Here is a 72,089-nt window from a genome sequence, read left to right as displayed (position 1 = left end):
CACGGATCTCACAGATCCGGCCGGGATTCATTGTGTTTTGTCAGGCAGTGTTTTACTAATCACTACCTGACATTACGAATGACATCAACATCGGTAAAAACGAAAATGCAAAATACGACAGCATAGTAAATGAGACGTAAAAAAAAAAAAAGTTGCAAATTCACACTACCGATGTCATTCGTGTTTAATCTCCCACCAAATCCCGACAATTACGAATCTTAGTAAATATACCCCCTAGTGCACTTGTATTATGCATTATACTGTACATATGTTACATTATACTTCACAAGATTATGGTTTATTATATACAGTGTAACTATATGTTATTGGCCTGATTTGGGAATAATGGGGGTAATTCTAAGTTGATCGCAGCAGGAACTTTGGCCCTCATTCCGTTGTTCGCTCGCTAGCTGCTTTTAGCAGCATTGCACACGCTAAGCCGCCGCCTACTGGGAGTGAATCTTAGCTTTGCAGAATTGCAAACGAAAGATTAGCAGAATTGCGAATAGAAATTTCTTTGCAGTTTCTGAGTAGCTCGACACTTACTCCTACACTGCGATCAGTTCAGTCAGTTTCGTTCCTGGTTTGACGTCACAAACACACCCAGCGTTCGCCCAGACACTCCCCCGTTTCTTCAGACACTCCCGCGTTTTTCCCAGAAATGGCAGAGTTTTTTCGCACACACCCATAAAACGGCCAGTTTCCGCCCAGAAACACCCACTTCCTGTCAATCACACTCCGATCACCAGAACAATGAAATTTCTTCGTTAAGCCGTGAGTAAAATACCAAACTTTTTAGCAAATTTACTTGGCGCAGGCGCACTGCGAACGCTGTGCATGCGCAGTTTGCGACTAATCGCTCCGTTGCGAAAAAAAACTTACGAGCGAACAACTCGGAATGAGGGCCTGTGTTAGCAGTTGGGCAAAACCATGTGCACTGCAGGGGAGGCAGATATAACATGTGCAGAGAGAGTTAGATTTGGGTGTGGTGAGTTAAATCTGCAATCTAAATTGCAGTGTAAAAATAAAGCAGCCAGTATTTACCCTGCACAGAAACAAATAACCCACCCAAATCTAACTCTCTCTGCACATGTTATATCTGCCTCCCCTGCAGTGCACATGGTTTTGCCCAAATGCAAAAAAATTTCCTGCTGTGATCAACTTGGAATTACCCCCAATATGTAATTTTGTTTTGTAGTTTTATTGTGTAATGTGTAGGCGTGATTGTTTCAGACATTTAGGTGATAAAACAGTAAAAATAAATCCACACATTCTCATTCTATCATCAAATTGGTCATACTTGCCAGAATAGATCCATCCTTACTGTTGCCTCAGTGACTCCAAGTAGCTCCTCCCAGTGCGCCAGGTGTCGCCAAGCTTTTTTTTCACTTAAAATTGGCTTCTTATTCACATAAATAAACAACTGGCAGAGACATAACTGCATTGCTAGTGTCCACTGATCACCGGGGCGTGTGACATTTGTACATCTGGGTATGAGGGGGTTCTATGCAGCCGCCACGGCTTTTCCTTACATCAGGCTCTTTTGTGCTTTATCAGCAACTTTGGACATGTATAAAACTGGGTATAGTATGATTTCCCGATGGACGGGATGCCAGCGGCCAGAATACCGACAGCAGCATCCCGTCAACCCCCTGTAAAGTACCATAACCTTCCATTGTGCCCTACCCTAACCCTCCTTTGTGGGTGCCTAAACCTAACCCTCCTGGGTAATGCCTTACCCTAACCCTCCCTTCCCCGCTGCCATAACCTAACCCTACCCGCTTGGTGTCTAACCCTAACCTCCCCTTCTATGTGCCTAAATCTAGCCCTCCCTCCCCGGTACCCAACCCTAACCTTCCCGTCTTTGCACTCTAACCCCCATCTCATGCCTAAAAGGCATGAGAAGGAGGTTAGAGTGCAGAGACAGGGCGGCGTTGGCATTTAGATACCGGGCTTCTGGCGTCCTTCGGGATTCCGACACTGGTATATTGACCAACGAGGCCCCGTCCGTCGGTAACTTAACTGCATCCCGTAAAACCAATTCCTGTGCAGTTAAAGTCGGGTGGTCTTCAGTTTGCCGACTGTCGGGATCCCGGCACACAGTATACCGAAACTGGAATCCCGACAGCCAGCACACCAACACTTTTTCTCCCTCTTGGGGGTCCACGACCCCTCTGGAGGGAGAATAGATAGCATGGCGCGCGTAGCGAGCCCGCAAGGGGCTCATTTACACTCGCCCCTCTGTCGGTATGCCGGCGGTCGGGATTCCGGTGCCGGCATGCTGGCCGCCGGGAGCCCAGCCGCCGGCATACCCTAGTACACCCATTAAAGTCACAGCCCAGCATCCACTGTGCACTGTAAGCAGATTTTCGCTTTGTCTGCAATGCCACTAAGATGCAAACTTTAAAGAAAAATACGGTATGTAACTCCTCTTGGGATGTTTGTCATGGTATGGCGTATGGACAACCAATAAGTGAGGACACATCTATACTTGTGTTACTAGTGAAAGAATCATGAAAAAGTGAATATTGTAACATATTTCCCTTAATGTCAGAAATGTGCACCCATTGGCCAGTTCAGTTTAATATACAGTGTATAAGGGGCAGGCAATTTTAAGAGTTAAATATAAACAAACCAGCGAGTTTTGTCTGACGTCAGATAAAAATGTACCTGTTTGTTTACATTTATGCCAGCTTCAGAATTTAGTGGTTCCTGATTGGTACTGTAGGTGCCTTGGAGTTACAGTTACACGCACCAACTTTGTTTATACTAGAGATGTGCAGGTTCGGTTTTACTCGGATTTACTCGGGTATTTCGGGTTTTGCTTATTGGCTACCCAAAACGCGTGACATCCGTGATCCAATACAATGCCATTTTGAGCCCCGAGTAAATCCGAGTAAAACCGAACCCGCACATCTCTAATTTATACTGAGTTTTAAGAGTTAATCAGGCTGAATATATGGCACAACCTGTCTTCGGCAATTGGCTAAGATTCACAGGAGAGATGAGACAAAAAGATTAAGCAAACTTCCAACTGTTTCAGAGAGAGAGAGAAAGAGAGACAGACAGAAGGTCCTCTCAGGCTCATGGACAACGTACAGGAGAGGGCGGAGTTAATCCAGCGCAATAAAGAACATATTCTCCAAGCTGTCATATGCTGGATCCAGGCATTCCTTACAGACAATAGCGCTCCAGCTGTTCCTTAATATAAATATGTCAGGGACAACTATCTACAGATCAACAAAGGCTGAAACCGCACCGGAGGAAAATTCCCTGTAATTAGATTAGATCATTTATTTATATGATTTTTCTGTGAAGATCCCCCGCTTTATTCATGCCTGATTCAGGCTGTAACTAGAGAATGGCTCTTGGCACTGTCTTTCCAGGTGGGCCTGTTTTGTCTGCAGGAAAATGTGGAAACACATATATAGCTATTTATTAGTTTGGCTCAAAATCCAGTGTATTGCAATAACAGCTGGTGCAACTATGACCTGTGGGCCTGATTCAGCGTTGTATGCTATGCCTATGTTTTCGCAACTGAGCGTTCATTGGCAGACTGCGCATGCACCGCGAGCGCACTGTGCATGTGTAAAGATGCCTTTATGTGTCTACTTGCAATGAGGATTTCATGGCGGAGGATTGACAGGAAGTGACCGCTTTAGGGTTGTTAACGGTGAGTGGAGGCAAAAATGTAGGCGTGTCATTTCCGTTGTGTATATGGTGGTGTCAGCTGCGATTATGTAGGAAGAGAAACATGGCACCTGCGCCACTACCGCCATCCAGTCTGTGTAGCCATAGACTTACTCAAACAGTCGATGTTTCCTTGTTTTTGCGTTTAGGCTGTGAATGAGTTGCGATATTTCTGGTGGGTGTCTCTTTTAATTTCTGGGCGGCAGCTTCACGTGCTAACGTTAACAGTTCCGTAGACTAGAAAATCACAATTGCACTTGCATTAGCGTACAAATCTGATACAGACCAGTGTTTTAGCCTTGGAAAACAGAGGACCTTATTCATGTTGCGTCGCTGTTGAGACAGAAATTGCGATTTTCTCAACTCTGATTCTGCCGCATGTGATGAGCCAGCCAGAAAGGCAAAAGACGGCCACTGATGCAGTCGCAAAAATTGAGTACCATCGACAGTTGCGGTTGACCCAGGGCTACTCAGAATAATGAGAATACATTCACACCGGCGCCATGTTTTTAGTCGCAATCCATTGCAACTGATGTCAGATACACGCCCTGAAAATGGCCACGATCACCTGTATTTTTCCAACCGCTCCCCACAAACACCATGTTAACACCCATGTACGGTCACTTCCGATGGCATTCAATCACTACATACTGCATTCGTATTGTAGCCTTTGCGCATGCGCAATACATTCGTAGCGCATGCACCGTCTGCCGATAATTGCCGATTTGTGATTTTGCAATTTTGCAGCTGGAGCTTAACAAGACCCAGAGTGCGATGTTCGGATCATCGATATTGAGGTGCGTACCCCAGTTACTACCAACTTGCCAAGAGCAGTGCAGGGGACCCCTCCACATGGAGCCCCGCCCACAGTCCTCTGACGACCGATTGTGATGATGCTTAGCCTAAAACCTGCCGGGGAAAAACCCCTAGACAATGGTAAAAAACGCATCGCAATCGGTTCAGTAATTTTGGAGTTTATCGCAATCAGACAAACAAACAAACAAACAAACAAACAAATCAAACAAAGAAGATTCTAATCTATAAGATAGATAGATGGATAGACAGAGAGAGAGAGAGAGAGAGATAGATAGGATAGATAGATAGATAGATAAACAGACAGACAGACAGACAGACAGACAGACAGACAGGTCTTTACCAACCATTCCTTATTCCATGTAAAAGTAAGTGAGGAGGGGATACTGGCATATTTATACATATGAATTGCACAATCAGTAATTAAGGGCGTATTCCCCCCACATGCCTGTGTAGACAGTGATATGTATGAAGCAGGCGTGGGAGAAAAAACCCCCAAAACATTTTCTGTGCGTTTTGTTTGCATTCCTTACACACCCTCTATTCAGGTTATTTGACAGTTATATGTTTTCTGGGGATAACACTGCACCTGAGAAGCACGGCTTGTACTGTGTATAGTATGAATTTGGAATTAAGTAGGCCTATGTGAAGTCATTCTGTCATGCTTGCCTGTGGGAGTACGGATAATATATATCAGTTCCCTTTATTAACAGAAATCTGTCCCACCTAATTAACAATATAAAATATAATGCGAGGACAATACTGTTTCTGAGTGAATTGTGGTAATCTACTATTTAAAAATGAAAATCTGTCCTTCTGTCTTTCTTTCTATACAAATCCACAGTTTATAAGCGAAGATCGTGAAATTTCACATACAAGTGTATTAAAGAATCCCTAGCACCCGTAGGGGTGCAGACAGCAGCACAGAGTATATCAGGAGACAGCATAACTCCGGAATTGCTGGACCCATCTTTCAAAAATTGGTACACATATGCCCAGTGGCGGATCTTGCCACGGGCAAGCAGGACTTTTGCCCGGGGCGCCGGCGCCATCCGGAGGGCGCTAGGGGTCATAATTGACCTCTAGTGCCTATGCTGTGCTATGGAAGAGATGTCATGACTGACGTCTCTCCCATAGATCCGAGGAGAAGAGCGGCGCCGGTCTGCAGGGTCTGGAATCAGGAGCGGGGTATAGTAAGTATACTTTTTTTTTTTTATTATTCCCTTTCAGCGGCGCTACAAATGGGGGCGTGAGTGACCACGCCCCCATATTAAGCCGCACCCCAACTTTTGTCCGGGGCACCACAAGGGCAAGAATCGGCCCTGCATATGCCTTCCAATCTGCCAACAAACACTGTGGGAGGAAGACACCCCTAGCACCCCTAGGGCTGGGACAGCAGCACAGAGTATGTCAGCAGACAGCATAACTGTGGAAGGTCTGGAGCAATTTACACCAAACTTGGTACACATTTGACTTACAATCTTGAAAACACCCCTACCACCCCTAGGGGTGGGACAGCGGCACAGAGTATTTAAGGAGACAGCATAACTCCCGAATGGCTAGACCAATTTACAATAAACTTACTACTGACTTACACTCGGGAAACAAACAATGTGGGGGTCAGACACCCCTAGCACCCCTAGGGGCGGGACAGCAGCACAGAGTACGTCAGCAGACAGCATTACTATAGAAAGGCCTGCAGCAATTTACACCAAACTTGGTACTCATCCGACTTACAATCTGGGAACAAACTCCGTGGGGGTTATACACTCCTATCACCCCTAGGGGTGGGACAGCAGCACAGAGAATTTCAGGAGACAGCATAACTCCAGAATGCATAGACCAATTTACAACAAACTTGCTACACATATTACTTACACTCTGGGAACAAACACTGTGGGGGTAACACACCACTAGCACCTCTAGGGGTGGGCCAGCAGCACAGAGTATATCAGGACATCCATGATATGTCAGTGATGACAGGGCTGCATGTGACGGGCAGTGACATGATGTGATGAGGGGAATGCAGGTAGCACGAACCCACACACTGAGAGTTATATAGTGGAAGTAGAATGGTCCCCCAGCAGCACATTGGGTTTTTATTTTATTGATGTGTATAACATTTTACATGCTTTTTTATACTATGTTATTTATACTGTGTGTTTCATATTTAAATTCATTTTTGTAAACAAACATTCTTAAAATCCCGGGCAACGCCGGGTACTCCAGCTAGTAATAACTAAAGAAATAGACTCACCGTAATCTGGAGATAAGGGCAATCTATTCTTCCAGTTCTGACAACTGTCATGTGACGTCTGCAAACTAATATCCCCTTCATTCTTCCTGGATTCTACTAGAGATGTGCGCCTGGGTTTTTTTTTTTTTTTTTTGACCCGTATTTCGTCTTTTCGTTTTGCCTCTAATTTTCTAGACCACCCGTGTGTGTTTTGGATATATATATATATAGTGATGTGCACCGGAACTTTTTTGGGATTTGTGTTTTGGTTTTGGTTTTGGTTCCGCGGCCGTGTTTTGGATTCGAACGCGTTTTGGCAAAACCTCCCTGAAATTTTTTTGTCGGATTCAGGTGTGTTTTGGATTCGGGTGTTTTTTTACAAAAAACCCTCAAAAACAGCTTAAATCATAGAATTTGGGGGTCATTTTGATCCCATAGTATTATTAACCTCAATAACCCTCATTTCCAGTCTATTCTGAACACCTCACAATATTATTTTTAGTCCTAAAATTTGCACCAAGGTCGCTGTATGACTAAGCTAAGTGACCCAAGTGGCCTACACAAACACCTGGCCCATCTAGGAGTGGCACTGCAGTGTCAGACAGGATGGCACTTCAAAAAATAGTCCCCAAACAGCACATGATGCAAAGAAAAAAAAGAGGTGCACCAAGGTCGCAGGATGGCTAAGCTAAGCGACCCAAGTGGCCGACACAAACACCTGGCCCATCTAGGAGTGGCACTGCAGTGTCAGACAGGATGGCAGATTTAAAAAATAGTCCCCAAATGCAGCACACATATGGATAGTATACTTGACGACACAGAGGTAGAGCAATGGACTACTGTACCGTATTGCTATATATATATACTGGTGGTCAGCAAAATTCGGCACTGTCCTCCTACTATATACTGCGCACAACTAAAATGCAGCACAGGTATGGATGGATAGTATACTTGATGACACAGAGGTAGAGCAATGGACTACTGCAGAGGTTCCCAAACCTTTTTTAATCACGGCACCCTAGAGTATCAAATTAATTTCACGGCACCCCTAGGCCAAAAGCTTCATTTTGAGAAATTTTTAAAGAAATATTACATTAAGTAAATTATGTTTATATGTCATCCTTAGGTTCAGTTATGTGGTGGGAGACATAATTTTCTTCTATTTGTCCACATATTTTATGACCAGCTCTGGTTTTGCCTATTACATTGACCATAAATAATTGAATTGATCCTGGGCCACCAACCCAAGGCACCCCTGCAAGTGTCCCAAGGTGCCACGGCACACAGTTTGGGAACCACTGGACTACTGTACCGTACTGCTATATATATACTGGTGGTCAGCAAAATTCTGCACTGTCCTCCTACTATATACTGCGCACAACTAAAATGCAGCACAGGTATGGATGGATAGTATACTTGACGACACAGAGGTAGAGCAATGGACTACTGTACCGTACTGCTATATATATACTGGTGGTCAGAAAAATTCTGCATTGTCCTCCTACTATATACTGCGCACAACTAAAATGCAGAACAGGTATGGATGGATAGTATACTTGACGACACAGAGGTAGAGCAATGGACTACTGTACCGTACTGCTATATATATACTGGTGGTCAGCAAAATTCTGCACTGTCCTCCTACTATATACTGCGCACAACTAAAATGCAGCACAGGTATGGATGGATAGTATACTTGACGACACAGAGGTAGAGCAATGGACTACTGTACCGTACTGCTATATATATACTAGTGGTCAGCAAAATTCTGCATTGTCCTCCTACTATATACTGTGCACAACTAAAATGCAGCACAGGTATGGATGGATAGTATACTTGACGACACAGAGGTAGAGCAATGGACTACTGTACCGTACTGCTATATATATACTGGTGGTCAGCAACCTTCTGCACTGTCCTCCTACTATATACTGCGCACAACTAAAATGCAGCACAGGTATGGATGGATAGTATACTTGACGACACAGAGGTAGAGCAATGGACTACTGTACCGTACTGCTATATATATACTGGTGGTCAGCAACCTTCTGCACTGTCCTCCTACTATATACTGCGCACAACTAAAATGCAGCACAGGTATGGATGGATAGTATACTTGACGACACAGAGGTAGAGCAATGGACTACTGTACCGTACTGCTATATATATACTGGTGGTCAGAAAAATTCTGCATTGTCCTCCTACTATATACTGCGCACAACTAAAATGCAGAACAGGTATGGATGGATAGTATACTTGACGACACAGAGGTAGAGCAATGGACTACTGTACCGTACTGCTATATATATACTGGTGGTCAGCAAAATTCTGCACTGTCCTCCTACTATATACTGCGCACAACTAAAATGCAGCACAGGTATGGATGGATAGTATACTTGACGACACAGAGGTAGAGCAATGGACTACTGTACCGTACTGCTATATATATACTAGTGGTCAGCAAAATTCTGCATTGTCCTCCTACTATATACTGTGCACAACTAAAATGCAGCACAGGTATGGATGGATAGTATACTTGATGACACAGAGGTAGAGCAATAGACTACTGTACCGTACTGCTATATATATACTGGTGGTCAGCAAAATTCTGCACTGTCCTCCTACTATATACTGCGCACAACTAAAATGCAGCACAGGTATGGATGGATAGTATACTTGACGACACAGAGGTAGAGCAATGGACTACTGTACCGTACTGCTATATATATACTGGTGGTCAGCAACCTTCTGCACTGTCCTCCTACTATATACTGCGCACAACTAAAATGCAGCACAGGTATGGATGGATAGTATACTTGACGACACAGAGGTAGAGCAATGGACTACTGTACCGTACTGCTATATATATACTGGTGGTCAGAAAAATTCTGCACTGTCCTCCTACTATATACTGCGCACAACTAAAATGCACCACAGGTATGGATGGATAGTATACTTGACGATACAGAGGTAGAGCAATGGACTACTTTACCGTACTGCTATATATATACTGGTGGTCAGCAAAATTCTGCACTGTCCTCCTACTATATATTACAATGCAGCACAGATATGGAGCGTTTTTCAGGCAGAGAACGTAGATATTTTCAGCACACTGAGCACAGATATTTGCAGCACACTGAGCACAGATATTTGCAGCACACTGAACACAGAAACTGAGAGAACGCAGTCACGTCCTCTCGCTATCATCTCCAATGCACGAGTGAAAATGGCGGCGACGCACGGCTCCTTATATAGAATACGAATCTCGCGAGAATCCGACAGCGGGATGATGACGTTTGGGCACGCTCGGGTTAACCGAGCAAGGCGGGAAGATTTGAGTCTGCCTCGGAACCGTGTAAAATGGGTGAAATTTGGGGGGGGGTTCGGATCCCGAGGAACTGAACCCGATCATCTCTCTCTCTCTCTCTCTATATATATATATATTTTTTTTAAGTGCTAAAACAGTTTAAATCATGTAATTTGGGCCTGTTTTGAGTACTACAGTATTAATAACCTCCATAACATAAATTTCAAGTCATACCCAGTCAATTACGACCACCTCACAGCTCACAATATTGTTTTAACCAATATTGGCCAAAGGCTGCAGCGAGCTGGCTGGTTAAACTAAGCAAGAGAGAAGTGACACACTGCACATTCCACATTACACCGCACAGTAGTATCCGTTATGCACGTTACACCCACAGTATTGCCCATTATTCACATACCAAAGCCCCTTATACATGTTACACCACACAGTAGTGCCCCTTATACACATTTTGCCACACAGTAGTACCCCTTATTCACATTACACCACAAAGTAGTGTACCCCTAATACATGTTATGCCACACAGTAGTATCCCTTATTCACATTACACCACACAGTAGTACCCCTTATACATGTTACGCCACACAGTAGTATCCTTTATTAACATCACACTGCACAGTGGTACCCCTTATACGTTACGCCACACAGTAGAGCTGTGTATACATATTATGCCATGATAGAGCACCTCTTCCTCATTCCTCATCATCATCATTCCTCCTAACTGCCATGTTACCGTGCAAAATGACAGAAGCTGATTGGTTGGTAGTTTATCTTTTTCCACTTTAAATTTCTCCAAGGCTTAGTACATCTGCCCCTATGCCTCTCCACATTAATTATCTCCAAGCTTTGATATACAGATGGAGTCACGATCATCTTGGCTTCTCTGCTGCGCCTAGGCACCCCATGAGTTTATTAGCATAAACCCTTCATCTATTGTTCTCAGCTGCAATACAATACAGGGAGAACAATGGTTTAAGTCATTACAGCAGGGGATTAAGTCCAACTGCCCTGGCTCAATTAATCCTATTAAAGGCCAAAATAAAGATGGCTCCATCTGTATCTCCCCCTAAGTTATATTCGGAATGTTCAAGCCCCATTTTGTGACCAGAAATATAGACTATCCTCAGAGATTTGAGTGGATCTGATTATCTTCCCAGGCATTACTAAATATTGATTTGTTGTTACGGGACCCTACATTTGCACAGATACAGTATATACTGTATTATATACTGTTTCCTGCTCTGCATGGATTCCTCCAAGAGGTGACCATTGCAACAGTGACTCTGTTGCGTTCACATTGTCACCCCCACAATGGACTATTATAATACCATCCATTGCTCATTGTTACTGACTTATTAGATCATTCATAGTGACACGTTCTGCAGGTTCCTTTATTCATTTTCTGCAGGGATATTCCTTTATTATTCATGTAGTGCACTTGGCGATGAGATATTAGTGGCTAGGGGTTGGTAGCTAATAAAGTATGTTTATTGTTTGTGTATTTTATTCATTATTAAAGTTAAGATTTATATTTGTATATTTGGCATTTATACTAAATTGATGACTATGAGATCATTTTCGTGGCAACTTCTACTTGATTTAGCATTCCTTTTGGGAAGTTATTTTGTTACGATACTCATTGATACTATTTGAGAGTTATGAATTAATTAAGATAAGCGCTCCCAATAGTAATTTCTTGGGGTATCTGCATTGACCCCAGTTTTAGGAGATGCAATCCTGTAGCATACGTTAAATTCATTAGTGGTTACCAACCTGATATCTCTATCACCGTTGAGATCTCGACAATTAATCCTACACTACAAGCTCCCTGCCTAGGTGTCATCCTTGACTCTGATCTGTCCTTTGTTCCCCACATTCAATCTGTCTCAACATCATGTTACATGCATATAAAAAAAATATCCAAAATACGATCATACCTTACACAAGACACTGCTAAAACTCTAATCCAAGCTCTCATTTTCTCCCGCATTGATTATTACAATAGCCTTCTTACTATTTTTACCAAAAAGAGACTCTCACCACTACAATCCTTTCTGAATGCAGCTGCGAGGCTAATCTTCCTCGCTAGGCGTTCATTGTCTGCGGATCCGCTCTGTCAGTCCCTCCATTGGTTACCGGTATTCTACCATATTCAATATAAAATACTTTTACTCACACACAAAGCTATTAGTGAGTCTACACCAACATACATCTCTCCGCTTATCTTAAAATATCTCCCTACCCGACCTCTTTGCTTTTTACAAGATCTATTTCTCTCATCCACACTCATTATTTGCTCACATTTACGATTGCAGGACTTTCTTTGGGCTGCACCCAGTCTGTGGAATGCCCTCCCATGCACAATAAGACTCTCCTCTAGTCTCCAAACCTTCAAGCGTTGCCTGAAAACTCACCTCTTCAGGCAAGCTTCTGGAACAGCTCACAATACCTCTATAAACATTCCTATCCAATTATAGTACATTCCCTCTGTATAGTACACACATATCCTCACATATTTCCTTTCTCTTCACTTTCCCTTCCTCTTGATACCAGGCCAAACTTACTGGATGATCATATCATACAGCCCACCAAGAACCCTTGCAATCTGGTGGACCATTATGCAATGAATAACACTTACCCTTGTGTATCAATGCCTATTTCCCTATAGATTGTAAGCTTGCCAGCAGGGCCTTCCTACCTCTATGTCTGTTATAACCCAGTTTTGTTTTATCATTGTTGTTTTCAATGTAGAGCACAATGGAATTGGCTGAGCTATAAAAGAAACTGCTAATAAATACATTGGGGGAGATTCAAATGTTTGAAAAGTCGGTTGGGTGTCTGTGTTTCCCTGTCTATTAGATAGGAAAAAACAGACTCCCAACTGACTTTTCAAACATTTGAATCTCCCCCATAATATATATTTAGAATTCAACCCTGATTTTAGCAACTCATTTATGAATCACTAGCTCGAGTACCCGACGTTGGCCGGGATTTTAAGAATGTTTGTTTACAAAAATGAATTTAAATATTAAACACACAATATAAATAACATAGTATAAAAAAGCATGTAAAATGTTATACACATCAATAAACTGAAAGCCCAATGTGCTGCTGGGGGACCATGCTACTTCCACTATATAACTCTCAGTGTGTGGGTTCATGCTACCTCCATTCCCCTCCTCATATCATATCACTGCTCCTGTCCCATGCAACCCTGATATACTCTGTGCTGGTGGCCCACCCCTAGGGGTGCTAGTGGTGCTAGTGGTGTGTTACCCCCACAGTGTTTGTTCCCAGAGTGTAAGTAATATGTGTAGCAAGTTTGATGTAAATTGCTCCAGGCATTCCAGAGTTATGCTGTCTGCTGAAAAACTCTGTGCTGCTGCCTCAACCCTAGGGGTGTCTTACCCCCACAGTGTTTGTTCCCAGAGTGTAAGTCATATGTGTAGCAAGTTTGTTGTAAATTGGTCTAGGCATTCTGGAGTTATGCTGTCTGCTGAAATACTCAGCGCTGCTGCCTCACCCCTAAGGGTGCTAGGGGTGTCTTCCTCCCCCAGTGTTTGTTGGCAGATTGGAAGGCATATGTGTACCAATTTTTGAGTACATGGGTCCAGCAATTCCGGAGTTATGCTGTCTCCTGATATAATCTGTGCTGCTTTCTGCCCCCCTAGGGGTGCTAGGGATTTCAAATTGTTTTAGTTGCGTCCGGCATGTTTTAATACGCTTGTATGTGAAATTTCACGATCTTCGCTTGTAAACTGTGGATTTGTATAGAAAAACAGACAGAAGGACAGAAGGACAGACTTTCATTTTTATATAGTAGATTGACCTACAGCTGTATCATTAATTGCTATGCTGCAATCAGTCTACAATGTAAAGCCATATTTGGTGTCAGGTTCTATATTCACAGCCGTGTCTGTCTCCCAATATGCATTACTTATAGATGACATATAACAGGAAATGTAATACAATATAGGGGGTCATTCCAGTTCTCATGAATCATTTTTGTTGTCAGAATGTTTCCTCTCTTTCTTGACAAAACTTTAGAAGGTTTTATCTAGTATCTCTATAAACGACGACCGTCTGTGTCTGTCACAGCAAATATTTACAGATTACATTCCCGGCATGCAAAGTACGGTAACAGCCGAACGGCTTACCCCTGCGGCATAACGGTCTGTACTCAATTATATTAGGGAATAATCTGCATGATCACATGGATACAAGTCAAACAACCAAAAGCACAGAGAGTAATAGTGACATCAGAAGAACGTATCACTTTGTATTTGGGAGTAAAGCAATACATAATTAAAAATAAGGATGTTTCTGGAATGCCTCACGTTTTTTAGTAAGGCATACACACAATGTCATGTTAGATGTATGGGAACCTGTTCAGGACCCTGGTAGTCAGAATATCGATGCCAGAATCCCAACACTGCTTGGAATGCCACCGCCAGAGAGGTAAGCCGTGGTGTGGGGGGGAGGGGAGTTAGGTTTATGCTGGTGTAGAGGAGGTTAGTTTTAGGCACCCACAGGGAGGGATAGGTTTAGGCTGCAGGGGAGGTCTTTCTGGGTGCCGGTTGTTAAAATCTGCAGCTATGACACAGAAACTTTGTTTTCCAGACATCAGAATTACCTAAATTCTCTCCTCTTTTGTCAAAGCCAGCTTCAGTTACTTGCAACAAAAAAAGTGAACCATAACTGCTATTTCAAATCTGTTTGCAGCAATAAACTTTTTAGCAAATTCTGATGTTGTTTGATATGTTACACGACCCCCTTTCCATTTGAAAAAACTGACTTAGATTCAAGATGGCCGATTTCAAGATAGCGCCCATGTTCGGTACATACCCTAAAAGAGAGCCCACCTCACCCATACCTTACTGGAGTATTCAGTTTTCCCATTTCCTGCACAGTTTTTGAAACAAAAGGGTGTACTGTGACTTTTGAATCACCCTGTATATAAGCCTTATATAGTGCCTTTAATGTTGCTTTCAAATATGTGATGTGTGACTGTACCCGGCTATCAGCAGCGCTGTAGATAACAGACACTGCACCCGGGTGCAGTCATGGCTGTAAGGAGGCGTGTGCAGCTGCACAGGGCGGGACAGCCTGGGGGTGGTACAAGCCGCACCTGCCCTTGGATGCAGTCCACCCCCTCATCCTTTTGTCAGAGTTCGTTTTCTCCCTGTAGTGCCATGGGAGCTGGTCTGCTGCTTGGAGTGTCTGTAAGAGGCTCTGAGCAGCAGCTAGTGAGCCGATGTAATGGATCCAGCCACACGCCCCCCCGGGGGCAATTAGTTATGATGACGAGAGCGCCGCCCAGGGTTTTAGATGAAGCACAGGGCACACAGGGTGGATGCTGCATTCAGCTTCAGTTCTTCCTGTATAAGACGTCCTTCAATGGAAGTTTATTACCCCCCCCCCCCCATGCTATATGTGGTATGCATCCACCATTAGTTGTCACCAATTAGAGGAGTGCGCGACAACCGATAGTGCTGATCTCTCTCCATGGAGGCATACAATGTACATGCCGAAGTGACTTGGGGGGTCATTCTGAGTTGATCGCAGCCAGCAACTTTTTGCTGCTGGTGCGATCAACTAGTCCACGCCTATGGGGGAGTGTATTTTAGCATAGCAGGGCTGTGATCGCTTGTGGAGCTCTGCTATGCTAAAAAAGTTTTGTATAAATGAAGACTTGCCCTAGACCTACTTACCCTGGGCGACGATCTCAGTGTTGATGGGGCCGGCTTTGACGTCACACCTCCGCCCTCCGTTCGCCTGGACACGCCTGCGTTTTACTTACCACTCCCCGAAAACGGCAGGAAACGGTAAGGTGACGCCCAGGAACGCCCTCTTGCTGTCCATCTTCTTGCGGTTGCCGCTGCAACCACTTTCTTCTTCCTCTGTTGCACATTCCAGACCCGTTCGCACCGCAGCGAAGAACCGCTGCGAGCGAATGGGTTGGAATGACCCCCTTTATGCATTGTTGTGTATGTACGTCCTGTTCTGAATTGAACGCAACTTGGCCAGATCTGTCTTTCCATGAAATAGGGTGTAAACTAGGCGGCAACAATGCGATTGCACAGAACCACCCTGACTTGTGGGCAATTATCTCAAGCTTTGTGCAATTCTGAGCCGTGCGTATGGAGAAGGGGAACTTGCTTCAGACGGAACCCTTGCACCCAGCGTGAGGCTGTTAACACTAATGATGATAGCCACAGAGGCCCACATAAAATCATTGGGCAGCCCTGGTTTCTGCTTCCACCCCCACCAACCCCCTGCATTACCACTACGGATTTGCGCATTCGCATAGGTAGTAAAGCAGACTTCCGGGACAGCAGGCAACTACAGCCACTATGCCAGACTCCGAATCAGCATCAATGGATCATGTCGTATTAACGGCGCCCGACGACACAGGCGCACAAGAGGACAGCGGCTCCTTTGTCACAGCGCTTCAATTGTCTGAAAAATAAAACAATACCTATTTTTACCCAAACGAAAAACACCTCAGTGTTGGATTTTCAATTAGCATTTGTCTGAGACAAGGACTGGAATTATGCTGTAATTGGATATTGGTTATATGCTATCAGCAGGACAAATTGCAATTGCAACTTTAAAAATGTCTACAAGAAAGTCATTATTTCTATAACAAACTTCAGTGGTTTTTATCTTAATAAATGTGAACCTTTAAAAGGGTAGCACAGACAGTGTAATGGTTGGCATTACTGCTTCACATCACTGAGGTCACGGGTTCAATCCCCACCAGAGGGCAAACTGGGTGGAGTTTATATGTTCTCCCATGCTTGCGTGGGTTTTCCCCTGGGTACTCCCACACAGGCCCGGCAACAGGGGGGATCAAAGGGTACACTTGTGACGGGCCCTGAGGTTCAGAGAGGCCCGTGGTTCAGGGACACAAAACGCGGATACCCAACCAAATAGTAATTTTTTAATTGATCTCGCCAACCGGCCACCCACAGCATAACTAGCACATCCCTCCCCATTACTTCCTGTTACCCCCGTCCAGCGTGCATTGGTCTGGTCCCGACTACCAGCGGTACGTGCGGCGACGTAATTAAAGTATTCTGTGCTGCGCAAGCCCTTACTTGGGTGTCCGAGCCGCCGCGGCCCCGGCAGCATAAGGGGCCTACTGTAATTCAGAGTTGATCGCAGCAGCAAATTTGTTAGCAGTTTGGCAAAACCATGTGCACTGCGGGGGGGGGGGGGGGGGGGGGAGTTATAACGTGCAGAGAGAGTTAGATTTTGGTTGGGTTATATTGTTTCTGTGCAGGGTAAATACTGGCTGCTTTATTTTAACTCTGCAATTTAGATTTCAGTTTTAACACACCACACCCAAATCTACTCTCTCTGCACATGTTACATCTGCCCCACCTGCAGTGCACATGGTTTTGCCCATCTGCTAAAAAATTTCCTGCTATGATCAGGTCTGAATTAGGCCCAAGAAGAGGAGCAGATAGACTAGACAAGCAGAAGAACACCGGGCACAACTTCAAGCAGTAGCACCATCGCACTGCTGTCTGATTTCTCACACTACACAGACACCCTACCTAGCTGGATGTGGCAGTCCCTGCGTCACACCCATGATGAGAGTGAGTGATCGTGGCAACAACTGACTGGCAGCACTGCAGCAGCCTGCATTAAGACAGTTGTTTGGTAAGTTAACAGTGCATTTTAACTTTTTTCATTTTGCATTGGGAGCCTGGCTGTGATCCCGTGGGTTACAATTGTATTACTGAGAAGGTGGGGTCAGGAGTGAGGTGCTTGGAGGCACCCTGGAATTTCCTGCTGGATGATCATACTCCTGGCACCTTTGCCAAACCCAAGTACTGGTTCTGTTACAGCCCCAATAGTCACCATTCACTCCGGCAATGCAGGTCCCGGAGCCTGGGCTCAGAACATGATCTCCAACAGCGCAGCTTTGGTGCTGTTGGGTCTCTGCAGGGAGTAGAGGACGCTGGCGAAGGGGCCTCTTAAGGAGCTCAGGATGGAGGTGATGGCGCTCAGTTCATTAAGTTATTCCAACATATTAATATCACTGCTGTGTTGCTGCTATATATAGTTCCTCACAGTGCCAGGGACCCCTTCGCATATGATACATAAATCATATGGGAAACTGTGGATGAGATATAGATAGATAGATAGATAGATAGATAGATAGATAGATAGATAGATAGATAGATAGATAGATAGATAGATAGATAGATATATGAAAAACAATTCTGAGGGCGCTAGTTGTTTTTGTTAACAACCAAATGATAATAATGTGTAAGACAGCTGTATAGTACCAGTAATCTAAAAGTCTTTGTAAAACACAAACTCCTTTAGATAAATAACATTTATTTTACAGAACCACACATAAGAGCAGTTAAGCTCAGATTAACAGCAGATTTTACATTGATGTACTGATTGATCCAACATGAACAGGACAAATAGCTTTTGGCAGATATTCATTCAGATGATGGTAAATGAAAAACAAAATGACACAGAATCCAACGTCGTCCCAAAGGACTTATTCAGGGGCAAGAATCTAGATAACAAATGCAGTAACTTAGTATAACAGGTATTGCCATACATAAATAATAGTCAGTTTTAACAGTAATCTAAAAACATGGATACATACCAATATTTATAGGCAAATATGATATACAGGAGTATGTCGCTAGAAGTGCCGGTTTGAAATACTGTGGTCTGAAAACTAACATATAACATTTTATTAGTCTAATTAGTTTAACAATATATCAGGATGAGGAGAGCAGGTTTGACTTAAAATACATACCAGATCGGTTTTCCATGTGGGAAATTACTACAGAATTAATAAAATCGGATAAAAATCTTCAATCAATGAAGGTCACTAACAGGAACTTTATATATGGTTACCAACGATTATATTGGACCTACAGAAAGAAGGGGAGGGTGAGTGTCCATTAGGATGGTCACATTTTTTTTTGAGCTTAGAAATACTGAACTTAAAGATGCATATTTTGAGAAATTTACAATAAAGTAATGATACATACCAATGAAGCATATGAACAAAGGGAATACTATGGAACAATTACTGTTTCCAATGGGTGATAAATTGGATTCGCTGAACCAGCACCATAAATAATCTGTGGAAATGTATATATATTTATTTACTTTCTTTATATATTCATATAAAATACCCACATAAAATAATCGGGTACTACAGTGTTATTTAGTGTAAGGAATATATTATTTCTCATATTATTAGGGGGAACCAGGACTTAACTCCAGATCAATTAAAAATTCCATAATATATAAATGGATGTGTAGCAATACATACTTATATGGTATAACTGAGGGTTATCCTAATACATACACCATTTGTCTAACATAAATAGATAACCAGGAAGTACTTGACAGACAATGATTACCCAAAAGAGGGGGAATTAACCAGAAGTATAATAATTACAAAGGAAGGGAATTACAACTGGCCCTTAATGGTTCCATTACTTATAAAATCACTTCATATTTTAACAATGATCAAATTTTCAGTAATACATTTTCAGCAACAATGATCACATTTTCGGTAAAACATGGTAATAAACAGGAGGTACAGATAAAATATCTTATATGAGAGCAATAAACAGATGATACTCACAGCAGCCTGGTGTGTGTCTGTCAGAGTTCCAATAGTGAATGAATGTGAGTGTGAAAATGAGGGGTATATATACCACAAAGCTATGACCTCACTTCCTGTCTATCTTTCAATTAGCCAGAGTGTGTTCCACAGCTATGACCTCACTTCCTTTCTATCTTTCAATTAGCCAGAGTGTGTTCCATTATTCATTTAGATGAACAGTGATGTGATATTAAATGAACAGTGATGTGATATTAAAACTATAATTTTATTATATAACCAATGTTACAACATCATCTGTATATGGAGTATGAAACTACAAAGTCATGAAGACCACGGTAGAATGCCGCCAATATGCGTTCCACCTGTGGTACACACAATTTCTTATTTGCGTTCCAGCTTCATATGACAGACTTCCGGTCACGGATTCAAAGAAGAGGGACATATAACAAAACGAGGAACCTTCTAAGGGCATTTACGTGAAGGAAAAACATTTAAGGATGCTTAACCGTGAACTATCAGGGGAGTGACCATGATAACCCCTGTGGAGTGCATTACATACATGCATGCGCTCCACTGGCGGCGACCAGCGCGCTTCCGGTGATGTACTTCCGGAGAGTGTATATGGGGGAAGTGCAATACATATTGTTGTGGGACGCATATTGTCTTTACATGAGTTCCACCAGCCGGCTTTTCTGATGATGAATTTCCGGGGAGTGTCTGTAAGGCTCGTGCACTGAATAATTCTGTGAAACGCATATAGGGGGTCATTCCGAGTTGTTCGCTTGTTGCGCATGCGGTTAGTATTTTAACACAAAACTTAGTAGATTTACTCACGCCCGAACGAAGATTTTTCATAGTTGAAGTGATCGGAGTGTGATTGACAGGAAGTGGGTGTTTCTGGGCGGAAACTGGCCGTTTTCTGGGAGTGTGCGGAAAAACGCAGGCGTGTCATGGAAAAACGCAGGAGTGTCTGAAGAAACGGGGGAGTGGCTGGCCGAACGCTGGGCGTGTGTGTGACGTCAAACCAGGAACGAAACGGCCTGATCTGATCACAATCTGTAAGTAGGTCTGGAGCTACTCAGAAACTGCTAAGAAATTTCTATTCGCAATTCTGCTAATCTTTCGTTTGAATTCTGATAAACTAAGATTCACTCCCAGAGGGCGGCGTCTTAGCGTGTGCAACGCTGCTAAAAGCAGCTAGCTAGCGGACAACTCGGAATCACCCCCATAATGACCAATATAGCATTAATTGGTATTTATATAACTACCCTTCATACAGAGATGAATACTAGGGGAACGCCCAGGGTTGGAATACCAATTAATGCTATATTGGTCATTATATTGTATGTTATTATATTGGTAAACACTAAAAACTATTTCCATATAGGGTCTCTCTGTTTGTCCCTAAAGTATAAGAAAAATGAGGGAGAAGTATCTCTATGTTACATTGTTGTTTTGTAAGGTGAAACTGATCATTATTACATTGTTAGAATGCTTTATGCAAATATGGGAGCACTGAACATGGATGTTAAAATAAGATTTTACTTACCGATAAATCTATTTCTCGTAGTCCGTAGTGGATGCTGGGGACTCCGTCAGGACCATGGGGATTAGCGGCTCCGCAGGAGACAGGGCACAAAAAGTAAGCTTTTAGGATCACATGGTGTGTACTGGCTCCTCCCCCTATGACCCTCCTCCAAGCCTCAGTTAGGTACTGTGCCCGGACGAGCGTACACAATAAGGAAGGATCTTGAATCCCGGGTAAGACTCATACCAGCCACACCAATCACACCGTACAACCTGTGATTTGAACCCAGTTAACAGTATGATAACAACGAAGGAGCCTCTGAAAAGATGGCCCACAACAATAACAACCCGATTTTTGTAACAATAATTATGTACAAGTAATGCAGACAATCCGCACTTGGGATGGGCGCCCAGCATCCACTACGGACTACGAGAAATAGATTTATCGGTAAGTAAAATCTTATTTTCTCTAACGTCCTAGTGGATGCTGGGGACTCCGTCAGGACCATGGGGATTATACCAAAGCTCCCAAACGGGCGGGAGAGTGCGGATGACTCTGCAGCACCAAATGAGAGAAACTCCAGGTCCTCCTCAGCCAGGGTATCAAATTTGTAGAATTTTACAAACGTGTTCCCCCCTGACCACGTAGCTGCTCGGCAAAGTTGTAAAGCCGAGACCCCTCGGGCAGCCGCCCAAGATGAGCCCACCTTCCTTGTGGAATGGGCATTTACAGATTTTGGCTGTGGCAGGCCTGCCACAGAATGTGCAAGCTGAATTGTACTACAAATCCAACGAGCAATAGTCTGCTTAGAAGCAGGAGCACCCAGCTTTTTGGGTGCATACAATATAAACAGCAAGTCAGACTTTCTGACTCCAGCCGTCCTGGAATTATATATATATATATATATATTTTCAGGGCCCTGACAACGTCTAGCAACTTGGAGTCCTCCAAGTCCCTAGTAGCCGCAGGCACCACAATAGGTTGTTTCAGGTGAAACGCTGACACCACCTTAGGAAGAAACTGGGGACAAGTCCGCAGTTCTGCCCTGTCCGAATGGAAAATTAAATATGGGCTTTTGTAAGACAAAGCCGCCAATTCTGACAATCGCCTGGCCGAGGCCAGGGCCAACAGCATGGTCACTTTCCATGTGAGATATTTCAAATCCACAGATTTGAGCGGTTCAAACCAATATGATTTGAGGAATCCCAACACTACGTTGAGATCCCACGGTGCCACTGGAGGCACAAAAGGGCTGTATATGCAATACTCCCTTGACAAACGTCTGGACTTCAGGAACCGAAGCCAATTCTTTCTGGAAGAAAATCTACAGGGCCGAAACTTGAACCTTAATGGACCCCAATTTGAGGCTCATAGACACTCCTGTTTGCAGGAAGTGCAGAAATCGACCTAGTTGAAATTTCTTCGTGGGGCCTTCCTGGCCTCACCCACGCAACATATTTTCACCACATGTGGTGATAACGTTGTGCGGTCACCTCCTTCCTGGCTTTGACCAGGGTAGGTATGACCTCTTCCAAAATGCCTTTTCCCTTAGGATCCGGCGTTCAACCGCCCTGCCGTCAAACGCAGCCGCGGTAAGTCTTGGAACAGACATGGTACTTGCTGAAGCAAGTCCCTTCTTAGCTCCCGAGGCCATTAGTCCTCTGTGAGCATCTCTTGAAGTTCCGGGTACCAAGTCCCTCTTGGCCAATCCGGAGCCACGAGTATAGTTCTTACTCCTCTACGTCTTATAATTCTCAATACCTTGGTTATGAGAAGCAGAGGAGGGAACACATACACCGACTGTTACACCCACGGTGTTACCAGGACGTCCACAGCTATCGCCTGAAGGTCTCGTGACCTGGCGCAATACCTGTCCCGTTTTTTGTTCGGGCGGGACGCCATCATGTCCACCTTTGGTCTTTCCCAACGGTTCACAATCATGCGGAAAACTTCCCGATGAAGTTCCCACTCTCCCGGGTGGAGGTCGTGCCTGCTGAGGAAGTCTGCTTCCCAGTCGTCCACTCCCGGAATGAACACTGCTGACAGTGCTATCACATGATTTTCCGCCTAGCGAAAAATCCTTGCAGTTTTGCCACTGCCCTCCTGCTTCTTGTGCCGCCCTTTCTGTTTACGTGGGCGACTGCCGTGATGTTATCCCACTGGATCAATACCGGCTGACCTTGAAGCAGAGGTCTTGCTAAGCTTAGAGCATTATAAATTTGCTCTTAGCTCCAGTATATTTATGTGGAGAGAATTCTCCAGACTTGATCACACTCCCTGGAAATTTTTTCCCTGTGTGACTGCTCCCCAGCCTCTCAGGCTGGCCTCCGTGGTCACCAGCATCCAATCCTGAATGCCGAATCTGCGGCCCTCTAGAAGATGAGCACTCTGTAATCACCACAGGAGAGACACCCTTGTCCTTGGATATAGGGTTATCCGCTGATGCATCTGAAGATGCGATCCGGACCATTTGTCCAGCAGATCCCACTGAAGAGTTCTTGCGTGAAATCTGCCGAATGGAATCGCTTCGTAATAAGCCACCATTTTTACCAGGACTCTTGTGCAATGATGCACTGACACTTTTCCTGGTTTTAGGAGGATCCCGATTAGCTCGGATAACTCCCTGGCTTTCTCCTCTGGGAGAAACACCTTTTTCTGGACTGTGTCCAGAATCATCCCTAGGACCAGCAGACGTGTCGTCGGAACAACTGCGGTTTTGGAATATTTAGAATCCACCCGTGCTGTCGTAGAACTACTTGAGATAGTGCTACTCCGACCTCCAACTGTTCTCTGGACCTTGTTCTTATCAGGAGGTCGTCCATTTTCTTTGAAGACGAATCCTCATTTCGGTCATTACCTTGGTAAGGACCCGGGGTGCCTTGGACAATCCAACGGCATCGTCTGAAACTGATAGTGACAGTTCTGTACCATGAACCTTAGGTACCCTTGGTGAGAAAGGCAAATTTTGGGACATGGAGGTAAGCATCCCTGATGTCCCGGGACACCATATAGTCCCCTTCTTCCCGGTTCGCTATCACTGCTCTGAGTGACTGCATCTGGATTTGAACCTTTGTAAGTGTTCAAATATTTCAGATTTAGAATAGGTCTCACCTAGCCTTCTGGCTTCAGTACCACCATATAGTGTGGAATAATACCCCTTTCCTTGTTGTAGGAGGGGTAATTTTATTATCACCTGCTGGGAATACAGCTTGTGAATTGTTTTCAATACTGCCTCCCTGTCGGAGGGAGACATTGGTACAGCAGACTACAGGAACCTGCGAGGGGGAAACGTCTCGACATTCCAATCTGTACCCCTTGGATACTACTTGTAGGATCCAGGGGTCCTGTACGGTCCCAGCGTCATGCTGAGAACTTGGTAGAAGCGGTGGAGGGCTTCTGTTCCTGGGAATGGGCTGCCTGCTGCAGTCTTCTTCCCTTTCCTCTATCCCTGGGCAGATATGACTCTTATAGGGACGAAAGGACTGAGGCTGAAAAGACGGTGTCTTTTTCTGCAGAGATGTGACTTAGGGTAAAAAACGGTGGATTTTCCAGCAGTTGCCGTGGCCACCAGGTCTCATGGACCGACCCCAAATAATTCCTCCCCTTTATACGGCAATACATCTTTGTGCCGTTTGGAATCTGCATCACCTGACCACTGTCGTGTCCATAAACATCTTCTTGCAGATATGGACATCGCATTTACTCTTGATGCCAGAGTGCAAATATCCCTCTGCGCATCTCGCATATATAGAAATGCATCCTTTAAATGCTCTATAGTCAATAAAATACTGTCCCTGTCAAGGGTATCAATATTTTTAGTCAGGGAATCCGACCAAGCCACCTCAGCTCTGCACATCCAGGCTGAGGCAATCGCTGGTCGCAGTATAACACCAGCATGTGTGTGTATACTTTTTAGGATATTTTCCAGCCTCCTATCAGCTGGCTCCTTAAGTACGGCCCTATCTGTAGATGGTACCGCCACTTGTTCTGATAAGCATGTGAGCGCCTTATCCACCCTAAGAGGTGTTTCCCAACGCGCCCTAACTTCTGGCGGGAAAGGGTATACCGCCAATAATTTTCTATCGGGGGAAACCCACGCATCATCACACACTTCATTTAATTTATCTGATTCAGGAAAAACTACAGGTAGTTTTTTCACATCCCACATAATACCCTTTTTTGTGGTACTTGTAGTATCAGAAATATGTAACACCTCCTTCATTGCCCTTAACGTGTGGCCCTAAAGGAAAATACGTTTGTTTCTTCACCGTCGACACTGAAATCAGTGTCCGTGTCTGGGTCTGTGTCGACCGACTGAGGTAAATGGGCGTTTTACAGCCCCTGACGGTGTTTGAGACGCCTGGACAGGTACTAATTTGTTCGCCGGCCGTCTCATGTCGTCAACCGGCTTGCAGCGTGTTGACATTATCACGTATTCCATAAATAAGCCATCCATTCCGGTGTCGACTCCCTAGAGAGTGACATCACCATTACAGGCAATTTGCTCCGCCTCCTCACCAACATTTTCCTCATACATGTCGACACACACGTACCGACATACAGCACACACATAGGGAATGCTCTGATGACAGGACCCACTAGCCCTTTGGGGAGACAGAGGGAGAGTTTGCCAGCACACACCAAAACGCTATAATTATGCAGGGACAACCTTTATATAAGTGTTCCTCCCTTATAGCATTTTAATATATATTCATATCGCCAAATCAGTGCCCCCCCTCTCTGTTTTAACCCTGTTTCTGTAGTGCAGTGCAGGGGAGAGCATGGGAGCCTTCCCACCAGCATTTCTGTGAGGGAAAATGGCGCTGTGTGCTGAGGAGAATAGGCCCCGCCCCCTTTTCGGCGGGCTTCTTCTCCGGAGTCTGTGATATCTGGCAGGGGTTAAATACATCCATATAGCCTCAAGGGCTATATGTGATGTATTTTTCGCCATACAGGTATTATACATTGCTGCCCAGGGCGCCCCCCCCCGCGCCCTGCACCCTCCGTGACCGCTGTGTGAAGTGTGCTGACAACAATGGCGCACAGCTGCAGTGCTGTGCGCTACCTGATGAAGACTGAAAGTCTTCTGCCGCCTGGTTCCGGACCTCTTCAATCTTCAGCATCTGCAAGGGGGGTCGGCGGCGCGGCTCCGGGACGAACCCCAGGGCGAGACCTGTGTTCCGACTCCCTCTGGAGCTAATGGTGTCCAGTAGCCTAAGAAGCCAATCCATCCTGCACGCAGGTGAGTTCACTTCTCTCCCCTAAGTCCCTCGATGCAGTGAGCCTGTTGCCAGCAGGACTCACTGAAAATAAAGAACCTAAAAACTTTTTCTAAGCAACTCTTTAAGAGAGCCACCTAGATTGCACCCTGCTCGGACGGGCACAAAAACCTTACTGGGGCTTGGAGGAGGGTCATAGGGGGAGGAGCCAGTACACACCATGTGATCCTAAAAGCTTACTTTTTGTGCCCTGTCTCCTGCGGAGCCGCTAATCCCCATGGTCCTGACGGAGTCCCCAGCATCCACTAGGACGTTAGAGAAACCTAAATGTGGTATCTATTTTAGCCATCTACATGAACTCATACATTTTCACTCGTTACACACACATAAGGTAGACACTTTTATTTACTTTTTTTTATTTACTAAATAAATATGTAAATATATATTTGTTTTGAGTTTACTAAAGAGATTTTTAACGTATATGTAATGTTTTTATTAATTGTATGTCGTGTATGATATGCACTTTGTAAGGGCCACTATGAAGGATGGAGCCAGCCAACATACACCAATCGCGCAGCCGTAATAACATCCTGACAATATATTAATAAGCTGTTAAAACGAGTGGAATACACTGTGACACGCATGTAATAGAAAGTAAAATGGCGCCGAGTGGCGCACGGTGTTCTGGGTAGTGTAGTTTAGTTAAGTGAGGAAGTGAACTACAGAGTGATGTGCATGGTCACGTGGTCCCGAGGGGAGTTAAGAGACTCCGGGAGCGTGTAGGGAGACAGCACAGACATGCACAATGGTGTGGAACGCACGCCAATGGTCAGGTTGAACAGGTATGTGGTGGCAGCGCGGGCAGTGTAGGAGGGCTGCATCCTAACATGGTGGCTTTAAGTTGCTCATTGAAATGTATATTTTGTGTCTTTTCGGGAATAGGTGTTTTGCCTTGAATGGCGCGGATGACAGCCGAAGTCGACAGACACACACACCGCTAGGTGTACAAAATTAAAGGCACCATAACTATGGACTCTGATGGACACTTTTTGTAAAACAGCAACATATATCACATGTTACTTGGGTGGATACTGAGGACTTTTTGTTCCGGATGAGCATAAGCTTTGCTTTGCGAGGCAGATCAATCATGTTGTTGCTATATGACGTGTAAAAGCCATGCAATATCCAGTGTAACCTATATGTGAAAAAATCTGTATTGCTGAGATAATATTGAGATGTATGTAAATCAATGAATAATCTCTCTGCTATGTTGGAGAGGTGATGTGATTAAAGAGTTCTAAGAATATTTTAGTGGAGAGTGCGGCTTGTGTTTAGTCTTATCTATCCCTGTATTTAGCAGAGGATTAAGGACGCACCCCATAAGTTGTGTTAGAAATAGGAGTGTGCAAACATGTGTTTTATATAAGTTGTAACACTGTAGGGGTGCAAGGCGCCTCTTCCTGGGGAATATGGCAGCACGCAGCAGCTGAGGAACAACACAAGTCCAGTTTCTGGTACAACTGGCCCCGGCCAGTTTTATTGAAACAGAAAATAAAACAAACACCAAAAGAAAATACCTTGCCTGTCCGGCACTAACTAAACACAAGATGTTCCTAACTATCACTAAACAAAAAAACACAGAGTTCTCCAGTAAACACTGTATAGCTCACTTGTATCAGGAAGCGTGTTTCTCTCACACAGATCCCTCCAGTCTTCCCAGGCAGTCTGCCCATACTAATCAGGCTAGCAGCCCTATAACACTCTTACACAGCTGAAACCCTGATTAGCCCTCTGTGAGGCCAAAGACCCGAACTGGGCCCAATGTCTAGAACTCGCCTTATCTCTCTCTCAGAGCCTTTACCCAGCTTTTACAGCAAACTGAAAAGGTTCTGACAAAACAAAAGCATTTTTCCTAGAAGTTTTCATTTTCTAAAACATGTAAGACAAGAACCTGGGACAAACATACCTGCCCTCAAACACTATCCCAGTGTTCTTGTCACATATCCCCCTCCCCTGTTTCGACCTAGGGGCCGGAACACTTGTAGCCCCCAAACAGAAGATGCGAGACAATGCATCTGCGTTGGCCAATTGTGTTCCCGGTCTATGTTCGACAGTAAACTTAAAGTCCTGCAACGCTAGAAACCATCTAGTTACACGAGCATTCTTGCCTCTATTTACATACATCCATTTTAAAGGGGCATGGTCTGTCACTAGTCTGAATTGTCTACCCAAGAGGTAATATCTCAAGGTATCTAGTGCCCACTTAATGGCCAAAGCCTCCTTTTCCACAATGGCATACCTTTTTTCATGCTCATTGAGTTTCCTACTCAAATAAATGATAGGGTGTTCGTCCCCATCTCTGGTTTGGGACAGCACAGCCCCTGTCCCTACCTCTGAGGCATCTGTTTGTACCACAAATTCTTTTGAAAAATCTGGTGTTATCAATACCGGTTGTGGACACAAAGCCATTTTTAACGCTTGGAACGCTTTTTCTGCATCAGGGTTCCATTTCACCATATTTGACTGCTTCCCTTTGGTAAGGTCTGACAACGGCACCGCCGTGGTCGCAAAATTGGGAATAAACCATCTATAGTACCCAGTTATTCCCAAAAAAGCCCTTACCTGTTTTTTATTTACTGGATGAGGCCAGTTTTGAATAGCATCAATTTTATTCAATTGGGGCCTAATCAGACCTCTGCCTATGGTGAAGCCCAAGTATTTGACCTCCTCCATTGCGAGGCAGCACTTCTTTGGGTTAGCAGTTAACCCTGCCTCTCTGATTGAGTCCAGTACTGCTTGTACTTTAACCAAATGGGACCCCCAGTCTGTACTGTGAATTACTACATCATCCAAATAGGCAGCTGCATATTTTCTATGGGGCCTAAAATTTTATCCATCGCCCGTTGAAAGGTTGCTGGAGCCCCATGCAACCCAAAGGGTAACATCTTATACTGGTACAGCCCCTCCGGAACCGAAAAGGCTGTTTTTTCTTTTGCGCCCTCAGATAAAGGTATTTGCCAGTAACCTTTGGTCAGGTCCAACGTGGTGAGAAACCTGGCTGGTCCTAGCCTTTCTATAAGCTCATCCACACGGGGCATGGGGTATGCGTCAAACTTGGACACCTCATTTAACTTACGAAAGTCATTACAGAAGCGTATGCTACCGTCGGGCTTCGGGATGAGAACTATGGGACTGGACCACTCACTGTTAGATTCCTCTATGACTCCAAGTTCTAACATGTTTTTAACTTCTTTAGAAACAGCTTCTCGCTGAGCTTCCGGAATCCTATATGGCTTTAAATGGACCCTGACCCCTGGTTCTGTGACAATGTCATGTTTTATTATGGTCGTTCGGCCAGGCAGCTCTGAAAATATTTCCCTATTTTGGATGAGAAATTCTTTAACCTGATTTTTCTGATCAGCTGATAATGTCTCTGACACCTTCACTGAGGGAAGCAACCGAGGTGAAGACACCGAAGGGCAAGGCTCCGCTGGCAGAGACAACCTATCTTTCCAGGGTTTGATTAAGTTAACATGATAAATTTGTTCGGGTTTTCTCTTTCCCGGCTGGTATACTTTGTAATTAACCTCATTCACTTTTTCCCTAATCTCAAATGGACCCTGCCATTTAGCTAGGAACTTGCTTTCCACAGTGGGTACCAAAACAAGAACTCTGTCTCCAGGAGCAAATTCCTGTATCTTGGCACTCCGGTTATATACCCTCTTTTGAGCACTTTGGGCCTGTTCCATGTGCTCTCTGACAATAGGTACCACGGCTGCAATCCTATCCTGCATTTGTGTTACATGTTCAATAACGCTTTTATAAGGAGTGGGCTGTCCTTCCCACATCTGTTTGGCAACGTCCAACAGCCCTCTGGGGTGTCTACCATACAACAAATCAAATGGAGAAAACCCCGTAGAGGACTGAGGAACTTCTCTGACGGCCATTAACAAGTAGGGCAACAAACAATCCCAGTTTTTCCCGTCTTTATCAACCACCTTTTTTAACATACTTTTTAATGTTTTATTAAACCTTTCCACCAACCCATCAGTTTGGGGATGGTAAATGGACGTCCTGAGGTGAGTGACCTTAAATAATTTGCACAATTCTTTCATGACCCTTGACATAAATGGAGTACCTTGGTCAGTCAAAATTTCTTTTGTTATTCCCACTCTACTAAAAACCTGCACCAGCTCCCTAGCTATCGCCTTGGTTGTGATAGTGCGTAAAGGGACAGCCTCAGGATATCGAGTGGCATAGTCCATTATTACCAGGATATACTGATGGCCCCGAGCGGACTTTAACAAGGGCCTCACGAGATCCATGGCTATTCTGTCAAACGGGACCTCTATAATAGGCATGGGAACTAGTGGGCTCCTGAAATGGGGTCTAGGGGCATGATATTGGCATACAGGACAGGAAGAACAATATTCAGACACTTCTTTATAAACCCCTGGCCAAAAGAACCTTTGTAAAACTCTTTCAGTGATTTTTTCTGCCCCTAAATGCCCTGCTGTAACGTGACTATGAGCTAAATCTAGTACCGTTCTCCGATAAGGCTGGGGTACTACCAGCTGTTCCACCACATCCTCACCCTTTTTGACAATGTGGTACAAGAGCTCATTACAGATGGCCATGTGGGGATACGTAACCCTGTCACCTGGTACCACAGGCTCCCCATTAACAATCTTAACATTCTCTCTAGCCTTTATCAAGGTAGGATCCTTTAACTGTTCAGATGCAAACAGATCCTTTTTTACCTCCAGGTCAGACACGCTTTCGTTTCTAACCATGTCTCTGTTCCCAGCAAGAGGGTCCTCACTGGACTCCCCATCTGTCACTTCCCCAGCCAAACTGGCAAAAGGCAAAGGGTCAGAAAGTTCCGAAGACAGACGTACATCCATACAATCACCGGTATTACCAACTGGCTCTTCACTTCTCACATCTGTTGATAAACGTGATTCCCACAGTTTCCAAAAATGAGGAAAATCCCTTCCTATTATGGCCTTATGCACCAAGGTGGGGACCAGTCCTACTTTAACCATTGCTGACCCACAACAAGTTTCTATATTCACTTCAGCAGTGACATAATACTGGGTATCCCCATGTATGCAAGTTACCCCAATAGGTATTTGCTGGACCTTTGAGGGGTTCACTAACCCAGCTTCCACGAGAGTAACTAAACTTCCTGAATCTAGCAAGGCCTCTACCCGGTTACCCTCTAAGAACACATCACACATTTGTTTTTCCAGCTCAGGTGAAGGTACCACAGTACAGGCTAACCTAGCAAAGAAAGACATTCTGCGACATTCAAAGGCAGCATCACATTGCATGGGTTCTTGCATGACTGGGCAATTGGCAATAACATGACCTGGCATACCACATCTAAAACATTTAACCACATGATTATCAACCCGTTTGGGCAACATAGACCGTTCTAGCCCCATTGGCCTGTCTCCAGGGCCAGTGTTTACAGTCTCTCCAGCCTTGCGTTCTCTTAACCACCCAGCAACGTTTCCCCACGGAACAGTCTTACCAGTCTTTACTGAAGGGCGCTGTCGAGGATCTATGGGTTGCTGGGTGGTCATCAGTAGTTCCTCTGCTGCCAAATACCGCTCTACCATGTCCACTAATTGGTCAACAGTACCCGGGTTTCCATGGCTCACCCACTTGCGCAGGACCATGGGCAAAGATCTCAAGTAGCGGTCCATGACAACTCTTTCAACCATCTGGGGACCAGTTAATGTCTCTGGCTGTAGCCATTTTTTTGTTAGCTGAATAAGGTCGTGCATCTGGGAGCGCGGAGGCTTCTCCTTGGCGTACACCCAACGGTGCACCCGTTGTGCTCGTACTGACAGCGTGACTCCCAGGCGGGTCAGGATCTCAGTCTTTAGTTTATCATAGTCCCGAGCCTCAGCAGGGCTTAAATCAAAGTACGCTTTTTGGGGCTCACCTGACAAAAAAGGTGCCAGCAGACTGGCCCACTGCGCTTTCGGACAGTTCTCACGCTCGGCAGTCCTTTCAAACGTGGTCAGGTAGGCCTCCACATCATCAGCCTCTGTCATTTTCTGCAGGAAGTGACTGGCCCGTATAGAACTAGAGCTGGTCGGAGCACTGACGGCCACATCTCCAATCCGGGCTGCAAGGCTCTGCACCACTTCTGTTAAGGCCTCTCTATCCTGACGCTGTTGCCTGTAAAGTTCGTCAACAGCTGCCTGCTGTTGTCTCCTATTTTCCTCCATTGCCTCCTGCTGCTGTCTGTTGGCCTCCTGCTGTAGTCTCCAATTTTCCTCCATTGCCACCTGCTGTTGTCTCCTATTTTCCTCCATTGCCACCTGCTGCTGTCTGTTGGCCTCCTGCTGAGCCGCTGTAGCTTGCAGCAAGGCTTTAAGCAGATCCTCCATGTCGACAGATTTTTTAGGCGGCTTTGTAGCTGCTTTCACCCAGGACATATATCAAACCCTCAGGGTTGAGTCTCAGTAACTTCACACTGGGCTGTATCTGCATAAACCACCGTTTTCTGCAGGCCTCACAAAGCTGCTGCTTTCACTTATGCGCAGAACGGCATGCTCGCATTCTCCACCAAGTTGTAACACTGTAGGGGTGCAAGGCGCCTCTTCCTGGGGAATATGGCAGCACGCAGCAGCTAAGGAACAACACAAGTCCAGTTTCTGGTACAACTGGCCCCGGCCAGTTTTATTGAAACAGAAAATAAAACAAACACCAAAAGAAAATACCTTGCCTGTCCGGCACTAACTAAACACAAGATGTTCCTAACTATCACTAAACAAAAAAACACAGAGTTCTCCAGTAAACACTGTATAGCTCACTTGTATCAGGAAGCGTGTTTCTCTCACACAGATCCCTCCAGTCTTCCCAGGCAGTCTGCCCATACTAATCAGGCTAGGAGCCCTATAACACTCTTACACAGCTGAAAACCTGATTAGCCCTCTGTGAGGCCAAAGACCCGAACTGGGCCCAATGTCTAGAACTCGCCTTGTCTCTCTCTCAGAGCCTTTACCCAGCTTTTACAGCAAACTGAAAAGGTTCTGACAAAACAAAAGCATTTTTCCTAGAAGTTTTCATTTTCTAAAACATGTAAGACAAGAACCTGGGACAAACATACCTGCCCTCAAACACTATCCCAGTGTTCTTGTTACAATATATATATATATATATATATATATGTCTTACACTGCTACACCGAGTGTGCAGCAGCGGCCAGCCCCGGGAGCACAGAGCAGATGCTGGCAGTGGACAGTGGGGTGCCGCTACACCGAGTGTGCAGCAGCGACCAGCCCCAGGAGCACAGAGCAGGTGCTGGCAGTGGAGAGTGGGGCGCCGCTACACCGAGTGTGCAGCAGCGACCAGCCCCGGGAGCACAGAGCAGGTGCTGGCAGTGGAGAGTGGGGCGCCGCTACACCGAGTGTGCAGCAGCGACCAGCCACGGGAGCACAGAGCAGGTGCTGGCAGTGGAGAGTGGGGCGCCGCTACACCGAGTGTGCAGCAGCGGCAAGCCCCATGAGCACAGTGAGTGATGGCAGCAAGGAGGGGGGGGGGGGGCTCTACTGCACGGCAGCTCCGGCAGTGGGGGGAGGGCGAGTGGGGGGGCACAGCTGCCTGAGGGTAAAATTATCACTTCCCGAAAAAAGTCCTGTTTTTCGGGAGTGATACTGTAATTTTAAAAGGGGTCCATCATGAATAATGAAAAAATTGTAGGTGAATGCGATGAGAATTTAAAACTAAAATTTCTCATTGCACAATTTTTTTATCATGAACATGCTCCTAGGTCTCTATGTAAATCCATGTAGCAGTTTTCAGTATTTTAAAAATAAATAAATCCAGCCTTAGTGGGGGAAGGACAGCCTACAGTGACATCCCAGGAGGAACACTCAAAGATTGTGGCAGAAAACTGCATACAGATGAGTCGCATACACAGATGTAGCCATGCTCATCTTGATGCAATGCAACATGCTGCATGGTACGCCGGTCTGTGACTATTCGCAGATGGCGATCACTCAGTTAAATCCATTAGGAATAGTCGCAGCTCGTGATGCAGCGGCGGTTCCTACTTATGGTTGGTAGGGTGGCAGCTACTATCTCTGTGCCCGGAGAGGAGACAGCCAGTTCCTGGGTCCAAGCACCTGCGCAATGGATCCGGCAGGTGGCAGGACTTGCGCATATGCCGTGGTGCGACTGCGCAAGCGCAAACCCCCAGCTTCTATGGACTGCATCGACTGCAGCCTATAGAAGCCGGATTGGGCTGCGCGAAAGAAAGGGAGTGGCTTCCTACAGGAAGCCAGCCCTCTGTTTATGGCAGCCCGGTCTGGCAGTCCCAGAGGGAGGAAACACCTCCCAATGGGAATGTTCTTTGTTTCTGTGACTGACAGGTAGGACTTCCAATAGATAGCTACTGCCAGTCACAATGAAGCCACTGCAGTCATGGACTGCATCTAGCTCACTGACAATAAGCTAGGTGGCGGATTTTACCTGGGAGGGCTGCCACCTGCAACTCATAGTTAAAATCTGCCACTGCGGGCATGCCATGCAGCAAGCTATATTGCAGCATGCCGCATCGCAGCAAAGATGAGCATGGCTACATTTGTAATAGCCCCGTTTGACACACCACAGACTTCTCGACTTAGCTGCGCCACACAGGCTTGTATCAAATACGCATCTTATTCATTTCACTAATACAACAACTGTACAATGCACGGGTACCCCGAACGCTGGCACTAGTGTTACACTTATCTGCTGTGTGCTACTCGGGCGCTAATTTGGGTTAAAAAAAGTAAAACACAAAACTGATAGGAGTGAGCAGCGCCATGCATCGTTGTGCTTAATCTGCGTCTTTGTACCTATTCCATTGCGACAAAAATGCTAAACCTACACCCAGCTGTACACTAGTAGTGACGTAGGATGCAGCTACAATGGAACAGAGACGATAAAGTCAGAAATACTGTAAGCATGAAAGTCCGGAAATTGCTACTGATGGTGGATTGCTTCATATGCGTCATGCATCATTCGCCATATGGCGCAAAAGAATAGGCGTATGAGGACACATCTCTGTATGCCATCAGGGATTGCATTATCTGTCTCTCACCTTAGTTATCATTCTTAAGGGCAGAGTATCACAGGCTACATCTGAGATGTGGCTGGGATGTGTTAAATTCTCCCCAATCCGTAATGCGATAATTGAATACACTGCATGGATGCATCAATTATCACATGCAGGAACAGAGCTTGCGAGAAAGCCCTGTCCCTACGATGCCACTTACCGCACACGCACCGCCACTGGCTACCCCTCCGATCTCCTCCACCCCTCCGCGTGCAAACCTCCCCTTCCCCTCCAATTACACTTACCTGCAGCCAGGACCAGTGATCTGGTAGGGCTGCCGATCATCGGATCCTTTGTTCTGCTCTGATCCCCAGTGCTGTAAAGTGAGATACTGCTTTGCAGCATCACTTTACAGCACCATTAGTAACAGCAGGAGCACAGCACTCACCAATCACCGGTCCATGGGTGCAGGCAAGTACTTTTTGTTTCTTTTTTTTAACTTTTTTTGTTTTTACATGTTGATCATCCCGTGTGCCCATCAGACACACATGGCTGATCACACTGGATGGCTCCACACTGACAGCAGGCAGTGCAGTAGTCAGGGAACCTGAGAGAAGCCCTGATAATGATATTATATCTCAAGATATACATGTGTCCCGCTACAGCCTTCCTGCTTATAGCAACGTGCTGTAGCGGGACAGTGAAGTGAACACAGCACAGCAAGCCGCATCTGTTCGCATCGCTGCCGGTTCCCATAGGAATCAGTTGGAGGTGGGTGCATGTGTGAAGGGGGTTGCCCCCTTTTCCCGTGCATCGCGGCGGGCGGCGGAGCGACGGGTTTCGGCGCGGCGGGCAGGCCCTAGCCTGGAGGGGCTTGCATCCGAAAGGATTCAAGTCCCTCCAATCGCGACGTCTCATTTTGAACAGCGCGCCAAGCGCGAGCCAATCAGGGCTCGCGCCTTGGCCGCCAATCGGAGCTCGCCGTGGCGAGCCAATCGGAGCCTGCTGCGGCGAGCCAATCAGAGCTCGTCGCGGCGAGCCAATCGAAGCTCGCCGCGTCATAGCTCCGCCCGCTCCCAGCGTCATATAAGAGACGCTGCGGAGCGGGAATGGGCAGTCGGGCGCCGGAAGAAGACTGAAGAGGATCTCCTACAGAAGAAAGAAGACTCTTCGCCGAAGACGGAAGATCGGGCGGCGGCGGCGGCGGAGTCCACGGAGCCGGCGGCAAGGAGGAAGACGTCGGCGGAGGACGGCGGCCACCACCCGAAGTCCGGCGGAGAGTGCTGCAGCGCGTGGAGAGCAAAAGAGCTAACGAAGCTCCCCGCTGCAGTCTCTCCCACCGAGACAGGTAGGCGGCCTTGGGCCACCTCCACATATATATAGTCCACCCTAGAGCACCAGGGACAGGCACTAGGCCTGTGGGAATAATCAGGCCCTGTCGGCCTGTGCGCACGGTAGGCAGGCCTCCTGCCTGTGCCCAAGCTACCAGGCCTCCTGTCTGTGCCCCAGATACCAGGCCTCCGGCCTGTGCCCATACCAGGCCCCTTGGCCTGTGCCCAATAAACCAGGCCTCCTGCCTGTGCCCATATCAGGCCTCCGGCCTGTGCCCATACCAGGCCCCTCGGCCTGTGCCCATACCAGGCCCCTCGGCCTGTGCCCAATCCAGGCCTCCGGCCTGTGCCCAATCCAGGCCTCCGGTCTGTGTCCATACCCGGCCCCTCCGCCGGTGCCCATACCAGGCCTCCGGCCTGCGCCCATTCCAGGCCCCTCCAGCCTGTGTCCATTCCAGGCCTCCGGCCTGTACTCAGTCGAGCCTCTCAGCCCTGCGCTCTCTCCCAGGCGTCCAGGGCCATTGCAGCATACGGGACCTGGGGCGACTTTGTGCGGACCGGTCCGGATCGGCGGGAAGTGGGCTGTGCGGCAGCTTCCACGGGATCCGTGGCCGGCACTAGGAGCCGACCGGCCCCACGCGGCGTAGACTCCAGGAGATTTGGAAGTGTGGAGTAACGTTCCCGTCCCACATGTCGCGAGTCCCCGATCGTCTGGAGTGGTAGCCGTCTGCTCTGGACCCCCGTTCCCGTCCCCTGTTAAGAACGGAAGGCAGTGGCCAGTGACCAGCATCTGGAAGGTAGGACTGGTTATTCAGGGTTAATCTGTTGGGCCGGGGAATTGTTCCACTGACTTGCTGGGTGGTGAATGTGGTTAATTAGTCCGGTCTCTGCTTGTTTGGAATAGAACCAGTAGCCTCAGTTGTTTAAAGCAGTTTGCTTAGGCAGGCGTAGTTGGCTGTAATTGTTGTTAGCCGTAGTGTAGCCTGCAGGTAGGGAGGCTGCTCTTCTTGTCCCAATAGGAGCGGAGAGGTGCGACTATCAAGGTGACCCGCAAGTTGGAAGTGAGTATTATCCTGTGTCTGTCTGTCATCGCCCCTGTATACCGGTCGGGGGTTTGCTCACGGACGTGAGGACCCCCCCCCCCCCTCACCACACAAAGTGCGAGTGTGTGAGAACTGGGTAGCTGAGGCCTATTGGCCAGTGATGACCTTCCGCCCAGCCGGTGAAGGTCGCGGCTACCCCTGACGTGCCCCGTACTCCGGACGGAGGTCAAGGCGTACGTCTCAACCGGTATATTCCTTCCTTCCAGGTTCCTCTTCGACCGCTGTGAGGTGGTGTTCGCGCTGGTGAGTGGTCCGGAGAGCTGAGCCCCTGACGCTTCTGGGTATCATCTACGGCGGGAGTTGCACAGGTGGGTGGAGTGACGACACCTGCACGGCAGCAGGCATTACATCATCGTTTAGGCCTGTTACACTTGGCGTAGTCGGCAGGATGGACGAAGATCAGTCACAACCCGCAGCCGAGAAAGGCGTGGGGAGATGAGCCAAAACGACCCGCTCGGAGAGACTCGGATGCCAGTTCCACTCAGGTGGCCCGGAGGGGATCGGACGACGAGCGACGAAGGTCATCACGTCGACTCAACGTCGGACCAGCCCTCGCCTACCTACCCCGGTACGACGGGCGTAATATGACCTTAGAGGACTGGAAGGCCCGATTAGAGGCGACTTTCCTCATCTACCGGGTGCCCGACGACCTGCAAGTGCCCCTCGCCCTGAATTCCCTGGAAGGCGAGGCTCGTCGGACGATCCTTTTACGACCCGAAGATGAACGCGAGGAACTGGAGGAGATCTACACTATCCTGGGAGATATCTACGGGGACACCTCCTCGGCGGGGACCCTCCGGCAGCGTCTGTTTGGCCGGTTCCAGAGGGAGGACGAGTCCATACCCCAGTACGCCAACGCACTCGAGGAGATGATGGTAGAAGTGCGTCGAAAGGATCCCGATGGGTTTGGGGCACTCACCAACACTAGTCAGATATTGCGGGATCAGTTCGCCATGGGACTCAGGAATGTGCCCCTGAGGCAGGTTATGCTGGATAAGATATCCCAGGATGACACCCTGACCTTCCATCAGGTGGAAATTGACGCCGTAGCCAGGGACCGCAATGCCAATTACGGACCCCACGCTGTATTTCCCCAATGGGTGCAACCGATCTCCGCGCCAGTGGCTAGCAAGGAGACCAACCCACTAGAGACCTGTGTGCAAGACCTGAAAGAAATCCTCCTCCGGGTGACTAAGGAGATGAGGGAAGAGGTCGCCCAGCTGAGGGATGAGGTGTACTGGCGGGACCACCAGGGTACGGAGTCCCGGTCTCGAGAGAGGGACACCAGACGGCCCCGTGGACGAAGCATGGGACCCGATAGCCGTCCTGGAGAGGGCCGGGGCCCTCGTTGTTACCGCTGCCATCGGTACGGGCATAGTGCCCGAACCTGTACCGAAGTGATCCCGGAGGCACAGTTAAACTGACCTCCCTCGCGGTAACGGGACCACCCGTGGGGGAGAGCGATGAGGGGAAGTCAGCCATTAACGAACAGGCTGAATTGGTAGGAGAGTGTCCCGTAGTAGTCAGCCGCCTTGGTGGGAAAGATCAGTCCTGCCTGTTGGATACCGGCTCTCAGGTATCCACCATTTCCGAGGCCTGTTTTCTTGAGCATTACGCTCATCTCAAGAGTGAGGTGTCCGAGAGCTTCATTACCCTCACGGCGGCTAATAACTTGCCCATCCCCGTGGTGGGGGTGGTGTGGATGGAAATGGTAGTTTGTGGCCAGGACCTGGGTAGGAAGGGGCTGCTGGTAGTCAGCAGCCCGGGGCTGAGCCATGGCCCGGTGATCCTCAGGATAAACGTACTCCGACATCTCGATCAGCTCTTGTTCCAGGAAAATGGACCACGATATTGGAAGAGTCTGGGAGTTCGGCGTCCTGTTCAGCAGGCTCTCCAACAGGTGGGACGATGGGGGGCCAGGGCCCTAGGGGCTATCGATGAGCACCTGGGTCTTTTGAAGATTGGTCACCACCAGCGCCTGGAGTTGCCCCCTCGCCAAGAGATCCTTATCCCTCTAGAGGTACGGACTTATCAGAGCCTAAATGGCATGGAGGTAATGGTAGAACCAACTGATGTGCTGGGGGTAGGGTCTGGAGTGATGGTGGCGCGCACCGTGTCGGTGGTGACCGGGGGGAAGGTCTCCGTCCGTCTGTGTAACCTCACCGACCAGCTTTGTCGAGTCCCGGCAGGGACAGTCATTGCTCGGGTGGTGGCGATTCACGAGGGTAGCATTCAGGGGATGCGAAAACTCTCCCTGCAGCCGGAGGCTTCCGAAGCATGGGCGTTGTCTGTTCGAGTGGAGGAGCAGGAGGGGGCCAGCCCCGAGTGGAACGGTACGATTATCCGAACGCAGATGGACGTGTCACTGGAAGAGTGCTCGGCCGGGGACGTAGCCAAGCTGGACCAGATGCTCTGGAATCGGCAGAAAGTGTTCTCACGGCATGAGGAAGATTTCGGATACACGGAGGACCAGCAGCATGAGATCCGCACCGGAGACGCCCCCCCTGTTCGAGAGCAGTATCGGCCGTATCAAGAAGTAAAAAACATGCTGCGTCAGATGCTGGACAACCACGTGATCCAGGAGAGTAAAAGTCCATGGGCTGCACCCATAGTCCTAGTCCGGAAGAAGGATGGGACCATCCGTTTCTGTGTGGACTATCGGAAGTTGAATAGTTGCACCGTCCGGGACGCTTACCCTCTCCCTAGGATTGAGGAGTCACTAGCCGCATTGGGCAATGCAAAATTCTTTTCAACCTTAGACCTGGCAAGTGGATACTGGCAAGTACCGGTGGCCCCACAGGATAGGGAGAAGACCGCGTTTGTTACTCCCATGGGATTGTTCGAATTTTGTCGCATGCCATTTGGGTTGAACAATGCGCCCGCCACGTTCCAGCGGATGATGGAAAGGTGTTTGGGAGACTTGAATTTTGAGGCCTTGCTGATTTACCTGGACGACATCATCGTGTTCGCCGCGACCTTGGAGGAGCACTTTGCTCGACTCGACATGGTTCTCCAGCGGTTGGAAGAGTATGGTCTGAAGGTCAAGCCCCGGAAGTGCCATCTGTTGAAATCCAGTTTGGAGTACCTCAGACATGTGGTGCCCCGCGATGGGGTGTACCCAACCCCAAGCAAGGTGGCGGCAGTCCTGGAGTGGAAGGTGCCCACCACTGTCACGGAGCTGCGGGCATTCCTGGGTTTGGTGGGGTATTACCGACGCTTCATCAAAGATTTTGCCCGGATCGCGGAACCCCCACATGCCTTGCTTCGAGAGATTGCGACCACGAACAAAGCTACCCTGGAGACATGGGGAGAAGCGCAGAACCTCGCCTTTAACTGACTGAAAGAAAGTCTCACGGAAGCTCAGGTGTTGGGGTACGCAGATTTTGAGAAGCCCTTCGTTTTATACACGGATGGAAGTCTGCAGGGGTTGGGCGCGGTCTTGGCTCAGGTTCAGGATGGGCAGGAGCGGGTGATTGCTTACGGCAGTCGTAGCCTGCGAGAGACTGAGAGGAACCCAGACAACTACAGTTCCTTCAAGCTGGAATTGCTGGCAGTGGTGTGGGCCGTAACCGAGAAATTTGCGGAATACTTGACCGCCGCTCACGTGGACATTTTTACGGACAACAACCCCTTGGCGTACCTGGAGACTGCCAAGTTGGGTGCCTTAGAGCAACGGTGGGTGGCCAGGTTGGCCAAGTTCTCCTACAAGATTCGTTATCGTTCAGGGAAGAGTAATACCAACGCGGATGCCCTGTCTCGCTTCCCAGTGGAAACCCCAGAGCCTGGTGAGGAAGAAGACGACTGTGGAGAAGAAATGCCGGATCTAACTCGTGTGCGGCAGCCCGTTGGCAGAGAGTTGTGTCAGCAGAACGCCCAGACTGCCTTACTCAGGTACACGGAAATGGACTGGGCACAGGAACAACAGGTTGATGAAGGTTTGGACCTCATTCGACAGTGGATACAGAGGGGTCATCTGCCATCTCGACGGGAGCAGGATGGGCTGACCGGGTTCTGCAGGAAGGTGGTGCGTCATTGGGACCAATTGCGGGTCTGCGCTGGTACCCTGCGGAGGCAATGCTATTTTGAGCAGGAAATGCGTACTGTTGAGCAGGTGGTGGTGCCGGAAGTCCGGGTGCGGTCATTGGTGGAAGAGGCGCACGAGCAGGGGGCCCATTTGGGACCCCCATAAGACATACCATTGGTTGAGACGCCAATATTTCGCCCCCCGGCTGCAAGCAGTCGTGGACCAGGTGTGTCGCGAGTGCAGGAGGTGGCGGTTGTTAAGCCACAGGAACAGCATGTGCCCATCCAGATGATCCGGACCAGTCGGCCATTGGAGATGCTGATGATTGACTACGTGTTGATCGGGGAGTCAGTTAGTGGACATCAGTATGCCCTGGTAATGACTGACCACTTCACTAAGTTCACAGTAGTGGTCCCGACCCGAAACCAAACTGCGGAGTCAGCAACACGAGCGATCATTGAGCATTTCATTCGGCAGTACGGTTGCCCCGAGCGGATCCATTCGGACCAAGGGGCCTGTTTCCAGGGGCAGCTGATGGAACGCCTCTGCCAGCTTTATGGCGTTCAAAAGTCCCGCACGACGCCTTACCACCCGCAGGGAAATGGAGCCTGCGAGAAATTTAACCGGACTCTGCTGCAGATGCTCCGCGTGTTGGAACGAGCTGAGAAGCAGCGATGGCCTGAACATGTACAGGAACTGGTCTGGACTTATAGCAACAGAGTTCATCACACCACTGGATTTTCCCTTTTTTTTTTTGTTCGGTCGACCAGGGCGGGAGGCACACGACTTACAACTGTCCAGGACTGAAGAGGAAACGCCCCTAGCCCCTGCCGAATGGGTCGAGGAACACCGCCTACGGCTGAAGACGGCCCACGAGTTGGCTAGAAGGCTTATCGCAGACCACCAACATCCACCTGTGAGGTCCCACGAACCTGGGCCGCTGGTCGTGGGCCAGCGAGTGTTGGTGCGAGAGGTCCGCCCGGGGGGGAAACTGTCGGAACGGTGGGAGGTTACCCCATACCTGGTTCGCCGTTGCTTGGCCCCGGGTGGTCCAGTATATCAAGTGGAGTCTACTGATGGAACGGGACGCCTGCGCACGTTACATCGGAGTAAACTGCGACCTTGTCCTTTCCTAGATCCGGTTATTGAGGCTGAGTCCCCTGCAGAGGAGGACGGAGTTGGGGCCCCTGCCTGGGAAACTCCTGACCCCTGCCAGACGAAGAATGGTGGTTGCCGGTCGAGGAGAATCAGCCGGAGGAGGCATCGGAGACTCAACCCCCAGCCGATGTTACCTCCCCCTTACCGAGACGTTCTCAGCATTCAAATAGGGGCGTCCCGGGCCCTCGCTACGCGGATCCAAACTTTGTGCGGTCGGACTCTTGCTTTGTGGGGACCACAAAAGACAAAGGGGGGGGAAATGTGAAGGGGGTTGCCCCCTTCTCCCGTGTATCGTGGCGGGCGGCGGAGCGACGGGTTTCGGCGCGGCGGGCAGGCCCTAGCCTGGAGGGGCTTGCATCCGAAAGGATTCAAGTCCCTCCAATCGCGACGTCTCATTTTGAACAGCGCGCCAAGCGCGAGCCAATCAGGGCTCGCGCCTTGGCCGCCAATCGGAGCTCGCCGCGGCGAGCCAATCGGAGCCCGCCGCGGTGTGCCAATCGGAGCTCGCCGCGGCGAGCCAATGGGAGCTCGCCGCGTCATAGCTCTGCCCGCTCCCAGCGTCATATAAGAGACGCTGCGGAGCGGGAACGGGCAGTCGGGCGCCGGATGAAGACTGAAGAGGATCTCCTACTGAAGAAAGAAGACTCTTCGCCGAAGATGGAAGATCGGGCGGCGGCGGTGGCGGAGTCCACGGAGCCGGCGGCAAGGAGGAAGACGTCGGCGGAGGACGGCGGCCACCACCCGAAGTCCGGCGGAGAGTGCTGCAGCGTGTGGAGAGCAAAAGAGCTAACAAAGCTCCCCGCTGCAGCCTCTCCCACCGAGACAGGTAGGCGGCCTTGGGCCACCTCCACATATATATAGTCCACCCTAGAGCACCAGGGACAGGCACTAGGCCTGTGGGAATAATCAGGCCCTGTCGGCCTGTGCGCACGGTAGGCAGGCCTCCTGCTTGTGCCCAAGCTACCAGGCCTCCTGCCTGTGCCCCAGATACCAGGCCTCCGGCCTGTGCCCAAACCAGGCCCCTCGGCCTGTGCCCAATAAACCAGGCCTCCGGCCTGTGCCCATATCAGGCCTCTGGCCTGTGCCCATACCAGGCCCCTCGGCCTGTGCCCATACCAGGCCCCTCGGCCTGTGCCCATACCAGGCCCCTCGGCCTGTGCCCAATCCAGGCCTCCGGCCTGTGCCCAATCCAGGCCTCCGGCCTGTGCCCATACCCGGCCCCTCGGCCTGTGCCCATACCAGGCCTCCGGCCTGCGCCCATTCCAGGCCCCTCCAGCCTGTGTCCATTCCAGGCCTCCGGCCTGTACTCAGTCGGGCCTCTCAGCCCTGCGCTCTCTCCCAGGCGTCCAGGGCCATTGCAGCATACGGGACCTGGGGCGACTTTGTGCGGACCGGTCCGGATCGACGGGAAGTGGGCTGTGCGGCAGCTTCCACGGGATCCGTGGCCGGCGCTAGGAGCCGACCGGCTCCACGTGGCGTAGACTCCAGGAGATTTGGAAGTGTGGAGTAACGTTCCCGTCCCACACGTCGCGAGTCCCCGATCGTCTGGAGTGGTAGCCGTCTGCTCTGGACCCCCGTTCCCGTCCCCTGTTAAGAACGGAAGGCAGTGGCCAGTGACCAGCATCTGGAAGGTAGGACTGGTTATTCAGGGTTAATCTGTTGGGCCGGGGAATTGTTCCACTGACTTGCTGGGTGGTGAATGTGGTTAATTAGTCGGGTCTCTGCTTGTTTGGAATAGAACCAGTAGCCTCAGTTGTTTAAAGCAGTTTGCTTAGGCAGGCGTAGTTGGCTGTAATTGTTGTTAGCCGTAGTGTAGCCTGCAGGTAGGGAGGCTGCTCTTCTTGTCCCAATAGGAGCGGAGAGGTGCGACAATCAAGGTGACCCGCAAGTTGGAAGTGAGTATTGTCCTGTGTCTGTCTGTCATCTCCCCTGTATACCGGTCGGGGGTTTGCTCACGGACGTGAGGACCCCCCCTCACCACACAACGTGCGAGAGTGCGAGTGTGTGAGAACTGGGTAGCTGGGGCCTATTGGCCAGTGATGACCTTCCGCCCAGCCGGTGAAGGTCGCGGCTACCCCTGACGTGCCCCGTACTCCGGACGGAGGTCAAGGCGTACGTCTCAACCGGTATATTCCTTCCTTCCAGGTTCCTCTTCGACCGCTGTGAGGTGGTGTTCGCGCTGGTGAGTGGTCCGGAGAGCTGAGCCCCTGACGCTTCTGGGTATCGTCTGCGGCAGGAGTTGCACAGGTGGGTGGAGTGACGACACCTGCACGGCAGCAGGCATTACATCATCGTTTAGGCCTGTTACACATGTACACGCGGCTGCCATTGCATTGTATGGGGTAGCAAGGTGTACGCATAGCCAGAGCCAGTGCTACCTGCTCAGCAAGGGTATGCAATCAAGGGAGGTGCCAAGCTGAAGAGACGCTCTCCCTGCTCTGCTACCTTCTGCTGCCGGCTGCCGCTGCCCCTGTCAGAATGGATGACAGGTAGCGGCGCTGGCAGTGGCTAGCGCTGCTCCCTCTCTCACCTCCTCCCCAGAGAGACTGCAGGCAGTGTGCAGACTCAGCCCACACACAGCTTGCAGGCCTGGTCACGCCCCCTTATAGAAAAAAGAAAAAAAATCTTTGCAGTGCCTGATCCCTGAGCCCCCAGCCCTCAGCGCCTCAGCCAGGGTCAATTCGGTGGGGGAGTCTGATCAGTGTGATCACCCCCCCCCCCCCCCCCACACACACACACACACACACAGACACAGACACACACCTATACAGGAACAGGCAGCGGCTCAGCAGTAGCAGCAGCTTCTCTGCCTAACTGCCGCATGTGTTGTGCTCCCAGGATGACAGCTTATGCTGCTGCCCAGTAAAGAGGGATGGTGGTGGGAGTGCGGCAGACCAGGGTCCCTGCTGGGCCACTCCATTAGTCATAGGCCTGGGTAATTAGTACCCGCTCCCTCCCCTCTCTCTGCGTCACTACCGACATCCTACAGCCTCTGCAAATGCTGAGGGCTGCCCAGCACAGGACAAGGCCACCCAGCATGTGTGGCGCCACCTCCCGATGCATCCGCAATTTGATTGAGGACGTATCTGATCTAAGGTTGACCCCTGGCAGCGCAGCCTGGTCCTGCAGTCATTTTCTATCCAGAGTGGCTGTGTGTGACATCCCGCCCCGCCCCCGTTTTTTCCGGCACCACCCCCGCAACACCTTAACCTCGCTACGCTGTCGCCTGTCAATCACATTGTGGTCACATCCATCGGGGAAGCAACCGCAATGTGTGTGGCCTCACGCCCACTGCACACGCACAGTTTGCTGCCACTGGTAAACTGCGCTGAGGGCCGCTATTGCGGCGGGGTCTCAATGACCTTCATATTGGGCTGTACCTGGCCTAATGTGTATAATGGGCTGTACCTGGTATAATGTGTATAATGGGCTGTATCTGGCATAATGTGTATAATGGGCTCTACTCTGGCGTAACGTGTATAAGCAGCTCTCCTTTGTGGTGTAATGTGTATAAAGGCACTGCTGTGTGGTCTAATGTGACTAACGCGCACTGCTGTGTGGCGTAATGTGAGTAACGGGCACTGCTGTGCAGTGTAATGTGACTGACGGGCACTGCTGTGTGGCGTAATGTGAGTAACGGGCACTGCTGTGCAGTGTAATGTGACTGACGGGCACTGCTGTGTGGAGTAATGTGACTGACGGGCACTGCTGTGCGATGTAATGTGACTGACGGGCACTGCTGTGCGGTGTAATATGACTGACGGGCACTGCTGTGCAGTGTAATGTGACTAACGGGTACTGCTGTGTGGTGTAATGTGACTAATGGACACTACTGTGTGGGTTAATGTTAATTGGTACTATTCTGTGGCCCTATATTTTTTGCGCGCGCCTGCCCCTGTTCTGAGCATGGCAGGCACCAAAGGAAACTGTCGCCCTGAGCTCTTCAAGATCTACAACTGGCCTTGTCATCGATTTTAAATGTGAATAAGGGGCACTATTATGTGGCGTAATATGAATCAGGGGAACTACGTTTGGGTTAATGTGCATAAGATTGTAATACTGTGTGGCGTAATTTGAATTGTGGGTACCATTGTGGTCACGCCCCTTCCTTGTGTGACTACACCCCTTTTTGCAGTGCGCGCTCTCTCTTTTTTACAGATGGGAGGACGCCAAACACTCCAGCAGCGGCCCTGCGCATAGCGTACTTCCGTTATGCTACAAGCAGTGTGCATCGCAGCAATACTATGTAAGGACACATCTGTAGTGTTATTATCACAGGGCTCCCTCCGGTATTTTTATAGAGTTGTTTTTTAGTAAATTGGGCCAGATGACATTTCCCATTACAAGCAGGCCCGGCAACAGGGGGGGGTCAAAGGAGACACCCGTACCGGGCCCCAACGTTGTAAGGGGCCCCAAGGTTCTGGGGTAACCATGACTGCGGCAGTGTGGTGGCTGCGTGGATTTAGAGGCAGTGCGGTGCAATAAATGTATTAAAATGTATATGGATCGCGCCTGGCCGCCTGCCTGCCGCAATCGCAGGGGGGGCGCCCCTGACCCTATTCTGTGAGGGAAAGTTTGTTGCTGGGCAACTAACAGCTGTCAATCATTACCTCAGGGCCCCCTGCCACGCCCCTGCCAACACGTGCTGTTACTTCCCCTCTCTGCTCCCGGGTGACAGCCGCAGCTTCCTGGAGCATCTGTCTACAGTTTGGTGGGGAGTTATCACGCTGACCTTGACTTGCTGACTGCTGCTCCCCACCACTGGTTTCTGACTCCAGATCTCGTCCTGCCTGTGTCACCGGAGCATTCCCCTCTGCTTGGAGCATACAGCTTCCCCAGCTCCCTCCGGCTGTGTGCCTGGAAATGCTTCACGCTGCAGCACTCTGCCTGTGCGGTTCTATGGCGTCCCAGACACTCTCCAGGGATCTTTCGGTATCGTTGGCCAGCTGAAAAGCAGCAGGGAAAACATCACCTAGACACTGACTGCAGCCTCAGTGACCCCTGGATGAGACCTCCTGTTATATTTGGGAATTACTTTCCATTCTCCTTGTTGGGCTATGTGGCTCTTTAGCACACAGTAGAGGGATTTCTGCTAACTACATTACCTGTGCCCCCAGCTCACCCATACTGTCCTCCATTAAAGTAATTCTCAAAGACTTTTTTGGCTATGCCCCTAGCAGTTAATCCACACCCCCTTTTTGCAGCATGACCTCACTCTGCGGGGGGCATTTATATTGCTCTCACTGCGAGCAATATTGTCTAGAAACGGCCTTGGGGACCCACCACCGCCCCATGCCACCAGGTCACCTGTCTCGATATCCCCGTGTGTACAAAGGTGCAGATTTTGGGCCCACTGTTCTGGGTGCTCAGTCGTAGTGCAGCATATTTTTATTACATTGCATAGCAAATATTATCTGTTTTATACAATATGCAGTGTAATAAAAATATACTGCACTACTGCTGAGCACACGGCTAGCACTATCTGCACTTGGAATAGAACTTCTCTACATGGTAGTGACATTAGTGGCAGTGACAGTAGTGGCCTGGAGGGGCCCACAGAGATATCAGTGTACCGGGCCCCAAAATTTCTGTTGCCGGCCCTGATTACAAGTATGGGTAATGCCAACTGGAATGTGAATTTAAGGGCTTGGGGGAGAATTTTGCTAATTCTCCTACAATTGGCCTTTAGTACATTCCGGTGATACTAAAATATTTTAGTAAAAATAATATTGATAAATATGCCTGTACAGCATGGTTCAACAAAGATGTCTATGATGTGTGTCTGTATAGAAGGTAACAGAGGACACAGAAGTAAGACAGGGCAGGCCAGGCAATCCTCATAGTAGTGTCTGTTACCCAGAGTAACCTAGAATAACAATATGAGTACACAGGAGGCCAGACATTCCTGCATCGTCTAAGCTACAGCTCACATGTAACCTTGCCGTATTACAGTATGTACAGTATGATTGTGGCTAAGATATTGAATATATACAACTTGTCTGCAAATAGGAATGTCCTTTACATATGAAAACAACTTGAGAATATGTTTAAAAACTATTACAGTACATGGAAGGGTCTTAAATCTTAAGCTTTAGATGCAAATTCCTTCCTGCCTGCATGGGCCCTTAGATGCACACTCAGGGGAGGGTTGAGGGGCAGAGGATCCGTGTGCAGGCTCCGGTCGGGTCCCCTCTGGCTGTGCCATTGATCCTGGCTTTGTGCCACGGTCTATGGGAACATGGTGCACGCTCCATTTTCTCAAGGACATCTCTACTGCCCATGTGCAAACCATTAGGAAAATGGATACTGCACCCAGTGGCGGAATTAGCGAGCGGTGGGCCCAGGTGCAACAAAATGCTTTAGGCCCCCCCTCATCCCATCCAAGTCCACCCCCTCACCCCCTGGAGAGGATCTGGTGAAGGGGACCTGCTCAGGGCCAGAGAAATGGATACCTAGCAACAGTGCCGTAACTAGACATTTTAGCACTGTGTGCAAGAAACGGCATCGGAGCCCCACCGCATGCAAAACAGGGGCAGTGCGCGGCGTAGGTGCGCTCAAAAATATATAGGGGTGTGGCTTCGTGGTGAAGGGGTGTGGCCACAAAATAATACCAATTCATAAAACGGTGCACAGTAGTCTCCATTATTCAAATTATGCCGCAGAGTAGCACCGTTAAACCAGGTAGAGACCCTTTTACACCTTACGGCGGACAGATTCCCCTTTTTACACATTACAGCAGACAGCATCCCCTATTTACACATTACGGCCGACAGCGTACCCTTTTTACACATTAAGGCAGACAGCGTACCCTTTTTACACATTAAGGCAGACAGCGTCCCCCTTTTTACACATAACGGCAGACAGCGTGCCCTTGTTACACATAGCGGCAGACAGCAAGTACTTTTTACACATAACGGCAGACAGCGTCCCCTTTTTACACATAACGGCAGACAGCGTCCTCTTTTTACACATAACGGCAGACAGCGTGCTCTTTTTACACATAACGGCAGACAGCGTCCCCCTTTTTACACATAGCGGCAGACAGCGTGCACTTTTTACACATAACGGCAGACAGCATCCCCTTGTTACACATAGCGGCAGACAGCGTGTCCTTGTTACACATAGCGGCAGACAGCGTGCACTTTTTACACATAACGGCAGACAGCGTCCCCTTTTTACACATAACGGCAGACAGCGTGCCCTTTTTACACATAACGGCAGACAGCGTGCCCTTTTTACACATAACGGCAGACAGCATCCCCTTTTTACACATTACGGCAGACAGCGTGCCATTTTTTTACATAACGGCAGACAGCGTGCCCTTTTTACACATAACGGCAGACAGCATCCCCTTTTTACACATTACGGCAGACAGCGTGCCATTTTTTTACATAACGGCAGACAGTGTGCCCTTTTTACACATAACGGCAGACAGCGTGCCCTTTTTACACATAACGGCAGACAGCGTGCCCTTGTTACACATTACGGCAGACAGCGTGCCCTTGTAACACATTACGGCAGACAGCGTGCCCTTTTTACACATTACGGCAGACAGCGTGCCCTTTTTACACATTACGGCAGACAGCATGTCCTTGTTACACATTACAGCAGACAGCGTGCCCTTTTTACACATAACGGCAGACAGCATCCCCTTTTTACACATAACGGCAGACAGCATGCCCTTTTTACACATTACGGCAGACAGCGCCCCCTTTTTACACATAACGGCAGACAGCGTGCCCTTTTTTTTACACATAACGGCAGACAGCGGGGTATATTTACTAAGGTCCCGATTTTGACCGAGATGCCGTTTTTTCATCAAAGTGTCATCTCGGTAATTTTATAAGCAAAAATCACGGCAGTGATGAGGGCATTCGTAATATTTTGGAAGTCCTAGGAAAAAATCACGAATCAATACACCATCGGTCAAATACGCCTGCAATTTGCTAGAAATCGGGAATTTACTAAAAAGTGCAAAACACAAACACTGCCGACAATAGCCAAACACTGCCGTGATAAAATACAAATCGTGAAAAAGTGCTAAAAAAAAAACAGACCTGCTTTTTTATCCCGTGTTTGTATAGGCATGCACGGATCCATGAGATCCGTGCATGTTTTTCAGTGGGAAGGGGGGTAAAATGTTCTAAATTTACAGAAAAAAAATTGCGTGGGGTCCCCCCTCCTAAGGCAAACCAGCCTCGGGCTCTTTGAGCCGATCCTGGTTGCAGAAATATGGGGAAAAAATGGACAGGGGTTCCCCCATATTTAAGCAACCAGCATCGGGCTCTGCGCCTGGTCCTGGTTCCAAAGATACGGGGGACAAAAAGAGTAGGGGTCCCCCGTATTTTTTAAACCAGCACCGGGCTCCACTAGCTGGACAGATAATGCCACAGCCGGGGGTCACTTTTATACAGTGCCTTTGCGGCCGTGGCATCAAATATCCAACTAGTCACCCCTGGCCGGGGTACCCTGGGGGAGTGGGGACACCTTCAATCAAAGGGTCCCCCCCCAGCCACCCAAGGGCCAGGGGTGAAGCCCGAGGCTGTCCCCCCCATCCAATGGGCTGCGGATGGGGGGCTGATAGCCTTTGTGATAAGTGTTTGATATTGTTTTTAGTAGCAGTACTACAAGGCCCAGCAAGCCTCCCCCGCAAGGTGGTACTTGGAGAACCACAAGTACCAGCATGCGGCGGAAAAATGGGCCCGCTGGTACCTGTAGTACTACTACTAAAAAAATACCACAATAAAGACATTACACACACACCTTGACAGTATAACTTTAATACATCCATCCACACCTCCATATACACATACTTACCTTATGTTCCCAGTTCCCACGCAGGTCGGTCCTCTTCTCCAGTAGAATCCATGGTGTACCTGTAGAAAAAATTATACTCACATAATCCATGGTTGAAGGCTCCTCTTTAAATCCTTTTGTAATCCACGTACTTGAAAAAATAAAAAAACGGAGACCCGACCACGAACTGAAAGGGGACCCATGTTTTCACATGGGCCCCCTTTCCCCGAATGCCAGAAACCCACTCTGACTGATGTCTAAGTGGGTTTCCTCAGCCAATCAGGGAGCGCCACGTTGTAGCACCCTCCTGATCGGCTGTGTGCTCCTGTACTGTCTGACAGGCGGTACACGGCAGTGTTACAATGTAGCGCCTATGCGCTCCATTGTAACCAATGGTGGGAACTTTCAGGTCAGCGGTTGACCGAAAGTGACCTCACCGCTGACCTGAAAGTTCCCACCATTGGTTACAATGGAGCGCATAGGCGCTACATTGTAACACTGCCGTGTGCCGCCTGTCAGACAGTACAGGAGCACACAGCCGATCAGGAGGGTGCCACAATGTGGCGCTCCCTGATTGGCTGAGGAAACCCACTTAGACATCAGTCAGAGTGGGTTTCTGGCATTCGGGGAAAGGGGGCCCATGTGAAAACATGGGTCCCCTTTCAATTCGTGGTCGGGTCTCCGTTTTTTTATTTTTTCAAGTACGTGGATTACAAAAGGATTTACAGAGGAGCCTTCAACCATGGATTATGTGAGTATAATTTTTTCTACAGGTACACCATGGATTCTACTGGAGAAGAGGACCGACCTGCGTGGGAACATAAGGTAAGTATGTGTATATGGAGGTGTGGATGGATGTATTAAAGTTATACTGTCAAGGTGTGTGTGTAATGTCTTTATTGTGGTATTTTTTTAGTAGTAGTACTACAGATACCAGCGGGCCCATTTTTCCGCCGCATGCTGGTACTTGTGGTTCTCCAAGTACCAGCTTGTGGGGGAGGTTTGCTGGGCCTTGTAGTACTGCTACTAAAAACAATATCAAACACTTATCACAAAGGCTATCAGCCCCCCATCCGCAGCCCATTGGATGGGGGGGGACAGCCTCGGGCTTCACCCCTGGCCCTTGGGTGGCTGGGGGGGGGACCCCTTGATTGAAGGGGTCCCCACTCCCCCAGCGTACCCCGGCCAGGGGTGACTAGTTGGATATTTGATGCCACGGCCGCAAGGCACTGTATAAAAGTGACCCCCGGCTGTGGCATTATCTGTCCAGCTAGTGGAGCCCGGTGCTGGTTTCAAAAATACGGGGGACCCCTACTCTTTTTGTCCCCCGTATTTTTGGAACCAGGACCAGGCACAGAGCCCGATGCTGGTTGCTTAAATATGGGGGAACCCCTGTCCATTTTTTTCCCATATTTCTGCAACCAGGATCGGCTCAAAGAGCCCGAGGCTGGTTTGCCTTAGGAGGGGGGACCCCACGCAATTTTTTTTTTACATTTAAACTTTATTTTTTTTTATAACAAAGTGCACAATGAAGCCCAGCACGGATCTCTCAGATCCGGCCGAGATTCATTGTATTAAAGTCGGCAGTGTTTTACAAGTCACTCACGTAAAACACTGCCAAAAAAAACGAATGACATCGACATCGGAAAACCCGAAAATGCATAATACGGCAGCTTAGTAAATTAGTCGTAATCAATTCAAAAAGTTGCATATTTACACTTTCGATGTCATTCGTGATTGAACTTTGACCTCAAACGGGAAAACACGAATCTTAGTAAATTTACCCCAGCGTGCCATTTTTGCACATAACGGCAGACAGCGTGCCCTTTTTACACATAACGGCAGACAGCGTGCCCTTGTTACACATTACGGCAGACAGAGTGCCCTTGTTACACATTACGGCAGACAGCGTGCCCTTTTTACACATTACGGCAGACAGCGTGCCCTTTTTACACATAACGGCAGACAGCGTGCCCTTTTTTTTTTACACATAACGGCAGGCAGCGTCCCCTTTTTACACATAACGGCAGACAGCATCCCCTTTTTACACATAACGGCAGACAGCGTGCCCTTGTTACACATAGCGGCAGACAGCGTCCCCTTTTTACACATAACGGCAGACAGCGTCCCCTTTTTATACATAACGGCAGACAGCGTCCCCTTTTTACACATAACGGCAGACAGCGTGCCCTTTTTACACATAAAGGCAGACAGCGTGCCCTTGTTACACATAGCGGCAGACAGCGTGCACTTTTTGCACATAACGGCAGACAGCGTCCCCTTTTTACACATAATGGCAGACAGCGTGCCCTTTTTACACATAATGGCAGACAGCGTGCCCTTTTTACACATAACGGCAGACAGCATCCCCTTTTTACACATAACAGTAGACAGCGTGCCCTTGTTACACATAGCGGCAGACAGCGTCCCCTTTTTACACATAACGGCAGACAGCGTGCCCTTTTTACACATAACGGCAGACAGCATCCCCTTTTTATACATAACGGCAGACAGCGTGCCCTTTTTACACATAACGGCAGACAGCGTGCCCTTTTTACACATAACGGCAGACAGCGTGCCCTTGTTACACATTACAGCAGACAGCGTGCCCTTGTTACACATTACGGCAGACAGCGTGCCCTTTTTACACATTACGGCAGACAGAGTCCCCTTTTTACACATAACGGCAGACAGCGTGCCCTTTTTTTTACACATAACGGCAGTCAGCGTGCCATTTTTACACATAACGGCAGACAGCGTGCCCTTTTTACACATAACGGCAGACAGCGTGCCCTTGTTACAAATTACGGCAGACAGCGTGCCCTTGTTACACATTACGGCAGACAGCGTGCCCTTTTTACACATTACGGCAGACAGCGTGCCCTTTTCACACATTACGGCAGACAGCGTGCCCTTGTTACACATTATGGCAGACAGCGTCCCCTTTTTACACATTACGGCAGGCAGATTCCCCCTTTTTACACATTACGGCAGACAGTCCCCCTTTTTGGAAAGAAAGAAAGAAAGAAAGAAAGAAAGAAAGAAAGAAAGAAAGAAAGAAAGAAAGAAAGAAAGAAAGAAAGAAAGAGAAAGAAAGAATTATACTTACTGTCTCCGCTGGCTCAGGCTCCTCGGTGCAGCTTCTAGCAGAGATCACGATTCCTGGGCAGGAGAGAAGGAGGAGGGAGGTGAAGGAGGGAGCTGCAGCATCGCTGTGTTATTGGTGGAGGCGCTGCTGCTGCTGTCCCAGTCCTTCACCATAGGCTGTTCTCCGCCACTGTGAATGCTGGGATGCGCTTCAAAGTGGCGGAAGACAGCCTATAGTGAAGCAGAGGGACAGCAGCAGCAGCGCCTCAACCTATAACACAGCGCTGCTGCAGCTCCCTCCTCCACCTCCCTCCTCCTCCTTCCCCCCGTGTCCGATGCGCTCCTTTCCGGGTGGCTGTGTGCTGCGGGCAGCGATTGCCCGCAGCACACAGCGGCATGTAATGAGTCAGTTTGACTCATTACATGCTTTGGGTCCCTGGACAGTGGCGTGCCCCAGTGCAACGCACTGGTTGCACTGGCAGTAGTCCCGCCTCTGACTGCACCATATTCTTGGTGAGTTCTGTATGAAGCGATGGCTGCTGCAGGAATCCAGAGGTGTACGTAGAAATCAATGGGAGCAGGATGTGGGGTGTAGGCCCCCTGCACCGAGGGGCCCTTGTACACCTCACACCATGCACTCTTTATTGCGTCAATGTGTACGATTGAGATGGATTTTTTCTTACTTTTGGAACTGTCATCAGGTTGGCTGAGTCTTGCTCCAAAGACTATGATAACTTGCAATACTGTGATTAACGTGACAAGCTTTGTTCCTTGGCAATCTCAGCTGACCCTTGTGGCACATATACACTTGATCATGGATACATTTGGCCGGAGCAGACATCTGCTTTCACACTTTTCATGGTCCACCTGAGTGGCTAGTTACGAGACTGCTTCTTCATCATCACTTCATACAACCTTGCAAAGAGGTATGGTCCTGATACGAGAGGACTCTCCCACAGTCCGGTGATTTAGCATAGCGATTTAATGAATTGCCTTGGAAGCACTCATTGTTCCCATACAAACATAAAGTCAATCCAGTCTCTGGTGAGGAGATGTACTAAGCCTTGGAGCTTGATAAAGTGGTGAGAGCTAAACTATGAATCAGCTTCTTCCTGCCATTTTTCAAACAGCCTGTAACATGGCAGTTAGGACCTGATTGGCTGGTACAGTACCTGTGTACTAGTCGCTCAGCTGTTACATGTAGGCCTGTCAGTGAAAGTCAGACTCACACTGTACTGCTGTATACAGCATCTGCCAGGAATTCCATATTCCAGATGGTCCTGCTGTGTACAATACAGGTGTAGCTCACTAGCTCTCAGGTGGATAGTGTACAGGTGTGGTGCAGTCTGTGGCATGACCATGCTCTTGCATCCCATGTCAAGTCCCGAACTGCGCGTGACATCTTAAGACCACACTGCAGGGACTTGGAGCTGGGAAGGAAGAGGGGTGAGCAGGGGGTATTTCCAGTTGGGGTTTATTCCTTAACTCTGTCATGTCAAAGTCTCTCCTCATTATGTTTTTCCTGGAACACTAATAGAACTCTATCACTAACATTGGCTACCATTGGTTGATTTGGAGCCATGGGACTCTTAGGGCCTCTCGGATACTCAGGGCCCAATACAGGTGACCCCTAGTCCCCTCCCCTGTCTCTGGGCCTGGGTGACATAACTGCTTGCTACACCTCATGGGTAGCGTTTTTTGTTTTTTTTTCAATGAACTCATTCCCTAGGCAGGACCAGATCCACCAGCAAAACCTAGCCACCCCAGTTGCAGCAACCATCACCCTTCCAGACGTCTCCTTGGGTAACTGGAAAATGCCAGTAACGGTCTTGTTCAGGGATGTAGCCAGAACTGTATGGGCCCAATAGCAACATTTTAAAGGGGTTCCTGTCCCAGTGTTTCTAGAGAGACAACTCTCCGCAGCAGTTATTCATTGTATGCCCAATAATAGTGCCCTAGTTCATTTCCTGAACCATGGTAGTGCCTTAGTTAGTGTTATGTCCCATAGCAGTGCCCTAGATTATTTTATGAACCATAGTAGTGCCCTAGTTCCCGTTATGTCAGATTGTAGGGCTGCCAGTACACATTATGCCACACAGTACCCCCAATTCACATTATGACATACAGTATCTCCAGTTCATATTATGCCACATCACAGTGCTGCCAGTTCCTATTATACCATACTATAGTGCATCCACTTCATGTTGTGTCACATTACACAGCCCCAGTTCCTATTATGTAACATTATAATGCCCTATATTACAGGATTATAAAATGACTTTATATATTAGAGAACACCCACCAGCTTGCCAGTTTTTTATAAAACGGTCCTGATAGCAAAGCAGGTTGTGTCTTCCAGTTTGGAAGTGGGGTTAAATGTACTTGTTAGGTGTTAGGTACATTTGAGTGAATTTGTACGTGGCCTTTCCAGTTTGTGAAATTCTCTAAGTTCTACTGTTCCTCCATTTATAGCAGGGGTCAGGGAACTTTTTTACCTTTTACCCCAAAACATATTTAGAAACGCCGACGTTACCCCCTTGATTTGAAAGGAAGGAAATCATATATTATTGTTAGTGATGAGCGGGTTCGGTTCCTCGGAAATCGAACCCCCCCGAACTTCACCCATTTTACACGGGTCCGAGGCATACTCGGATTCTCCCGTATGGCTCGGTTAACACGACCGCGCCCGAACGTCATCATCCCGCTGTCGGATTCTCGCGAGATTCGGATTCTATATAAGCAGCCGCGCGTCGCCGCCATTTTCACTCGTGCATTGGAAATGTTAGGGAGAGGACGTGACTGGCGTCCTCTCCGTTTATTAATCTTGATGCAAATATTTGTGCTTATTGCTTAATTGTGGGGACTGGGGAGCAGCTGTATTATATAGGAGGAGTACAGTGCAGAGTTTTGCTGACAGTGACCACCAGTATACGTTGTCTGCCTGAAAAACACTCCATATCTGTGCTCAGTGTGCTGCATATATCTGTGCTCACACTGCTTAATTGTGGGGACTGGGGAGCAGCTGTATTATATAGGAGGAGTACAGTGCAGAATTTTGCTGACAGTGACCACCAGTATACGTTGTCTGCCTGAAAAACACTCCATATCTGTGCTCAGTGTGCTGCATATATCTGTGCTCACACTGCTTTATTGTGGGGACTGGGGACCAGCAGTATTATATAGAAGGAGTACAGTGCAGAGTTTTGCTGACAGTGACCACCAGTATACGTTGTCTGCCTGAAAAACACTCCATATCTGTGCTCAGTGTGCTGCATATATCTGTGCTCACACTGCTTAATTGTGGGGACTGGGGAGCAGCTTTATTATATAGGAGGAGTACAGTGCAGAGTTTTGCTGACAGTGACCACCAGTATACGTTGTCTGCCTGAAAAACACTCCATATCTGTGCTCAGTGTGCTGCATATATCTGTGCTCACACTGCTTAATTGTGGGGACTGGGGAGCAGCTGTATTATATAGGAGGAGTACAGTGCAGAGTTTTGCTGACAGTGACCACCAGTATACGTTGTCTGCCTGAAAAACACTCCATATCTCTGCTCAGTGTTCTGCATATATCTGTGCTCACACTGCTTTATTGTGGGGACTGGGGACCAGCGGTATATTATATAGGAGGAGTACAGTGCACAGTTTTGCTGACAGTGACCACCAGTATACGTTGTCTGCCTGAAAAACACTCCATATCTGTGCTCAGTGTGCTGCATATATCTGTGCTCACACTGCTTTATTGTGGGGACTGGGGACCACCAGTATATTATATAGGAGGAGTACAGTGCAGAGTTTTGCTGACAGTGACCACCAGTATATATAGCAATACGGTACGGAAGGCCACTGCTCTACCTACCTCTGTGTCGTCAAGTATACTATCCATCTAGATTCTATACCTGTGGTGCATTTTAGTTTTGCAGTTTGCTGACAGTGACCACCAGTATATATAGCAGTACGGTACGGAAGGCCACTGCTCTACCTACCTCTGTGTCGTCAAGTATACTATCCATCTAGATTCTATACCTGTGGTGCATTTTAGTTTTGCAGTTTGCTGACAGTGACCACCAGTATATATAGCAGTACAGTACGGAAGGCCACTGCTCTACCTACCTCTGTGTCGTCAAGTATACTATCCATCTAGATTATATACCTGTGGTGCATTTTAGTTTTGCAGTTTGCTGACAGTGACCACCAGTATATATAGCAGTACGGTACGGAAGGCCACTGCTCTACCTACCTCTGTGTCGTCAAGTATACTATCCATCCATACCTGTGGTGCATTTCAGTTGTGCGCAGTATATATAGTAGTAGGCCATTGCTATTGATACTGGGATATAATTCCACACATTAAAAAATGGAGAACAAAAATGTGGAGGTTAAAATAGGGAAAGATCAAGATCCACTTCCACCTCGTGCTGAAGCCTGGGATTCCTCCGATGCATCCTTGAGTGTAATGCCTACTGCTGCTGGCGCTGCTGTTGTTGCTGCTGGGAGTCGATCGTCATCCCAGAGGGGAAGTCGGAAGACCACTTGTACTACTTCCAGTAAGCAATTGACTGTCCAACAGTCCTTTGCGAGGAAGATGAAATATCACAGCAGTCATCCTGCTGCAAAGCGGATAACTCAGGTCTTGTCAGCCTGGGTGGTGAGAAACGTGGTTCCGGTATCCACCGTTAATTCACAGGCAACTAGAGACTTGTTTGAGGTACTGTGTCCCCGGTACCAAATACCATCTAGGTTCCATTTCTCTAGGCAGGCGATACCGAAAATGTACACATACATCAGAAAAAGAGTCACCAGTGTCCTAAAAAATGCAGTTGTACCCAATGTCCACTTAACCACGGACATGTGGACAAGTGGAGCAGGGCAGACTCAGGACTATATGACTGTGACAGCCCACTGGGTAGATGTATTGCCTCCCGCAGCAAGAACAGCAGCGGCGGCACCAGTAGCAGCATCTCGCAAACGCCAACTCATTCCTAGGCAGGCTACGCTTTGTATCACCGCTTTCCATATGAGGCACACAGCTGACAACCTCTTACGGAAACTGAGGAACATCATCGCAGAATGGCTTACCCCAATTGGACTCTCCTGGGGATTTGTGACATCGGACAACGCCACCAATATTGTGCGTGCATTACATCTGGGCAAATTCCAGCACGTCCCATGTTTTGCACATACATTGAATTTGGTGGTGCAGAATTATTTAAAAAACGACAGGGGCGTGCAAGAGATGCTGTCGGTGGCCCGAAGAATTGCGGGCCACTTTCGGCATTCAGCCATCGCATGCCGAAGACTGGAGCACCAGCAAACAGTCCTGAACCTGCCCTGCCATCATCTGAAGCAAGAGGTGGTAACGAGGTGGAATTCAACCCTATATATGCTTCAGAGGATGGAGGAGCAGCAAAAGGCCATTCAAGCCTATACATCTGCCCACGATATAGGCACCTGACTCAAGCGCAGTGGAGAATGATTTCAACGTTGTGCAAGGTTCTGCAACCCTTTGAACTTGCCACACGTGAAGTCAGTTCAGACACTGCCAGCCTGAGTCAGGTCATTCCCCTCATCAGGCTTTTGCAGAAGAAGCTGAAGACATTGAAAGAGGAGCTAAAACAGAGCGATTCCGCTAGGCATGTGGGACTTGTGGATGGAGCCCTTAATTCGCTTAACCAGGATTCACGGGTGGTCAATCTGTAGAAATCAGAGCACTACATTTTGGCCACCGTGCTCGATCCTAGATTTAAAACCTACGTTGTATCTCTCTTTCCGGCAGACACAAGTCTGCAGAGGTTCAAAGACCTGCTGGTGAGAAAATTGTCAAGTCAAGCGGAACGAGACCCGTCAACAGCTCCTCCTTCACATTCTCCCGCAACTGGGGGTGCGGGGAAAAGGCTAAGAATTTCGAGCCCACCCGCTGGCGGTGATGCAGGGCAGTCTGGAGCGAGTGCTGACATCTGGTCCGGACTGAAGGACCTGCCAACGATTACTGACATGTCGTCTACTGTCACTGCATATGATTCTGTCACCATTGAAAGAATGGTGGAGGATTATATGAGTGACCGCATCCAAGTAGGCACGTCAGACAGTCCGTACGTATACTGGCAGGAAAAAGAGGCAATTTGGAGGCCCTTGCACAAACTGGCTTTATTCTACCTAAGTTGCCCTCCCTCCAGTGTGTACTCCGAAAGAGTGTTTAGTGCAGCCGCTCACCTTGTCAGCAATCGACGTACGAGGTTACTTCCAGAAAATGTGGAGAAGATGATGTTCATCAAAATGAATTATAATAAATTCCTCCGTGAAGACATTCACCAGCAATTGCCTCCAGAAAGTACACAGGGACCTGAGATGGTGGATTCCAGTGGGGACGATTTAATAATCTGTGAGGAGGGGGATGTACACAGTGAAAGGGGTGAGGAATCAGAGGATGATGATGAGGTGGACATCTTGCCTCTGTAGAGCCAGTTTGTGCAAGGAGAGATTGATTGCTTCTTTTTTGGTGGGGGCCCAAACCAACCAGTCATTTCAGTCACAGTCGTGTGGCAGACCCTGTCGCTGAAATGATGGGTTCGTTAAAGTGTGCATGTCCTGTTTATACAACATAAAAGTGGGTGGAAGGGCCCAAGGACAATTCCATCTTGCACCTCTTTTTTCTTTCATTTTTCTTTGCATCATGTGCTGTTTGGGGACAATTTTTTTGAAGTGCCATACTGCCTGACACTGCAGTGCCACTCCTAGATGGGCCAGGTGTTTGTGTCGGCCACTTGTGTCGCTTAGCTTAGTCACACAGCGACCTTGGTGCGCCTCTTTTTTTCTTTGCATCATGTGCTGTTTGGGGACTATTTTTTTGAAGTGCCATCCTGTCTGACACTGCAGTGCCACTCCTAGATGGGCCAGGTGTTTGTGTCGGCCACTTGTGTCGCTTAGCTTAGCCATCCAGCGACCTCGGTGCAAATTTTAGGACTAAAAATAATATTGTGAGGTGTTCAGAATAGACTGAAAATGAGTGGAAATTATGGTAATTGAGGTTAATAATACTATGGGATCAAAATGACCACCAAATTCTATGATTTAAGCTGTTTTTGAGGGTTTTTTGTAAAAAAACACCCGAATCCAAAACACACCCGAAACCGACAAAAAATTTTCAGGGAGGTTTTGCCAAAACGCGTCCGTATCCAAAATACGACCGCGGAACCGAATCCAAAACCAAAACACAAAACCCGAAAAATTTCCGGTGCACATCACTAATTATTGAGCATATATACTGGTTATCACTGTTTATATGGTATTTCTGTGTGTGTGTGTGTATATATATATATATATATATATATAATGTATTATTATTTTTTTATTATTTTTGCCAATTATTTTTTGTCAATGAATGGGTTAATTAACACTTTCTCCGCAAAACACCAGAATGAATGTAAGGAAGATGGATGAGGGGGGAAGGGGGGGGGGGGGGGGACACATGACTTTTAGGAGACAGATGGTCACATCCTCACCTCAGTAATGTCAGTGGGACTTTCCCACTGTTATGTGGGCCACGTTCTGATCCTGCGGAACTTCGTCAGCAGTCAGCCACAGAACACTTCAAGTTGGCTCGCTGCGGGCAGGAGGACAGCGCAGGACGGGCGGGCATGAGGGAGCGCGGTGTGACGTTAGCACGTCACATCGCGAGCCGGCCGACGCTGGATGGGGCTGTGTCTCGGCAGCGCGACCGTCCATTACCCCCAGGAATTTCATTTTTACCCCATTTGGGGTAATTTACCCCTGTTCCCAGACCACTGATTTATAGTAAGGATGTAAGTAATTCTGGATTCCTTTGGGGATCTAGATTAATTTTCTTCTCTTTTTTAAAGATGTTAATTACTCACTGACGAGTTGGTGCGGTATTCAAGAGAACCTCTTCTGAAGAGCAGAGTCTGAAGGCACATGCCAAATTTGGCGCATTCGCAGTACCTGAACTCTTTCTATGGCGCATGCCCGGTATGATGAGATACACAAGATGTGCACACCGCGATAACCCACTCAGAATGAGGCCCTGTATTTGCAAATTCACATTTCGTAGAATTTGTAGCCTACAAATAGAGCTCATACGATTATGAGTAGAACAGTCTCCTTCCATTCACAATTCATGACAGATGGGACAGCTGGGCATAATTTACATTTCATACAATGGGTCTTAGGGGGTGATTCAGACCTGATTGCTGGGCTGCTAACTTTGCTGTCCTGCGTTCAGATAGTCGCCGCCCAAAGGGGAGTGTAAATTCGCCGTGCAAGTGTGCGATCGCATGTGTACGCCGAGCTGCAAAAATTCAGTGTGTGCAGTGTGTGCGCAGCCCAGGACTTACTCCTCCAGTGCGATGAGAACAGGCTGATCAGGGCCGGAGCTGGCGTCAGACACCCTCCCTGAAAACGCTTGGGTAAGCCGGCGTTTTTCCTGACACTCCCAGAAAATGGTCAGTTACCACCCACAAATGGCCTCTTCCTGTCAATCACCATCCTGTCGCTGACCGGCAATGCCTATTGTTGTTGGCCGATGTGCGTGCGCATTGCGGTGCATACGCATGCGCAGTTTATTGCTGATAGGCCACTGTGCAAAAACGCACAGCAGCAATCAGGTCTGAATCACCCCCTTGATTTGGTGTACGGTACCACAGACATTTATGCACCAGTTTTCCGTGTTTTTGCTGACTGGTTAGTAGAGATGTCCGCGGACCACCATGTTTTGGTTTTGGTTATATTTCATCATTGTGTTCTGGTTTTGGCAAACCACCCTTAAGTCTTTTGGTTTGGATTCAGGTTTTTGGTAGAGATGAGCGGGTTCGGTTCCTCGGAATCCGAACCCGCCCGAACTTCATGTTTTTTTACACGGGTCCGAGCGACTCGGATCTTCCCGCCTTGCTCGGTTAACCCGAGCGCGCCCGAACGTCATCATCACGCTGTCGGATTCTCGCGAGGCTCGGATTCTATCACGAGACTCGGATTCTATATAAGGAGCCGCGCGTCGCCGCCATTTTTCACACGTGCATTGAGATTCATAGGGAGAGGACGTGTCTGGCGTCCTCTCCGTTTATAGAGATTTGAGAAGAGAGTGAGACAGAGAGAGACACAGTAGTAATTTGGGGAGCATTAGGAGGAGTACTACTACTACTAGTACTTGCTGAAGTGATAGAGAGAGATAGTGTGACTGTATTATCTGACTTGTGGGGGAGACACTGACAGTGGGGAGCAGTTAGAGTCTGAGAGCAGGACTCAGGACTCAGGAGTACATATAACGTACAGTGCACACTTTTGCTGCCAGAGTGCCAGCCACACTGCCATTGTTTGTGACCACACTGACCACCAGTATAATATATATTGTGATTGTCTGCTTAGGACTCAGGAGTACTACTTGCAAGTTGCTGATAGTGTGACCAGTGACCTGACCACCAGTTTAATAAATCACCACCAGTTTATGAGTTTAATATATATTATATATATATATATATATATATATAATTGTATATAATATATATATAATATTGTATACCACCTAGCACCTACCCGTGTTTTTTTTTTTTCTTTCTTCTTTATACATACTACTATAGTAGCTTACTGTAGCAGTCTGCGGTGCTGCTGAGCTGACAGTGTCCAGCAGGTCCGTCATCAGTCATTACATAATAAATATATAATATATACCTGTCCGGCTGCAGTACTAGTGATATTATATATACATATATATTGATTTCATCTCATTATCATCCAGTCTATATTAGCAGCAGACACAGTACGTTAGTCCACGTCTGTAGCTACCTCTGTGTCGGCACTCGGCAGTCCATCCATAATTGTATACCACCTACCCGTGGTTGTTGTTTTTTTCTTTCTTCTTTATACATACTACTATAGTAGCTTACTGTAGCAGTCTGCGGTGCTGCTGAGCTGACAGTGTCCAGCAGGTCCGTCATCAGTCATTACATAATAAATATATAATATATACCTGTCCGGCTGCAGTACTAGTGATATTATATATACATATATATTGATTTCATCTCATTATCATCCAGTCTATATTAGCAGCAGACACAGTACGTTAGTCCACGGCTGTAGCTACCTCTGTGTCGGCACTCGGCAGTCCATCCATAATTGTATACCACCTACCCGTGGTTGTTGTTTTTTTCTTTCTTCTTTATACATACTACTATAGTAGCTTACTGTAGCAGTCTGCGGTGCTGCTGAGCTGACAGTGTCCAGCAGGTCCGTCATCAGTCATTACATAATAAATATATAATATATACCTGTCCGGCTGCAGTACTAGTGATATTATATATACATATATATTGATTTCATCTCATTATCATCCAGTCTATATTAGCAGCAGACACAGTACGTTAGTCCACAGCTGTAGCTACCTCTGTGTCGGCACTCGGCAGTCCATCCATAATTGTATACCACCTACCCGTGGTTGTTGTTTTTTTCTTTCTTCTTTATACATACTACTATAGTAGCTTACTGTAGCAGTCTGCGGTGCTGCTGAGCTGACAGTGTCCAGCAGGTCCGTCATCAGTCATTACATAATAAATATATAATATATACCTGTCCGGCTGCAGTACTAGTGATATTATATATACATATATATTGATTTCATCTCATTATCATCCAGTCTATATTATCAGCAGACACAGTACGTTAGTCCACGGCTGTAGCCACCTCTGTGTCGGCACTCGGCAGTCCATCCATAATTGTATACCACCTACCCGTGGTTGTTGTTTTTTTCTTTCTTCTTTATACATACTACTATAGTAGCTTACTGTAGCAGTCTGCGGTGCTGCTGAGCTGACAGTGTCCAGCAGGTCCGTCATCAGTCATTACATAATAAATATATAATATATACCTGTCCGGCTGCAGTACTAGTGATATTATATATACATATATATTGATTTCATCTCATTATCATCCAGTCTATATTATCAGCAGACACAGTACGTTAGTCCACGGCTGTAGCTACCTCTGTGTCGGCACTCGGCAGTCCATCCATAATTGTATACCACCTACCCGTGGTTGTTGTTTTTTTCTTTCTTCTTTATACATACTACTATAGTAGCTTACTGTAGCAGTCTGCGGTGCTGCTGAGCTGACAGTGTCCAGCAGGTCCGTCATCAGTCATTACATAATAAATATATAATATATACCTGTCCGGCTGCAGTACTAGTGATATTATATATACATATATATTGATTTCATCTCATTATCATCCAGTCTATATTAGCAGCAGACACAGTACGGTAGTCCACGGCTGTAGCTACCTCTGTGTCGGCACTCGGCAGTCCATCCATAATTGTATACCACCTACCCGTGGTTGTTGTTTTTTTCTTTCTTCTTTATACATACTACTATAGTAGCTTACTGTAGCAGTCTGCGGTGCTGCTGAGCTGACAGTGTCCAGCAGGTCCGTCATCAGTCATTACATAATAAATATATAATATATACCTGTCCGGCTGCAGTACTAGTGATATTATATATACATATATATTGATTTCATCTCATTATCATCCAGTCTATATTAGCAGCAGACACAGTACGGTAGTCCACGGCTGTAGCTACCTCTGTGTCGGCACTCGGCAGTCCATCCATAAGTATACTAGTATCCATCCATCTCCATTGTTTACCTGAGGTGCCTTTTAGTTGTCCCTATTAAAATATGGAGAACAAAAATGTTGAGGTTCCAAAATTAGGGAAAGATCAAGATCCACTTCCACCTCGTGCTGAAGCTGCTGCCACTAGTCATGGCCGAGACGATGAAATGCCAGCAACGTCGTCTGCCAAGGCCGATGCCCAATGTCATAGTACAGAGCATGTAAAATCCAAAACACCAAATATCAGTAAAAAAAAGGACTCCAAAACCTAAAATAAAATTGTCGGAGGAGAAGCGTAAACTTGCCAATATGCCATTTACCACACGGAGTGGCAAGGAACGGCTGAGGCCCTGGCCTATGTTCATGGCTAGTGGTTCAGCTTCACATGAGGATGGAAGCACTCAGCCTCTCGCTAGAAAAATGAAAAGACTCAAGCTGGCAAAAGCACCGCAAAGAACTGTGCGTTCTTCGAAATCCCAAATCCACAAGGAGAGTCCAATTGTGTCGGTTGCGATGCCTGACCTTCCCAACACTGGACGTGAAGAGCTTGCGCCTTCCACCATTTGCACGCCCCCTGCAAGTGCTGGAAGGAGCACCCGCAGTCCAGTTCCTGATAGTCAGATTGAAGATGTCAGTGTTGAAGTACACCAGGATGAGGAGGATATGGGTGTTGCTGGCGCTGGGGAGGAAATTGACCAGGAGGATTCTGATGGTGAAGTGGTTTGTTTAAGTCAGGCACCCGGGGAGACACCTGTTGTCCGTGGGAGGAATATGGCCATTGACATGCCTGGTGAAAATACCAAAAAAATCAGCTCTTTGGTGTGGAAGTATTTCAACAGAAAAGCGGACAACAGGTGTCAAGCCGTGTGTTGCCTTTGTCAAGCTGTAATAAGTAGGGGTAAGGACGTTAACCACCTCGGAACATCCTCCCTTATACGTCACCTGCAGCGCATTCATAATAAGTCAGTGACAAGTTCAAAAACTTTGGGTGACAGCGGAAGCAGTCCACTGACCAGTAAATCCCTTCCTCTTGTAACCAAGCTCACGCAAACCACCCCACCAACTCCCTCAGTGTCAATTTCCTCCTTACCCAGGAATGCCAATAGTCCTGCAGGCCATGTCACTGGCAATTCTGACGAGTCCTCTCCTGCCTGGGATTCCTCCGATGCATCCTTGAGTGTAATGCCTACTGCTGCTGGCGCTGCTGTTGTTGCTGCTGGGAGTCGATCGTCATCCCAGAGGGGAAGTCGGAAGACCACTTGTACTACTTCCAGTAAGCAATTGACTGTCCAACAGTCCTTTGCGAGGAAGATGAAATATCACAGCAGTCATCCTGCTGCAAAGCGGATAACTGAGGCCTTGACAACTATGTTGGTGTTAGACGTGCGTCCGGTATCCGCCGTTAGTTCACAGGGAACTAGACAATTTATTGAGGCAGTGTGCCCCCGTTACCAAATACCATCTAGGTTCCACTTCTCTAGGCAGGCGATACCGAGAATGTACACGGACGTCAGAAAAAGACTCACCAGTGTCCTAAAAAATGCAGCTGTACCCAATGTCCACTTAACCACGGACATGTGGACAAGTGGAGCAGGGCAGGGTCAGGACTATATGACTGTGACAGCCCACTGGGTAGATGTATGGACTCCCGCCGCAAGAACAGCAGCGGCGGCACCAGTAGCAGCATCTCGCAAACGCCAACTCTTTCCTAGGCAGGCTACGCTTTGTATCACCGCTTTCCAGAATACGCACACAGCTGAAAACCTCTTACGGCAACTGAGGAAGATCATCGCGGAATGGCTTACCCCAATTGGACTCTCCTGTGGATTTGTGGCATCGGACAACGCCAGCAATATTGTGTGTGCATTAAATATGGGCAAATTCCAGCACGTCCCATGTTTTGCACATACCTTGAATTTGGTGGTGCAGAATTTTTAAAAAAACGACAGGGGTGTGCAAGAGATGCTGTCGGTGGCCAGAAGAATTGCGGGACACTTTCGGCGTACAGGCACCACGTACAGAAGACTGGAGCACCACCAAAAACAACTGAACCTGCCCTGCCATCATCTGAAGCAAGAAGTGGTAACGAGGTGGAATTCAACCCTCTATATGCTTCAGGGGTTGGAGGAGCAGCAAAAGGCCATTCAAGCCTATACAATTCAGCACGATATAGGAGGTGGAATGCACCTGTCTCAAGCGCAGTGGAGAATGATTTCAACGTTGTGCAAGGTTCTGATGCCCTTTGAACTTGCCACACGTGAAGTCAGTTCAGACACTGCCAGCCTGAGTCAGGTCATTCCCCTCATCAGGCTTTTGCAGAAGAAGCTGGAGACATTGAAGGAGGAGCTAACACAGAGCGATTCCGCTAGGCATGTGGGACTTGTGGATGGAGCCCTTAATTCGCTTAACAAGGATTCACGGGTGGTCAATCTGTTGAAATCAGAGCACTACATTTTGGCAACCATGCTCGATCCTAGATTTAAAGCCTACCTTGGATCTCTCTTTCCGGCAGACACAAGTCTGCTGGGGTTCAAAGACCTGCTGGTGAGAAAATTGTCAAGTCAAGCGGAACGCGACCTGTCAACATCTCCTCCTTCACATTCTCCCGCAACTGGGGGTGCGAGGAAAAGGCTCAGAATTCCGAGCCCACCCGCTGGCGGTGATGCAGGGCAGTCTGGAGCGACTGCTGATGCTGACATCTGGTCCGGACTGAAGGACCTGACAACGATTACGGACATGTCGTCTACTGTCACTGCATATGATTCTCTCACCATTGAAAGAATGGTGGAGGATTATATGAGTGACCGCATCCAAGTAGACACGTCACACAGTCCGTACTTATACTGGCAGGAAAAAGAGGCAATTTGGAGGCCCTTGCACAAACTGGCTTTATTCTACCTAAGTTGCCCTCCCACAAGTGTGTACTCCGAAAGAGTGTTTAGTGCCGTCGCTCACCTTGTCTGCAATCGGCGTACGAGGTTACATCCAAAAAATGTGGAGAAGATGATGTTCATTAAAATGAATTATAATCAATTCCTCCGTGGAGACATTGACCAGCAGCAATTGCCTCCACAAAGTACACAGGGAGCTGAGATGGTGGATTCCAGTGGGGACGAATTGATAATCTGTGAGGAGGGGGATGTACACGGTGATATATCGGAGGATGATGATGAGGTGGACATCTTGCCTCTGTAGAGCCAGTTTGTGCAAGGAGAGATTAATTGCTTCTTTTTAGGTGGGGGTCCAAACCAACCCGTCATTTCAGTCACAGTCGTGTGGCAGACCCTGTCACTGAAATGATGGGTTGGTTAAAGTGTGCATGTCCTGTTTATACAACATAAGGGTGGGTGGGAGGGCCCAAGGACAATTCCATCTTGCACCTCTTTTTTCTTTCATTTTTATTTGCGTCATGTGCTGTTTGCGGAGTGTTTTTTGGAAGGGCCATCCTGCGTGACACTGCAGTGCCACTCCTAGATGGGCCCGGTGTTTGTGTCGGCCACTAGGGTCGCTAAGCTTAGTCACACAGCTACCTCATTGCGCCTCTTTTTTTCTTTGCGTCATGTGCTGTTTGGGGAGGGTTTTTTGTAAGGGACATCCTGCGTGAGACACTGCAGTGCCACTCCTAGATGGGCCCGGTGTTTGTGTCGGCCACTAGGGTCGCTAAGCTTAGTCACACAGCTACCTCATTGCGCCTCTTTTTTTCTTTGCGTCATGTGCTGTTTGGGGAGGGTTTTTTGGAAGGGACATCCTGCGTGACACACTGCAGTGCCACTCCTAGATGGGCCCGGTGTTTGTGTCGGCCACTAGGGTCGCTAAGCTTAGTCACACAGCTACCTCATTGCGCCTCTTTTTTTCTTTGCGTCATGTGCTGTTTGGGGAGGGTTTTTTGGAAGGGACATCCTGCGTGACACTGCAGTGCCACTCCTAGATGGGCCCGGTGTTTGTGTCGGCCACTAGGGTCGCTTATCTTACTCACACAGCTACCTCATTGCGCCTCTTTTTTTCTTTGCGTCATGTGCTGTTTGGGGAGGGTTTTTTGGAAGGGACATCCTGCGTGACACTGCAGTGCCACTCCTAGATGGGCCCGGTGTTTGTGTCGGCCACTAGGGTCGCTAAGCTTAGTCACACAGCTACCTCATTGCGCCTCTTTTTTTCTTTGCGTCATGTGCTGTTTGGGGAGGGTTTTTTGGAAGGGACATCCTGCGTGACACTGCAGTGCCACTCCTAGATGGGCCCGGTGTTTGTGTCGGCCACTAGGGTCGCTTATCTTACTCACACAGCTACCTCATTGCGCCTCTTTTTTTCTTTGCGTCATGTGCTGTTTGGGGAGGGTTTTTTGGAAGGGACATCCTGCGTGACACTGCAGTGCCACTCCTAGATGGGCCCGGTGTTTGTGTCGGCCACTAGGGTCGCTTAGCTTACTCACACAGCTACCTCATTGCGCCTCTTTTTTTCTTTGCGTCATGTGCTGTTTGGGGAGGGTTTTTTGGAAGGGACATCCTGCGTGACACTGCAGTGCCACTCCTAGATGGGCCCGGTGTTTGTGTCGGCCACTAGGGTCGCTTATCTTACTCACACAGCTACCTCATTGCGCCTCTTTTTTTCTTTGCGTCATGTGCTGTTTGGGGAGGGTTTTTTGGAAGGGACATCCTGCGTGAGACACTGCAGTGCCACTCCTAGATGGGCCCGGTGTTTGTGTCGGCCACTAGGGTCGCTTATCTTACTCACACAGCTACCTCATTGCGCCTCTTTTTTTCTTTGCGTCATGTGCTGTTTGGGGAGGGTTTTTTGGAAGGGACATCCTGCGTGACACTGCAGTGCCACTCCTAGATGGGCCAGGTGTTTGTGTCGGCCACTAGGGTCGCTTAGCTTACTCACACAGCTACCTCATTGCGCCTCTTTTTTTCTTCTTTGCGTCATGTGCTGTTTGGGGAGTGTTTTTTGGAAGGGCCATCCTGCGTGACACTGCAGTGCCACTCCTAGATGGGCCCGGTGTTTGTGTCGGCCACTAGGGTCGCTAAGCTTAGTCACACAGCAACCTCATTGCGCCTCTTTTTTTCTTTGCGTCATGTGCTGTTTGGGGAGGGTTTTTTGGAAGGGACATCCTGCGTGACACTGCAGTGCCACTCCTAGATGGGCCAGGTGTTTGTGTCGGCCACTAGGTTCGCTTAGCTTACTCACACAGCTACCTCATTGCGCCTCTTTTTTTCTTCTTTGCGTCATGTGCTGTTTGGGGAGTGTTTTTTGGAAGGGCCATCCTGCGTGACACTGCAGTGCCACTCCTAGATGGGCCCGGTGTTTGTGTCGGCCACTAGGGTCGCTAAGCTTAGTCACACAGCTACCTCATTGCGCCTCTTTTTTTCTTTGCGTCATGTGCTGTTTGGGGAGGGTTTTTTGGAAGGGACATCCTGCGTGACACTGCAGTGCCACTCCTAGATGGGCCCGGTGTTTGTGTCGGCCACTAGGGTCGCTTAGCTTACTCACACAG

The 72,089-nt window shown here is 48.1% G+C and overlaps 1 long non-coding RNA gene across 2 annotated transcripts; it reads right to left on the bottom strand.

The window, feature by feature from the left end:
* Positions 1–18,399: 18,399 nt before the first annotated feature.
* On the bottom strand, positions 18,400–48,387 carry LOC134928782 (uncharacterized). 2 transcript variants are annotated; one of them, XR_010178007.1, is made up of 5 exons: positions 47,712–48,387; positions 19,094–19,186; positions 18,856–18,973; positions 18,700–18,774; positions 18,400–18,606 (listed from the first exon to the last, which is right to left on the bottom strand). It is a non-coding gene; the product is annotated as an uncharacterized LOC134928782 (long non-coding RNA). The 2 variants fall into 2 exon arrangements; XR_010178006.1 differs by lacking the exon at positions 47,712–48,387 and adding an exon at positions 19,699–19,728.
* Between the last annotated feature and the right edge of the window lie 23,702 nt (positions 48,388–72,089).

The sequence above is a fragment of the Pseudophryne corroboree genome, chromosome 5, assembly GCF_028390025.1.
Source record: "Pseudophryne corroboree isolate aPseCor3 chromosome 5, aPseCor3.hap2, whole genome shotgun sequence".
In the NCBI taxonomy this organism is placed as follows: domain Eukaryota; kingdom Metazoa; phylum Chordata; class Amphibia; order Anura; family Myobatrachidae; genus Pseudophryne; species Pseudophryne corroboree.
Note: the sequence above shows the minus strand (reverse complement) of the source record. Positions and strands in the feature narration are given on the sequence as shown.